General features: G+C 36.4%; 3 protein-coding genes across 4 annotated transcripts in view; 2 read left to right on the forward strand and 1 right to left on the reverse strand.

The window, feature by feature from the left end:
* The first annotated feature begins 2983 nt into the window (after nt 1-2983).
* Nucleotides 2984-3957, forward strand: cart2 (cocaine- and amphetamine-regulated transcript 2). Its single transcript, XM_016279786.1, has 3 exons — nt 2984-3224; nt 3401-3484; nt 3776-3957. The coding sequence occupies exons 1-3, from the start codon at nt 3054-3056 to the stop codon at nt 3881-3883; spliced, it is 363 nt and encodes a 120-aa protein (XP_016135272.1). The 5' UTR covers nt 2984-3053; the 3' UTR covers nt 3884-3957.
* A 5592-nt stretch (nt 3958-9549) lies between these two features.
* Nucleotides 9550-53177, forward strand: map1ab (microtubule-associated protein 1Ab). Of its 2 annotated transcripts, none has more exons than XM_016279744.1 (7): nt 9550-9801; nt 15524-15625; nt 37419-37501; nt 37677-37814; nt 40423-50800; nt 51600-51829; nt 52780-53177. In XM_016279744.1, the coding sequence occupies exons 1-7, from the start codon at nt 9576-9578 to the stop codon at nt 52933-52935; spliced, it is 11313 nt and encodes a 3770-aa protein (XP_016135230.1). In that variant the 5' UTR covers nt 9550-9575; the 3' UTR covers nt 52936-53177. The 2 variants fall into 2 exon arrangements, with proteins under 2 accessions (XP_016135230.1, XP_016135231.1); XM_016279745.1 differs by lacking the exon at nt 52780-53177 and adding an exon at nt 51171-51225 and having other exon boundaries at nt 51600-51673.
* Nucleotides 53178-65859: 12682 nt separating this feature from the next.
* The window catches only part of LOC107590852 (inositol hexakisphosphate and diphosphoinositol-pentakisphosphate kinase 1-like), a 29666-nt gene continuing 28572 nt past the window's right edge, over nt 65860-66953 (reverse strand). Inside the window, exon 18 of the mRNA XM_016279773.1 lies at nt 65860-66222. Within this exon, the coding sequence (XP_016135259.1) occupies nt 65906-66222 (317 nt within the window). The 3' untranslated portion in view covers nt 65860-65905. The remainder of the gene's footprint in view (nt 66223-66953) is intronic.

Consider the following 66953-nt stretch of genomic DNA (forward strand, 5'->3'; position numbering starts at 1 on the left):
AACAAAGTAGAAAGTAACAGCCAGTTGTTTAGCAACAAGAAACAAATCATAAATGGAACAGCACTTGCTATAGGAATGGAAAAATCATTGAAAATGCGTTAATTGTGAAGTAAAGAAGAGATCGTTTTTTTATAGTTTTGCTGAAGTTTGTTCAGGACAGTCTATTTGCTACAGGAATAGCCTATGCACAACTGATGCGCAAAAGTAAGAAGTTATTTAAATGGGATGCGTAATATCCTCTTCAAATCAATGATACACTGAGAATATACAAAACGGAATGCTTACAAATGGACAGTGTGATACAGATATAGATCTTATTCAGGGTAGCTCCATTTTAAATGTTTGACAGGAATGAAAACGAGCATGTGATAGAGAAGTACAGGGTGCTCAGTGGATCGTAGTGTGTAACAACCACAACATATCCAAAGTTCAGCTGACTAAACGTCTTTCAGAGAAAAAAGAAAGCAGTCAAAAGCTCCATAGCATTTTTTTTACTCCCTAACAGCTTTGAAAGTTGTGAGTTACGTCATCTAGGATCTTTATACAGTGAGTACCACTGTCGTTTTTATCCACGTTAAATATCATTCGGTTGAATCAATATGGCGTCTAACATGACAAAGGTCTATGGGTTAACCGTTTAAGAGAGAAAAACTTTATCCTTTCAGTGTTGATGCTTGAACAATATTCTAAACAACCAATCGTTTTAATCATGTTGTGTGTCACCTGCTGAACATAATAGGCTGTAACCATGAATTTAGCTGTCTTTGTACTTCTCTCAGTGCATGAGAGACTGATAGGTTAATTATGGGAAAAAGCATGGTATGTCAAACACTACAGGGGTTATGGGACTGGGGATGAAGTTTGGGAGGTTGAGGAGGCACATGGGGTTTTTGGAAGACATGTAGACGTGGGCAGACATAAGCGGATCCCAAGGAGACAAATGGGAATAAAATCATGCCCCATAGCGAAGACCGAATATGGCAGTGGAACAAGGGTAAAATTTTAAACCCCTTAACTCAACACTCACTGCAGTGCTAAAAATAGCTGAAGGTTTGTGCATTGCACTTGCTGTGAAAACACCCTATTTCCAAGGCCTTAGGCAAATGTCTCTGGCAGACTTTGATTTGTGTGATTTTAATCTGAATAGCTGGTTGATGGATGACGACCATCCTTTTGATCATAAACTGGCGACTTAAGCAGTGGTTTTCAGCTGTGATATGTAAAAGACAAAATTTTGTCTTGTACCAATGATCTGGACAGTTGCTACTTGTAGTTAAACCCAGTTAAATGCTTGCCAGCCTAGCCAAGAGAATGAGTGTATTTAGTAAAGCATCCAAAAATGTTTTATATCAGCCGCAGAGAATCATTTTATACATTCAAATCTCTGATTCTTCAATCTGAGCTTGTCTGGTGGATATATTTTTTAATGGGGGTTCAGGAAGATTTACACACGAAAATGGTTTTCATTCACCCATAACCTCTATTTCCGATCCAGTCCTGTTTGGGAAGAAGAACGAGTTTGCTCACCACACTGTTTGATTTATGAACTCATTGACAGGGGTTATGGGCCACATCTTTCCAGTTATAGTTTATTCCCACAGCGTATTATTTGGTCCAACAAATAAAACATGGAAGTGAAATTTTTTTTCCTGTTAACACACCCCAGTCTGTGTTTTTTAAGCCTTGTCAGAGTTGTATGGGCACAGGAGATTGGCTGAATTTTTCTAAAAACACTTGATGTGTTTGCCATTGATCAGTTATGTTTTGATACAGATATGGACTGAAGAGAGTGAGTCATATGCCTCACGCCCATTGTTAAAGAGTCCTGTTGAGAAATTGAAAAACATCACCTTTGGATAGAACTCTTGTGCAAGTTAATCCCCGGCATATAGCTGACAGAGAATTAATTTTATTTCCACAACACCCTAACTGTAAGAAATTCATGGTTAATGTGAATGTTGTCGGGCAGAAATTGTTTGATCTGCTGATACACAAATAGCCTATCAAATTCAACCTCAAAATAATTTCCTCTAAATATGACGTCACAGACGGGCAAAAATATTAGCCTATTACATCTAACCAAGAAAAAAAAGCCTTCTATTGGTCTCCTATTCACATTCCAGTGAAGCTTAGACTAGTCTAGACGTGCTTAAGTAGTGAGGTGTCTACACTTTCAGAGTGCAGATGGCTCTTGGCCCCTTGCAATTAAACACATAAATGAGAAAATTATTAAGCATTTCCCAAAATCTCTAATAAGCAAACTTCCTCTTTACATTAGCATTCAAATATTAGAATGTTCAAGTGCTCATTTGAAGTTTCAAGGAACTTTAAGGATTGAAATGCAAAATAAATCAAATAATAGACATTTAATTCATGCAACCATATAATTTCCCCAACATTTTAGGCATGTGGTTCAAATATTCAGATACGTCTGGTATAATTACTGTAACACCAGGAGCCCAATTCTATTATGTCCCTGCTGTGTATGTGAAGCATATTTAGAGTAAAGCATCTGTATTTATGTTCTGGTGTACAAAAATCATTGCTGAACACTGTATACAGATAGATAGATAGATATATATATATATATATAGATAGATAGATAGATAGATAGATAGATAGATAGATAGATAGATAGATAGATAGATAGATAGATAGAATTGTTATAAAAAATTACATATATTTTAATAGACATATATGTACTAAGGCTTATGCAAATGTTCAAAAGCTTTTCTTATACAATCGACAGAGCCCGCAGTAAAACACATAGACGGTTGTGTCCTTAGTGGAGTAAAAAAAATATAACATTCCGGGGGCAACATTAACGCATTTGATGACTTGTCTCCAGCGCATTTACGCAATGAATGATCGCGCTTACGTGCGAACGAAATCAATGTTAAAGGCGGGGCGACACCAGATCACATAAATGCGTGCAGTTTGGAGCACATAAAAGGGTGCAAGGCTTTCGAGATGGTTATTTGCGCCAAAACTTTGCATAGAGACGTATAACGGCGTTGCGCGCTCAGGTGCCAAAGCTCCCTAAATTCAGGACCATGGAGAGCTCCAGTCTGAAGACGCGCATGGCTGTGTGCGCGCTGCTGCTCTGCTTGTTGACCGGAGCAAAAGCGAACGAGTCAGAGCCAGAGATAGAGATGGAACTGGACACAAGAGCCATCAGAGACTTCTACCCCAAAGACCCAAACCTGACAAGTCAAAAACAGCTTGTGAGTAATGCATCTTTTGATGCGCAATAGACATTAGGCTATAGACAAAAGTCCCAGAACTTTTAAAAGTTTTTGCTTGATTTTTGTGTGAATTGTTATATAGCCTTATTTTGGAGTGATTTGATTTGAAAAAGAGATTGAAAGGAAACATCTTTCCAAATGTTTTGTCAAACCAGCTCGGGGCTCTGCAAGAAGTTCTGGAAAAGCTGCAGACGAAACGAATTCCACCTTGGGAGAAGAAATTTGGTCAAGTTCCCATGGTATATATTTACATTATACATGTTAACGTTGCGTATAAGTGCGCGTTGCTTGTGCTGGCGACACTTGCGCAATTGCATGGATATGCGTCTTAGCTTTTTTATGTCTGCTTATCATTTACATGTAATAGTGAAATATCTCCTCATTTATTTATTTATTTATCAATAAATAGTATTTTTTAGATGGAAATTTTAAATGTTTATAATCCATTACGTGTCTCCAACAAGTGCGCTTTTACGCACTAACGCAAATGCTGCAATGGCAAAAGTAACACGATCTATTTCTCCTGCCAGTGTGATTTGGGGGAGCAGTGCGCGATCAGAAAAGGCTCTCGAATCGGCAAGATGTGCGACTGTCCGCGCGGGGCTTTCTGCAACTTTTTCTTGTTAAAGTGTTTGTGATGGAAACACATAATTCTGGATGGATTGTAATGCGATTGAGTCCATAAGCATTATATATCATAAATAACTACAGTTTGATTTGTATTAATATTTTTTTAAGTGAAGAGACTGAAGACACTGAAGCAAAGTTGTAAAGAAATTGTTCTTCAAATATTTGCGTGATGTAAACGTGATACTGTCATATTTAATGTTAATCTGCTGTTTTGTGCATTAAAGTGCAATATAACTTGTTTTGTAAAGTTGTCTGTGTATCAGTTATTTTTATATTTGCATGATACGAATAATAGAATTATGTTTTTGATAAAAAAATATAACAATTATTTTAAAGACCAATTTTTATTTATTTATTTTGCTATAAAACTTTAAAATATAAAACTACTGATTAAGCTGATTAAGGATGATTCAAACTAGTTGGAAAGTTTCCATATAGCTAAAAAAACTAAAACAAAAAAAATGAATGAATTAAAAATAAAATAATAAAAATAAATAAACTCACAGCCTATCATTGAATGTGATTCATGCGCTCTGTATAATTAATTAAATCATGACATTTTGCATGGTTAAACTTCTGAACAGCTGTGTTTTAGCTGGATAAAAATGTCCAGAATAAGACAGTTTATTGCCCCTTCATAGCTTGATTTGCCTGCAGAACAATGACATTGCATGTTCATATTCTGTAAAATAAATAGACAAATAAACAAAGAAAATAATAACAGCCCCTCCCTCATTAGTCACTGTCAGTCACCTAAATAAACTGGCCAATAAATGTGAATTGCATTGTGCAAAAATCTATTTCCTCACCTTTTCTACAGTATTTATTGTTGCATTATATTATATTATATTAGTATTTATTTATACATCATATTTACCATTATTAAACGACACAAAATGCTGCAGGTCCACTGTAGAAACACAAAATTTTGTGGTAAAAAGATGTTAATAACATTCAATTCAATCTGTAGAGCCCTCAAAATACTTATCTATCCTTTGCCTGTAAGTGCTGTATTGATCTCCTCTTTCTCTTTTTGGAATCAATTACTTGCCACTTGTTCCAAACCAAGGCTAAATGAGGTTCTGACAAGTGGCATATGTTGAGACGTCACTTTGTTACTTTGCTTTTGCTTAGCGAGCTCTTAGCCATAAGAGTCCGAATCAGATTGTTCTGATCAGAGCCTTCAAAGTGAATCCAAAATCTGAAGCAAAAAGGGGAACATAAGTTTGTTAAAAGAGTAAAAAAGCTCAACTTTTGAATTGGATATTCCCTCTGACTGGTCAAATGATGCCAAAATTGCGTCAGATAATACGTCAGTGATGACAATTAACATAACATGAATTGATGGCTTCACAGAAAGAAGCTGTAAATCTATCTTTGAAGCTTCTTTCTTGGGCTCAGCCGCCAGGAATCATTTCAGACAGACAATCTGGTGTTGATGGCTATTTGTTAAGATGAGTTCTTATCCTCACTTTCTTTAAGGTGCTTATGTGTGCCTTTAGACTTATTGCTCGGCTTTGTCACTGATGCCACATATGTATGTGTCCCCCCAAACCTCTTTTGCAGATCAATATTTCATCATTTTTTGGACAAAAAAAGAGTGTGATGTTGCCCCCTAGAGACATAAAAGTAAAGTAGAGCCAGGCTTTATATGGCTGTGAAAAGCTGAAGGCCGGCAGTGCTGAATTACTTGTACCATGAATGGATTTCTGCTGCCGTCATTGTGGAGGATTGAAAATGTTCATAGCTGTAATCACTTGGTGATTGTGAGGTTGATTGAATGGCCACTTAATCAGGACAGTAACTGGTAGGAGATGATGCCTCTTGAGTTAAACTGACATCGGCAGAGCTCAATTATTTGCTAAGTACTAATAAGGTTCTGCTTCAGAAAGAACACATTTGATCTGAGATCAAATATGGTTTGATAGCTCTGAGAAAGTTCAGTAAAACTTAACATACAGTAATATATGTAAAATATATTCAAAAATATATTTAAAATGGTTTCGATGTTTATATTTAAAATAAAATTAGGATATGTGTGTGTGTGTGTGTGTGTGTGTGTGTGAAAATATACATTTTACATTTAATTTAGAATATAATAAATATAATATAAAAACAATTACAATTATTTAGTTGTTTAATTCAAACAATAAAGTATGAAATACAATATAAAATACATTTAAAAACACTGTTTATTAATAAAATAAAATAAAATAAAATAAAATAAAATAAAATAATAGGAATCAGCAACATGTGCTACTGTGTTTTGGGTGACACATTTACCCATATTTACCCATCTTAGGAACTTTTTTTGCTTTGGACCTCAAGCACAACCTACACACTTTGCTAATTTCTTTCTGCTTGCATTCTGTGTGAGCCTAGTGACTGATAATATAATATAGCTTAAAACATTTGGAATTTGATATAAATTATATGTACAATATATCAATAAATATGATAAAAAGTAAAACAACATAAATAAAATATGTAATAAAATTATTGTTTAAAGATTAAAAAATTACATGAAAAGATATCAATAATATATTACAATTTATTATGTCAATAATTTAATTTTTTATATACATTTAATATTTCACTGACGTTGAGATTCGAGTTCTGATGTACCTTTCTCATTTCCTTCTGCTTGCATCGGTTGAGGCTTTCTAATGTCTATCCAATATGGCAGCTTGCAGCTAAAAAATTCAGAAATTAATATAAATTATATGTATAATATTATAATAAATATTGTAAACCGTTAAATAAAATAATCATTCATTACAAATATATTAAATAAATAAATATGTTTTATTTTAAATAAATTTATAAATTTGAACTGAATCATTATATGAAAATAAATATTATAGAAATAAAATTATTATTTCAATTTTACTGATGTTGAGATTCAAGTTTTGACCTCAAGCACAACCTCCAGATGACTGACCTTGCTAATTCTTTTTGCTTGCATTCTGAGTGATCCTTTCTAATGACCATCTAATATGGCAGCTTGCAGCTAAAAATACCAGCATCACCTGATGGATCAGAGAGTAGGACTGCAATGTCATGCTACCTACCGTCTGGATTTGGGAGGCATTTGCTCTACAGCTTATGTGAAAAACTGCCAGATCCATTTCAGCTCTTCGGCTCAGCATTTAATTTGGGCAGTTACTGGCCAAGCAGCAAAATTTTGGACTTGTCAGTCAAAGTGTCTGTACTTTAAATCCCAAAGGTGCCGAGGATCTGAGGAATCAGACAACAATTAGAGAGTCATTGAGGTTGCAATATTGTTCAGTAACTGCTTTGTCCAAAGTACTTGCACCTGATATCTGATATGTTGTGTTTAGTCCGTTAATTTTTAAGTGTTCTCTAAATGACAAACAATAAATACAACTACAAATGACCCTATCGTTATTATTTGAAATATATACAGTATATTCAGAAATGAGAGTACTGCACTTGTCTGTTATGTCCAGCAGAGGGCAGTATGAGCCCATTTCTATTAGACTAACAGACTGCTGACTCACTGTAAAATCCAGCCTGTGACCAGACAGGTGCTTCTGCATCTTAACTCACCTTCAGAGGGAAACCCCAAGCTTTTAATTATTTATTTTTATATCATCTCCCTCCTTTTTCTCTCTGTTTTAAATATTCGGTTGCCTTACACTAACAAAATGTGTGAGATTACTGATCTAGGCAGATTTAAGGATGTATGAAAAATGCATATAGAGTATGTTCTTTAAACAGCTTCTTTAAAAATATTTTTGGTAATTTAATGCTTCTCATAATCTTAAGTATTATGAGATTGGATGCAGTCAGTCTAGTAGTTTTCTTTCACACATTGCTTTTTTGACTAATTGTAATAAAAGCAAAAACAACAACAACAACAACAACAACAATTTTATACTAATTTTATGAAAAAAAAAGAAATAATAAAAAAGAAAAGATAAGAAAAGGTCAGAGGGCAACAAAATATTATTTTTGTATTTATATGTTATTCATAAAATATCCATAAACATTATTTTGATTGCTTAGCAGTGCTTATGCATTCACATCTAAACTGCATTTCATTGAACTTGTATGTTAACTTGTATATTTATTTTGTGGTGTACATCTATACGCTTTTAGCTTTATCTGAATCCAGCAATGAAATTCAAAATAATTATTCATTTTATCAATATATATTTTTACATTATTCTACTACACTGAAAAAATGGTGTGGAAAACCACACACAGATCTATTTATCTATCTATCTATCTATCTATCTATCTATCTATCTATCGATCTATCTATCTATCTATCTATCTGTCTGTCTATCTATCTATCTATCTATCTATCGATCTATCTATCTATCTATCTATCTGTCTGTCTATCTATCTATCTATCTATCTATCGATCTATCTATCTATCTATCTATCTGTCTGTCTATCTATCTATCTATCTATCTATCGATCTATCTATCTATCTATCTATCTGTCTGTCTATCTATCTATCTATCTATCTATCGATCTATCTATCTATCTATCTATCTGTCTGTCTATCTATCTATCTATCTATCTATCGATCTATCTATCTATCTATCTATCTGTCTGTCTATCTATCTATCTATCTATCTATCGATCTATCTATCTATCTATCTATCTGTCTGTCTATCTATCTATCTATCTATCTATCGATCTATCTATCTATCTATCTATCTGTCTGTCTATCTATCTATCTATCTATCTATCGATCTATCTATCTATCTATCTATCTGTCTGTCTATCTATCTATCTATCTATCTATCGATCTATCTATCTATCTATCTATCTGTCTGTCTATCTATCTATCTATCTATCTATCGATCTATCTATCTATCTATCTATCTGTCTGTCTATCTATCTATCTATCTATCTATCGATCTATCTATCTATCTATCTATCTGTCTGTCTATCTATCTATCTATCTATCTATCGATCTATCTATCTATCTATCTATCTGTCTGTCTATCTATCTATCTATCTATCTATCTATCTGTCTGTCTGTCTGTCTGTCTACCTACCTACCTACCTGTCTGTCTGTCTGTCTGTCTGGCTATCTATCTATCTGTCTATCTGTCTGTCTGTCTGTCTGGCTATCTATCTATCTGTCTGTCTGTCTGTCTGTCTGTCTGTCTATCTATCTATCTATCTATCTATCTATCTGTCTGTCTGTCTGTCTAGCTATCTATCCGTCTATCTATCTATCTGTCTGTCTGTCTGTCTAGCTATCTATCTGTCTATCTATCTGTCTGTCTGTCTGTCTGTCTATCTATCTATCTATCTATCTATCTATCTATCTATCTATCTATCTATCTATCTATCTATCTATCTATCTGTCTGTCTGTCTGTCTGTCTGTCTGTCTGGCTATCTGTCTGTCTGTTAGTCGTAATGGACAGGGATACCAATGAAATCTTATTAAATATGCTAACTATTAATTATCATAAACTATTTGTTTACTGCACATTTTGAGGTACTGTTGAAACCACAGCCCGTTACATTTGAGTTAATAATGTTGCGTCGTATTTGCATCGCTACGCTATTTTTTTGGCGTCCAGCTGTGACATCACACAGCTGCATGGTCTTTTAGCCAATCAGACGCAGGTAAACAGCGCCTAGTTTCGCATAGTTTGAGCAGCAGCCCTCGCTGTCTTAACTTTGCAGCAGGGCAGGTGGCAGCAGTTGTCATGGAGATAACCGCAGGCCCGGCGACTGCGCGCGGGGTTGTTTCCATGGAGATTCCGTCGCGAGGAGCGCTGGCAGCGGTGGAGGAGGACGAGGACCGCGGGCAGACGAGCACTGAAGAGCGGCTCCAGCCGACCTCCCGCCAGGGAAACTTCTACATGCTCATCGTGATCGGAGAGATCGCGACAGAGCACCAGCTGCACACCGCCAGACAGCACATAGAGCGCGGTGAGCCTCTTACTGAAAGCATGCCTCATCTGACACATTCAATATGGCTTATTTTTCCAGATTTTTTAAAAATCAAATTATTTTGTTGAATGAATATTTATTATTCACAGTGAATTGTGACAAGCCTACCAAATTTATTCTTATACCTATTTAAATGTATTAAGTAGTTATGGTATTACATGGTATCATATTATCAAAATATCACGGAGATGTCTTGCATACTTCATTTTAACTTAATTCAACGCAAGTTAACACCTATCTAGGCTGCACACTGTGCTGCGGTGGGCGTGTTCATGTAATTACTGACGCACTTCAGTCCCAAACAAACGACGTTGCTAATGTTAATTTACAAATGATTACCAGTGATATAATTTCCTTAATAGAAATAATTAAGCAATTTCTACACATCGCCTGTCATGTGTACTTCTTTGGAGCGTTATAAAATCTGATCAGACCATTGCATACTAGCTCCGGCAGCAGCAGCAGCACACTGCGGCGACCTCGCCTGACTGCGCGGAGCACTGCGCCATGCATTTTTGGATGAAAGTGGTGATGAAGCTGCAGTTTTGATGGTCTGTAAGGACGGGGATCTCGAGATATTGTTGTTGAAAATGTTGTTTATTTACCACTATATTTTGAGCAGGTGTTTAAACTTACTATAGGCCTGTGATTAATTATGGCAGTAGGAGTGTCCCTAGTGTTTATTTTTCGTTCACGCATAAAATAGTCAAGGAAAATGTGCATACAATCTCAGAAAAAAGGTACAAAGCTGTCACTGCGGTGATACCCTAAGGTACAAAAGCTAAAAGGTACATCTTTTTAAAAATAATTTTTACCCCTAAATAATACATAGTAGCACTTTAAAAGTACATATTAGTACCTAAAGTGTATATATCTAGCTTTTGTATCTATGGGTACCTTTTTGTAGCCTGTTATTCAATAGAAGCATCAAAGCTTAAGCATCTAAGAAGCATCTAACATTTAAAGGGGTCATATGATGCGATTTCAAGTTTTCCTCTCTCTTTGGAGTGTTACAAGCTGATTGTGAATAGATAAGATCCCTAAAGTTGCAAAGACTAAAGTCTCAAACCCAAAGAGATATTCTTTATAAAAGTTAAGACTCGTACACGCCCCCCTAAAACGCCTCGTTTAAACATGCCCCCACATATCTACATCACTGTGTGGGAAGATTTGCATAACGCCGCCCAAATGTTCATGCAAAGAAAGAAGGCGTAACTTTGATTCTCGCTGTAGTATTGTTGCTGCCGCCATGTCGTGGAGATGCTGTGTGTTTCGTTGTGAAAGCGAAACTACTTTGTTTGGTCTTCCAAAAGAGGACACAACTAGAAATCAGTGGTTAAGTTGTATTTACAACACTGTTCCAGAACAGTTCAAACCAAATATTCAGATGTGTCCAGTGCATTTTACGGAGGACGAGAACTGTTTCCTGGGAGAGTAGCCTACAATGCCGGTGAATTCAGATCCCCTGTTTCCCCTTCGGCGCACATGCTGATCACAGTCTATGATGCTGACAAATAATGCTGACTCATAGCCTGTAAGTACGTTTTCATAGTTAAAGGATTTGCCACTGATGATTCAAACGTGAGTTTTGAGCAGTGTAGAGTAGCGCTTGTTGTTTGTCATTTCTAGGGCTGCAACTATTGATTATTTTGATAATCGATTAGTTGGCCGATTATTTTTACGATTAATCGGATTTAAAAAAAAAACTATTTTCTTTATTTTCATTTTACTGACAAAAACACACTATTCCACATTCTGCCCAATGTCCTTCAAACAAATGTGCCAACTGAATGCTATGAAAACATACAGTCCGTAACAATTTATTAGACCACCTGTCATAAGAGAAAGCACAAATATTTTAGGAATCTGTCAGAAAAATAGTTTAATCCTAAAAATGTTATTGTCATTTTTTGGGCAAATAACAAACTGAAACAATTAAATAGTATATATTCACATAATAACAAAAATGGCCTCCTTTGCCTTTGATAACAGCTTGCATGCTTGCTGACATTGGTTATGTACTTTTTGACTAATTGGGTATCTGAATAAAAAACACTATAAAGCGCTTGACAATTTTTTCTGCCTTTCTTTCACAGATAACAGCAAGAATTATATTATAGCATTAAAAATAGCCTACTACTGTTACTAAAGAGCTTACGCATATTGGAGGACTAACCAATACAGAAAGCTAAAAAATGGTTTTGGTAATTACCAATAGCCTACTGTTAGTTAAGAGCAGCAGTGGCACAAACCTTACAAAATTGGTTAAAAACCTTACATAAATTTGTTTTAATAAATTTGTTAATCACTGTAGGCTATATAGTGAATATAGCTTAAATCTCTAGACCAAAAATTAAAATAATAAAGATAATAAAAATTAATAAAATCACAGTAATGTTCTGCAGGAACACGCATCACATGCACTTTGATCACAGTCAGTCTCCTCTTACTGTCATTTATTTATCCTGTAAAAGCGTCCGACATTTATATTCAGACAATTACACGCTGCTGTGCCTTCACAGTTCCTATACTCTCATAAATTACTCACACTGCATGTTGACTTTTAAACCTAAATTTAATTGTTCAATAACAGATATTTCAGCACAATGAATGATTTTGCGCTGAATATTGTCTCCCTCTCTACTGTGGTCCGTCTGTTTAATGCGCGTACCCGCCGCGCCGGTGTGTGTGTTTTGTTTAGTTTTTTTTTGCAAATATGATTTATTCTGAAGCAATATTTTCATCAGTTTTCTGTCAGCTGTGACAGATAAATCTGTGTGTTTTTTATATTTTATCCAAGGGCTAAAAGGGCTTTTTTTGCCTTTATAGATGGCATTTAACCACTAATCTATTTAATACTTTCATTTCAAATTCTTACATTTGATCCATAAATTCAATAATAACGATTATGTGATCTATACGTTATCAAATTAAATAATTTACACTGAAAAATACAACTGCGTTAAATAATATTATGAGATTATTTTAAATATTTTTGAATATACAAACAAGAAATTATTTGATACTTTTCAACAAAATTAAAATGCCAGTAGGTGCCAGTAGTGAGCGTTTAATGATTGAGTCATTGAGTCATTCATTCAAATGATTCGTTCAAACGGCAGATTCGTCAGATGTTTGTGCATGGGCTAATGAAAATTTGACTCAACTGATTCGTTCAAAACACGGAATCAATCAGCAATGAATGGGCTGTTTGCTGTGAGGTGCGCTGTGTTTCTGCCTAAAATGCAAGTGACCTAATATTATTGTATTTGCTTATTGAACTGTTTATAGAACTATTAAACAGTCGTAATGGTGAAAACATTGTGTGATGTTGCCTAACTAACTGTATTTTAAATATAAAAACTTTCCATTTTGAATTTTTACCTCAGTATGCTGCGTTTCTTAGTGTTGCGCGTTTTGATTTCTCCTGGAGAGGTTGCATGAGCCTCGCCTCTGCAGCACACCTTATTCCGTCAATAGATGCATTGTATACAGTAGCTATATCCACTATTCGCCACTCTAAATGTATTAAAATCAGAATAATACTTGCATTTTGGTGTTTACATAGTTATTTTTGGTTACTGATGTTTTAATCATGTTACTTGTCTGGCGTTAATGAAGCGTTAATGTCAAGCCCTGGAGTCTATGTGTCTACGGCTCTTTTCAGACCGATGAGCTTTGTAAAAATCAACGTGTTTCAGAAAGGCGGGGCATAGAGGAGAAACAGTAATGTACAGTATGTGGAAAATAATGTGTTTTTTGAACCTTAAACTGCATAAACTCTTTTCACATTTCATTACACCAAATACACAAAATAATGTTCTTTTTTAGCAACGTCATATGACCCCTTTAAGCTTATGTGTAAAAAACGGTTAAAAATGAGCCCTTTAGCCTTTAACTTATGCCACAAAATGTGTTAAATACAGTATGTCTTAAAATAAAAGTAATAATCTTTCATAGATGTTGTTTGCAGAGTTTTTAATTAAAATGTCTTTGTTTTTATCTTTTTAGGTTGTTACAATAATTCTATGAATTCTAATTGATTTTATGATTTCAACGATTTTATTTCATTTGATTTGATTTTAATAATTAAATTAAAAGTGGCAGGAAAATGCAAAGAAGTTATCACTTGTACTTTGGTTTAAAAGCAGCAAATAAATATAACATTTTAACTTTAGTGGGTTGATTTTTTTTACAGTGCACAAATCATCAACTAATTTACAGAAAAGCTTATTAAATTTTATAGTACAAAGTTAAGTGTTTTCATATTTCAGAAAAGAAAATAGTTCTGGTTAATTTTTATTGTAACTTCTTGGTTTAGTACTCTAAAATATGTTTTATTATTTATCTGCCAACGTTTTGTTCTCATATAAAGTTGGTTTGCTGAATGAACATTTTCTTTTCATAACTATTGGCATTTTGTCTAATGATCATGAAGCTTGACTTTGACTGTAAAACATAAGTATATGAAATAACTAATCAGAGCTGCCAACTGCACAAACCTGAGAAACAACCAAATTAGAACACAATATTCAGGGTCAACTAAACTTGTTATGCTACTCACATTTGGTACATTTACAATCCTGACATGCTCACTCTGCAGCATTCTCTAATGTTTGAACGTCTAGAAATCGGAAGATTAGATTTCTTAATCAGAAATTAGCATATCGATGAGAATAAAATCAGTACTGTAAGGAATGTCTTGTGTTTCAATAGGCTGTGTAAATCTTATTCTGAGAAAACAGAAGTATCGGTTCATCTCTGCGGTCATTACCTGTTTTAAATCCCAATGACACAGCATTTCATCTACAAAGCAAAACAGAAAAAGGAGGAAGAACACAGCCGAGGAGAGTTAAGAGGCATCAAGATTTCATTTCATTCCCCAATTCTCCAATTTGGACTTTGAAGTTCAGCGCAGCAGAAGCTTAAGACACATCTAAAATTTTGGGATCTTATGTAACACTCAATGAATATTCTGAGCACAACACACTAAATCTCATGTTTAAAACTATATGGACTGAGACATACTAAAAACAGGGGTTGAAAAATTACAATTTAAATATAAACTAAAAGTTTATTTAAAAAAATAATATACTTTAATTGATCCATTAAGTAATTAATATAAATATTTTTATTATTATTATCACAATTACGTTATTACAATTATAGATAACATTAATCAAAATATTAATATGAATAAAACAGCACATTGAAATGTATTTTCATTTTTCAACTCATGTTTTTACTCAAAATTGTTATATTACATCATAATACTAAGTAATATAAAATATTAAGTATTGTAATATAATTGCAATTAATAAAATGGTATGATATACATTGATATACACTATATATGAAAAGAGGAAATTTGTGAAATTTTGAAAAAATTTTCACACATTGCTATCACATTTAAATACTAAAATAATATAATTTGGAATTAATGAAATGGTATGATATATGTTAATATATGCTATATATACAAAAAGAGGAAATTTGTTAATTTTTAACTCAGCTTTTCATGCATTATTTATTAATTTTTATAATATAATATAATGAAAATACGTATGATATATATGAAAAAAGAGGAAATGAGCTAAAGCTGATTATGTGAAATGAGGGTGTGAATGAACATTGCGTACACATGTAAAGTTCAGGAACTTTGCTCATATTGATCATGTCACATGTCTCTCTGTACCTGCAGGTATTCGTTGCTGGGAAATCAATGTGTCAGAATGTGACCTGGACCAACAACTACAGCTTTTCATAACCAGACATTCCGCCCAGTTCTCAGCCGAGGTCAGAGGTCAGTCCGATTGAAAGGAAGTCATCTTGATCCTGCAGTTGAATGCAAATGAAGTCAGAAGTTTATATGAATATATACTGTATAAAAAGATAAAGCTCAAGTTAAATGAACAATTGCAAGGATAAGACATAAATTTCCCAATTTATTTATTTCCCAATATGCCACACATAAATAAATATTTTCAATTGGTGTCAAAGCTGTTCATATGGTCAGCCCAAGGTCACACTGTGGTGATCTTGCTTACAGAGAGCTCACTCATAACACACACGATATGCAGCTAATGCAGCACTGAGAATCTCTCCACGGGGAGTCCAGCATGTGTGTTTGCATGGGCCCTGCTTCCACTGTACTGCCTGGCACAGTAGTAATCAAAGAGCTGTCTCAGGAGGAGAGGAGCTGCAGAGCCAGTGCTTGACTGCTGCAGTGTGTGTGCTGGGTGGGACGGGCCTTGATCTGTGTAGTGGGTTGAACTGAGGCAGAATCATAAAGGCTTTAAAGTGCCTCGGTGTAAGACAGGGCGTTTTATAAAAGTGATAAGCTGTTTTTCAAAGACTATTCATTTCCTAACTGCTGAGAAAGTGCTTTACTACCCATTTTAAACCCTAAGCTGCTGTCAGAGGCGGTGAATGATACAGTAGCTGGAGACAAATTTCATGTAAATGGCAATGTAATTTAGCATAGATTTTTTCGTTCTGAATATATATAGGCACGGGACTGCATGTGATCACTGATTATGTTCAAACCAACAGTGACTGCGAAATGTCATAATGCTTTCATATAACAACAGAGCGCTGCAGAGATGATGTGTTTCTGTAAGCCAAAACCCTTCAAACGATAATTTTAGCATTTCTGGTTTCATCATTCTGAAGTCAGTGAACGGGTTTTTGGTTAAATGAGTGAAATAAGGTTTGTGGTTAACACAAGCTCAAGATATTTTCACTTTTATTATATGACATAAAATACATTACCTTGTCATTTTTACTTATCCTGAAAAAGGTGGTTGTTAACAAGTGGCTAAATGGAACAACAGTGGGTGGTGGGAAACATTAAAGGGATAGTTCACCCAAAAATGAAAATTCTGTCATTAATTACTCACCCTCATGTCGTTCTACATGTTACGTTGTTTACGCTTTGATTTGAACGAAAACAACATATGCGCGTGGCGCAGCTGACACAAAACAGCATACGCAATTTACGTTCAGTGGATACTCTCCAAAATGGCGCTATAGGGTGGAGGAGACGAATTGTTGAAAAAAGTCGTTTTTTTTTTCTTTTGCGCACAAAAAATATTCTCGTAACTTAGTAAAATTATGGTTGAACCCCTGATGTCACATGGATTATTTTACAGATGTCCTTGCTATATTTTTGGGCATTGATCCTATGGGAGGGTCAGAGAGCTCTCAGATTCCATCAAAAATATCTTAATTTGTGTTCCGAAGATGATCAAAGGTCTTACGGGTTTGAAACAACATGAGGGTGAGTAATTAATGACAAAATTTTCATTTTTGGGTGAACCATCCCTTTAAACTTTAACACACCCAACAAGAAACCTCATCTACTCACTAGCTTTCACAGCCTCATTGTGTTTTTAATTGCATTAATTAATTACTCACCCTCGTGTCGTTCCAAACCAGTAAGACCTTCGTTCATCTTCAGAACACAAATTAAGATATTTTTGATGAAATCCAAGAGCTTTCTGACCCTCCATAGACAGCAAGGGCAACCACGTTCAAGGTCCAGAAAGGTACCAAGAACATCAATAAAATAGTCCATGGGACATCAGTGGTTCAAGGGAGAAGAATTGTTGAATAAAGTTATTTATTTATTTATTTTTGCGCACAAAAAAGTTTTCTCGTAGCTTCATAAAATTACGAATATACCACTGATGTCGCATGGAGGGTCAGAGAGCTCTTGAATTTCATCAAAAATATCTCAAAGATGGAACGACATGAGGATAAGCAATTAATGACAGAATTTTAATTTTTGGTTGAACTATCCCTTTAATAGTGGTGATGTTGAAGTCATGAGACCATGCTGATGTAGTTTGTTTATAGACTACATTTAGCTTTTTACTTCTGTCAAATGTATTCAGGCTTCAGAATTCATAAAAGCTGTGTTCATTCATGAAGATTATCACAATAAAAAAGGTGTAAGAATCATAAACTTTTGTTGGTCACAGCCAATGGAAAAATCCTTTTGAGTTTTTGTCAAGGGTACCAAGGTGATGCTAAAGTCCGAGTTGGCCTACAAAGATACATCATCACTATAGCACTCTATTCAATGAACAAGAAGTTAACATTGAGTGAATTACATTTTAGAGACAATATTGTCAGTTGCTTTGTCTCTTTTTGTTTCGCCAACAAAAATAGTTCAGAATGAACAGAACTATTGCATATCTTATAGCAACAAACAACAGCAGTGTTTCATTCCTGAAAGATTTTTTTAATGAAACAGTTGAGTGAACAATTCAGTGACTCATTCATAAAAACAATGGCTGCATCTGAAATCACATACTTCCCTATTAATATAGTAGGCAAAAAACAGTATGTGAATAGATTAGAATGTACTCAAACAGTAGGCAGAAAGTCCCACTACTTCTTTCAGCAAGATTCTTATGTGTGGATCCGGTGGACACTTTACTGTCCTATTAAGCCACAGGAGAGTATTTGTAAATGGCAAAAAAGCAATGCATCTGACGCTGGTAGGCCATATGACAATGACAACATGACCAACGAAGTATGTCTGGATTAAATTCATACTACACACAATCATAGAACAAACCTTTTATGAGCCACAAAATATTTCTTATTTAAAAGAAGTACTTAGAGATTTCGAATGCAGGCAATGACTTGTTTTGTTCCCGAATGAATCAGTGTTTTTGTCAAACTTTAAAAAATAAGATTTTATGACTCACTCACAAAGACAGTCCCTTATCGCCACCTATTGGTGTCACAATGTAACCAGCAGAAAGTTTTTGCTACAGTATGTATTTTCTAAAGTGGTTTGAGTTTTTTGTGTGTTAATATTATTGCAAGCCTGGCAGAAAAAACCCCAAGCAAATTCAAAAGCGTAGAAAAGTAGCACATCTCTCCTCAATAAGCTACATTACTTGAAGTGTCATACCTATCTTTAAATTTAGTTCACCCAAAAATGAAAATTCTGTCAGTAATTACTCACCCATGTGGCGTTCCAAACCCATAAGACCTTCGTTCATCTTGAGAACATCAATTAAAATATTTTTGATGTAATCCGAGAGCTTTCTGACCCTCCATAGACAGCAATGCAACAGACAAAAGTATTGAAAATATATTCTCGTAGTTTCATAAAATTAAGGTTGAATCACTGAGGTCACATGGACTATTTTAAAGTTGTCCTTACTATCTTTCTTGGCCTTGAACGTGGTAGTTGCATTGCTGTCTGTGCAGGGTCAGAAAACTCTCAGATTTCATCAAAAATATCTTAATTTGTGTTCAGAAGATGAATGAAGGTCTTACTGGTTTGGAACGACATGAGGGTGAGTAATTAATGACAGAATTTTCATTTTTAGGTGAACTATCCCTTTAACACAATATGGGCCTAGTAATACTAGGGTTAGAACAAAAGAGCACTAATAGACTGCAACGAGAGAAAATGGATGGAATAAAGCTTGGGAGGTGGAGTGATGACCTCTGACCCTGCTGAAGGGTGTGATGTGTGCTTAGATCAGATTGTGATGACTGGTCTGTGGGGTGAAACAAGGTTAACAACCACTAAAGGTTGATGTCTCAGATTGTGCTTTTCTGTGGCTCAAGGCCTGGCAGACATGAGGCTCCCGGGCTGATGGTGCAAATGGGACCACAGTATCGATTCGGCCGTATCATATTCAGCATGCACCTTAGCATAGATCAATTACATTCAAACTAAGAGGAATTCAGTGGTTGTTATCCTAGGGCACAAATAGATGTGTTTCTATTCTAATTGGAAACAAAATGATAGATAAAGTATTGACTAAAATAATTGATTTGTCTAGGACTGATGGATGTTTTGTTACTTTTTTTTAGCCATATAAGCACTTGAAGTTGAATTATTTTTTATTATTAAGGATATACTGCATTTTTTGTTTAAAAATTGTGTTCCCAGTCCTTCCCCTATAAATCTTCCCTTATAAATATAAAATGATGAACTGCTGCCATCTAATGGATATTATGTAACATGGAACATGTAAAAAGGTAAAACAACAGATGGAAAGAGACAGATTTCTATCTATCTATCTATCTATCTATCTATCTATCTATCTATCTATCTATCTTTTAAAATTCAATAATATTTCAACAATTTTGTAATTATAGACACTCCTTGCATCCACATCTAATTTCTCATCTGTTTTGGTAAGTATCAGTTATAATACATGATTATATCCTCACAGCTCTTGGGTGTGAACTGAACTGAGAGTTACTCAGCAGTTTGAAGCCCTTTGAGAACTGAGAGCTGCTCCTTTGTGCTTTTCCTGTTAATGAACTGCAGGTGGCTAAATGATACAGCTGTGTCATTCCTATTATGCAGCACATTTTCATGTCCCCATCATATATGTCGAAATATATTAGATAAAATATTAAACTCACTCATTTTAAAGATGGAAATCATATGTATCATTAAAAGCCTGGGGGTCAATAATATTTTTAGAAATGAATACTTGTTCACATTAAATTTAAGTGACAGTAAATTATTTATTGCAATTTTTTTCTAATAAATGTTGTTCTTTTGAACTTTCTATTCATCCTGCAGAGTATCCTGAAAAACAAACAAAAAAAATGTCCACTAAAATATTAAGCAGCGCAACTGTTTTCAACGTTGATAATAACAGTAATTGTTTCTAAAGCATCAAATCTGCATATTAGAATGATTTCTAAAGGATCATGTGACATTGAAAACTGGAGTAATAATGCTGAAAATTCTGCTTTGCATCACAGGAATAAATTACATTTTAAAATATATTAATATAGAAAACAGTTATTTTAAATTGTAAAAATATTTCACAATTTTACTGTTTTTACTGTACTTTTGATCAAATAAAAATCTTTGGTGAGCATTAAAAAAAATGTCTATCCCTCCCATTGTGCTAATTTCATATTTGTATTTTTGTGTACTTGTATATATAGAGAGAGACATAGATCACATACTGAAATAGAAAGTTAGCCCATTGGGAGAAATTGTCTTGTCATTGGTGTCAAGTTTCTCAGTTTGACCAGAGCATATTCATATTTTCAAAAGGTAAGTTCAAAAGTGCTGCGTAACAGGACTGATCCCTCCGGTGTCTGACAGAAACAAAGAAATTAGGCATTAACAATCTCCCAGATGATCTAAAAATAAAATAAAAAATCAAGCGTGCCACAGCAGGAATGACCTCGATCAGCCAAGTTTAGCTTGCGGCTGGTGGGGAGGTTCAGGGCAAGGAAACGGCATGATCAGTGTTTTCATTTTTACTGAGTCACTCAACCTCCTCTCTTCTTCTACTATGTTTCCATGGTGACCTGCATCTTGGCATGAGTCAAGGTGAGCATCGATGTGAGGGGCTAATGAGTGTGCTTTGTGAGGAGAGAAGTACTATGTGCACATTACAGTGACCGTTAACTGTTGTTTACCTAATTAATATGACACTATATGGACTTATGATATCTTAATGTATTTTAAGGAATGCATTGAGCAGGAATAGCGGCCTGCAGTAAAATGAATTTTTTGTACTTTGGTAATATCAGATACTGGCATAATTGGCTTTTTATTAAACTGTGACCACCACTGCATTAGCTGCTGACAGGCTTCATCCCCTCAAATATCCTATTAGAGAGACCGAATGAGACGTTTCGACCACCGTTATGCTCTATGAGTCAGCGGATGTCTGCAGGCGGGAAAGTGATTGTCTGGAGAAGAATTTTCTGATATTTCCAGTCCCGTCTGAGTCACATGTTCCCCACAAGTCTTTAATACATAGAGAAAACTGTCCGTTAGCATTCCCATTCATCACAAAGGCAGTTTTTATCTGGCGTAGGTGAAATACGTGAAGTAACCAGTCAAACCATGACCTCTTGACCTTGTCTATCACTTCTGTGAATGTCCTGGCTAACAGCACCTAGCTAGCGCTAACCAGAATCTGACCCAGACATTCCCTCTCATGGTGTCTGAAACTATTATCAGTCGGAGACCCCAAACACATTTTAAGAGTGTTATTTTGCTTACGTTGCTGATGCCAATTTAGCACGCATAGACAAAATCTTTGCTTTAACTGTTTAAAAAGAAAGAAAAGGGAGTCGTTTTCTTTAATAGAGTTACTGGGAGTGCAACAAGGGTCCTTACAAGTTTATGCCAACTATTTGACTCTTTCCTTTTTCTCTCAGGATACACACAAAGGAAATTGGTACTCTAGAGCTGAAGCCTCAAGCAGGACCTATTTATAATACAAGCACTGAGCCATAATTATGAATTTCACTGATGCTGAGGGGGAAGTGAACGATCACATGATTTTCAGACAGACTGATAATTAAGGCCCAAAGCCAAAACTTCATACCTCAAAGCTCTTTTGAAGTAGGCTTATGTGCGTGTATATTTCTGTTCAAAAGTTTAGGGTCAGTAAGATTTTAATTTAGAAATGTATACTTTTTAGAGAAATGAATATGTTTATTCAGCAAGGGTGCACTGAATTGATCAAATGTTACTGTAAAGATAGCATAATGTTACAGAAGATGCCTCAACATGCCTTTGTCCTAAAATTGCGGAAGTATAGGTGATGAAATAAAGCGAATACTAGCATTCAGTATAAAAAGTGCTCAGGAAAAGGCTGCTGCTCTTGACACCAGCAAAAGATTAAGTTCATACACATACATCGTGGCCTTGAGGGAATGAGGTGGAATTCAAGAGGTAAATATATCCACTAAATATTATTCATCTCTGAAAATCAATTTATCCAGTTCTGGGCTGTACAATATTTGTAAGCGCTAGAACAAACACAATCCCCTCAGTTGTTTGAGCAATCTTCAGCAGGCTTTTGTTTTCAACTAATACAAAAGGCCAGTGAGACGTTCGTGGCTACGCACAGACACTGAAATGAGGAACAAAGCAGACACTCAAGCTGATTTAAACAGATTATCATTTGTGTTTTGACTTGGAAACATTTTTGCAGTTTTTGCACTATGCGGTTTTATGCATTTTTTAATATTTCATTTTACATTTACATGTACATTTAGTCATATAGCATTTTATGAACATCACCTTAATCGTGTTTCAGTGGGGATTTTATTGTGAAAATTTTTATGCGACTGCAAACAAAGTAAGTGAAGGGAGCAGATACTGGTACAGTTCAGTAACTGGCCTTCACTTTGGAAACATTCACTGGTTTTTTTGGTTGATATGGAAGAGTTTATATATTCAGAGTATATATCATAGTATATATAATATATTCTACTACCTTTCAAAAGGTTGCGATCAGTAAGCATCTTTAAAGATATTAGTACTTTTATTCATCAATGATGCATTAAACTGCTCAAAAGTTACCGTAAATATGTTTATAATTTTACAAAAGATTTATGTTTCAAATTGAACACTGATAAGTTTTCAACACTGATAATAATAATAAATGTTTCTTGAGCAGCAAATAAGCATATTAAAATGATTTCTGAAGGATCATGTGACACTGAAGACTGAAAATTAAGCTTTTCCATTACCAGAATAAATTATATCTTGAAATATTTTCAAATGATGTCCAGTTGTTTTAAATTGTAATAATACTTCAGAATATTACTGAATTTTGATCAAATAAATGCAGCCTTTGTGAGCATTAATAAAATAAATTATAATTTATAATATAAAATAAAATATTAAAAAATTGAAAAATTGTACAGTAGTATATGCAGTATACTGTATTTAAATTACTAACCATATTTTTTTGGGTTCAAAAAGACATATTATAGTGTTTTAGAGAGCCATTCATTCATGCAATTTGTGCTGACATCCTGAACAGCAGAGGGAGGTCAGTCATGCATAATTGAGGCTGCTCAATAATTCATGATTTGCATATTGATAACACTGCAGATTCTGTTTGAGTCAAAGCACTAAACCGGAGCATAAAAAAAATACCTGGCACTGATTTTAGCATTACTTCATCTGTATGTTGTTTTTAATGAATCATTAGATGGATGCATTGGTAATGACAGTAAGTTTTCCAGGGCATTTTAACAGCATTTAATCATTAATTAAATTACATGAATGAATAAACTACTCAGAGGGAAAGTGAGAGAGAAAATCATTTGTTTGCTCTATTCATTTCACAATCACAGCCCATATTAATGAGAAATAAAATAAGACATTGAATCTTCATTAATTGAGCCTTTGCTGATTATCTGTGCTGATCTGACTGTGAATTATGTCTGGAAAGCATATCAAAATATATCAGGATTGTTCCATAGAGGGGGAAATTGAAAATATGACCTGTCTGGCAGAATGGGCACAGCAGAAAAAACACTGCACCAAAATTCAGTTCTCTTATCATGCCATAAAGCCATGCAGTGCCTGCAGCAACCTTATTCAGGTCAAGCACTCATTCACTAAGGCCGTAATAAACTATAAAAAACATGAAATGATAATGTGACATTTCTGGGTGAAATATATGGCAGAACTTGATTCAATCCATTGAGAACTGACTGGATTGCGAAAGTGGTCTTATATAACAGGTGGTTGAAATGGAGGGGCTGAAAATAAGATGGCTTGGTGAAAGAGAGTAGGCTTCATTTTGATTTCATATTGACTTTTTGGCAAATCTTCTTGACCTAAAAAGTGGCATTTATACGAATTGAAAACAGACAATTGGAAGATGCTCAGATACTCGGATGGACACTTTACCAGCCCATAAGGTCGGAAAATAAATTTAAATCTAGTACCTACTCAGACAGTAAGCAATTTCGGGGTTTTTTTCAAATTAAAATTAAGATTTTTAAAAGTTGAGTGTCACATTTTTTAGAACGCTGTGTCGTGAGACCCTTAAAAAATGCCAACACAAAGGTCAAATATGTCTGTCTAGCTTTACACTAGTAAAGCAGTCTTTTAGGCACCTTTCGCATATGCTTGGCAGTGGAACAAAAAAGTTTTAAAAGGTAAAGGGGTCATATGATGATTCTAAAATAACATTATTTGGTGTAATGCAATGTGTTTACACCATTTAAGGTTCAAAAAAATTATTTTTCACATACCGTACATTACTGTTGCTCCTCTCTGCCCCACCTTTCTTTTTTCGCCCGTCGATTTTTTCAAAGCTCATCGTTCTGAAAAGTGCGGTCAGATATCCAGTGCGTTGTGATTGGCCGAATACCTCAAGTGTGTGACGGAAATGTTACGACCCTTACCATATTTGGAAACACAGCGTCTCCCTGACATGGCGGCGGCAGCAACAATACTAGAGTGAGAATAAAAGTTACGCCGCCTTTGCGTACACATTTGGGCGGTGTTATGCATATAGCATATATCTCTTTGGGTTTGAGACTTTAGTCTTTGCAACTTTAGGGATCTTATATATGCACAAACAGCTTGTAACACTCCAAAGACAAAGGAAAACTTGAAATCGCATCATATGAGCCCTTTAAACTTCTATTAACTTTAGTGCCGCAATTTTAGTGTGCAATGTCATCATGCACTAAAAGACTCTAGCGCTAGCAGTCAAATTGGTCCGTCTTGCTCATTTACATAGAAAGACAATGGGAACCTTTCTGTGTGAACGACCCCTTATTTTACATTGAGCGAGCGGTCTCTTAATGGATGCCACCATATTTACATCACATGACTGCGTGTAATGCGCAACTGACAAAATTTACATTATATAGCGCTTTAAGGCTTTATATAGAGCTTGAGGGAGGTCGGTGCAATGCAGCTGCATCACAAACTACCAATAAAACAAAAAGTCAGTGAGACTGAATGCATGAATGTTGATTATATGCATGAATAGATACAAAACACAAGACACACAGCTAAACTTAGCGATAAAGCATAATAGAAAAAACTGCTGTTGGAATGAATAGATACCAGCTGCATTAAATGCATACTAAAAACTCACCTGTATCAGTGCATTACTCTCTTATTTAGTTTATTATGAGAATGGATGCCAGATGTTTATAATGGGCCTATAGGGGTAAATGGCATATAACATGCCATAGGCCTATGCAATGTAATACTATATTAGACATGAAAGGGTTACTTGTGGTGCATTGAAAGTATCACTAACTCCCCCTCCTCCCCGCCTAACCCCTCTTCTTCAGACAGTAGCTGCATCTGTAGTTTAATTGGCGGGTGGCTGCAGCCAGAGTTGCTGCACCCATCCCGCTCTGCTCGAGAACCCAAATCTGCCAACCCACACACACTCTCCGGCCCCTCCCACACACACACAAACACAGCAGTGACTGCGCTCCCGAACACCCATCAGTCGCGAGAAACACGACGCTCTGTTAAAGTGGCCCGCTTCAGCATACGGTATGTATCACTTTCTGTCATGCAGACTACAGAGACAGCGTTCTAGCGTGCGATGCGGTCTCTGGGGCGACTTTTACGCAGTGTCGCAGTGGTCCGGACAAAGAGTCTTGCGATGCAAACAGATGCAAACTTTGCTTTATGAGACTGTGACGTCGCGGAGGGTGCGTATCCTTATTTGACCACATATTTGTCTTCTTCTTGAGGTTATTAATGACTTTGATCGCGTACTCGTGGCTTATGGGGCGCGAGACATAAGCATTATGATGCGTCTCAGTCGCGATACATGACGACGAAAGAATTAGGTAATTAAACGTCCAGACAGTCGTTTAAATCAACCTGTAATTGCGACATATGTCTGGAGGACAGCGTGTACGATCAACACCTTACTGTGCTTTATCCAAACTAACTGGATTAATTTAGGTGATGGACGGAGGTTGGCGGAGAGCTCGCGCGGACAGGCTAACTTAATGTTGCGTAGAATTTTTATTTATTTATTATTTAACAGGTTGTGAAATTATTTGTGCGTTTGACAGTTGCTATTTGAAGTGGTCTTGTTGTTTTATTATTTTGTGCTTGTGCTAAATGACCACGAGAAGTCATTATTTGATGCATGACGCACTTCTACATTGAGATATTTTAGGGAGGCTGTGTTAAGATGCTAAACGTGCACGTCTTTGTCTGGAGGAATATATTATGCTCAGAAGTTGTGACGTATGATCTGAAGTGTTCATGTTAGAGTTGGTGAAATTATTTGAACGATTTTGGTTCATTAATGATTCTTTTAGTACTTTTGTAGAAGAAATTTTGGACAAAAGAGATTTAATTATTATCGCTGCAAATCGTTTTAGATTTCCACAAGATATTCTTGTGAAAGATATGTTTATTGAAACGTAGGTTTCACAGATATTTTAAATAAATTAAACGCAATAAAATGTATATTAAAAAAGAAAAATGTGGTAACATTTCAGTTCATTCCAAAAAAGACTAGATTCCAATAAAACGTAGCCTATCTTTAGGCGAGACAGTAAATGCACAGTTTCAAGTCTTATTATCCCTACTAAATATTACATAACACAGGTACATTCATTATTTCATGATGACATTACATTTAGTTATAAAGTAAAACTTGCGGTTTATTAATGAGTCGTTTGAATACAATAACCGCTCATACTGACGTTTTTTATTACCCGCTGTATGTTTTGATTCACTAGAGAACCGTCTCAAATGATTCATTCGTTTGAGAATCAGAAAACACTGGTCGCGCGATATGTTCACTAAAAAGAACCGTGAACCGACTCAAGATTTTTTTTGATTAATGAGTCATATAAACACAATACGCTCTTCAACAGTCTATGATTTACTTTAAAGAGCCAGCTCATCTGCTGTATGATTTGATTCAGTAAAAAGAGCCGACTCAAAAGAGACATTCGAATCAGACTGCACTGGTCGCACTGTTTTTTGTTTGTTTTTAAGTTACTAAAAAGAAAGTCGAGTCATTCGTTCTGGAATCTGACTACACTGTTCACACATCCATTCGGCAGTCCGACTGCACTGGTCCTGCTGTATGTTTTTGACTGACTAAAATGAGCCGACTCAAAAGACTCATTCGTTCTACAATAAAATTACAACCAAAATAATGTAAAATATTGTCTCTGTCTCAAAATCTAGTAAGATGTCTTCCTTGACAGCATTCCAGGAAACATGAGTAAGCAGTTCACTTCAGATTTTTAAAATCAGTTTCAACAGTCATCTCTACCAATTTTTTTTTTCTTATTATTTTTTTCAACAGTAATTCCACTAAGTTCAGGCTATAATTTACTGTAATTCAACAATATACAATTGTACAACATCTTGAGACATTTATAAACATTTAGCAATCAATTAAGAAGCCCCAAGCTTGTCAGTAAGTTTTGACAGCCACTGATTCGTTTGCTGCTCCGTGACTCATCATTGCTGTCTGTGACTCCATTTCTCTTTCCCCCTTCTCTCTCTTTCTGTTTGCAATATGTTTGTGCATCTGGCCGCTTAAGGACCATTCATGAAAAATAATGACTAAATGGATGACTCGCTCCAAGTTTGAATGTCATTGTGGAGGCCAATTAAACCCACAAAACGACTCTTTTGCTTCATTTGGCACAGCTGACATTTGAGTGGTAATGTTCAACTGTTTTACTCTTAATTTATATGTTTCATAGGAGTACAAAAAACATCAATGTAGCAAATAAGACCTGCTTGAACTAAATGATCTCTAAGTACTCTAATTGATATCATAAAGAGGTGATGGTGTTGTTAACTTTTAAGGAGACACTGGGGACTATTTTAAGTACATTTGTTTGTTATCTGAGTGCTGAAATGATTCAGTCGTTCCTTAGTTCTCTTTTCTGATGCAACAGTCTGGGTGGGATTTTTACATAGAGAAACACCCACTGACAGCATTAGCTGCTGAGTCATTGTCCCATTGGTACTGGTAGTAACCTAAAGCAAAGTATGGTAGAGGTGCAGAATGTTTAGTGGACCTGCTTCACTTTGAGTGTCTTTATTTTAATATGAGATGAAAGTTCCTTCAAAATACATAATCTTATTTAATTGCCCTTGTTTTGTGGCAGTGTGCTCTGTTATAGGCTTAAGAGAGATTCTTTATTAAGCTTTCATGATATCATTGATGCGAGGCTCAATGTTAGGACACTGAAGGACACGTCCATCTGCCACGGAGTAAAAATGGGCCATTGAAGACATTAAAGACTAGGTCGATTGGGTTTTACCAAAGTGACTCATGCTTTGTTCCGTTTGACATTGGAAAATGCTGAGAAAGGAACAGCCATTTTAGTCCTGCAGTTTCCATGAACAACACAAATGAATGGTCCAACATAGAAAATATTAGCAACTCAACACTTTGGACTTATTGGATAATCCTTCCGGATTTAGGAACGGTCATTTGAGACAAACAACCTCGTGGATTACTCAGCGGAAAGGGACACAATTTAAGTGGCAGGTGCCCGTCTGTGGATTGTAGCACTTTTAATTACAAATGAATCTCTTAGACAGGCATGCAGGTTTGTCTGTCTGTGTCCTCAAACATTTGACCAAAATGATTGCTTTGCTGCGGTCAAAACTAGGGTTGCAAAAAGGTGGAACATTTCGGAAACATTCCAGAAATTTTGGAAAATTTCCATGATTTTTTGGAATATTCCAGGGATTTTTGGAAAGTTTCCGGAAATTTTCCACCCCTTTGCAACCCTAGTCAAAACAAACTGTTAAATTGTAATTTACTTGTTTACTCTGAGTCAGCTCATTAACCGATTTAAATGTATACCGGTAGAACGCTATATAACGGCTCATGGCAACTGCTCATTAAGTTTGTATTAAAGCAGCTTTCAATATAGGCAGAATTTGAGTGGTCTTGATGAAAGAGCGGTTGACCTGCACAAAAGCGCACACTTGTTGTGTTCAAGTTAAACGTGTTGAAAATGAGATGTGATGTCACATGCTCTTGGTGTGAACTGCTCACGGTCATAGCGAGGTGATATGATGTTATACTCTCACATTTGCTCCAAGCTAACCCTTTGGTGATATATTTCAGTCTTTTATTCAGTTTTTTGTAGGCCATTTGTGTTGGTGGGTATGTGGGTGAGTGCACAAACGGCCATCATCCCTGGGAGCTTGCAAATTCAGTGTGGGAGGATAACCCTCTCTTTCCTTTGTAGTGCTACAGTGAGAATTCCTCCACTGCTGTAGAATCACTTTGGTCTAAATTGGCCTGTGTAAATTGTTGCTTGTTCTGGTTTAAGATCTTTTACCTCAATGTATGTTAATCATACAGATTGCCTTAGGAGATGTTCTGCGTTAAATGTTGTTTCTTTGGTACTGTTTTTTTTGTGAAATTTTACTGCAGCAGGAACGGGTTATTGGGAATGTGGAATGTTAGCATCTGTAATCTGTGAGTTAAATGTAAGCTTTAGCTCAATAAAATATATTTAATTTATGAATAATTCATTTTGCCACATTGAATTGCCACATTGCCACCCAATATGGTAACAAAAAATAATGCATAAAATAAAATAAACACAGGTATCAGGACTTATTTTGGATTTATGCTGCTGACCAAATAAATGATCAAAAACACTGATTTGGGTCAAAATTATATATATATTTTTCTTGGTTGATTGCACCAACCTACCTAGTAAAAAGACAAAAATTGCAACAAACAGTAATGTTATTTAAAATATTATTATTATTAATCTCTGTTCCAAGTAAGTTTTACTATGGACTAGTTAGCTAACATATTTAACGACGGCCTAACGATTTTAAGTTTGCTATATCTCTTATTGGTTGCATGTTTTTCTAAACAGTTGTCTATGGGTTTTATGCTCAGTTTTATTTCTGCCGTTTTATGTAGTCGGTAGCAATAACTGTTTTAAGTCCCAAGATGGCAACAATTAGCTAGCTTGCATTAATATTAAAATAGAGACCATGAGTGGTACGGGGACATGAAAGTAGCACACTGTTGTTGCCGCAATTGACAATGTCTGTAGCGATCACTATACAAAGTACTTTATAATTTGTTAATTTGATTTGCAGTCACTAGTACACAATATTAAGTTTTCAAAGGAAAAAATCATCCACTCTTTTTAACAGGATCTCTTCAAAAGGCTGAATAATATTTAGAATGAAAATATTTATGATAGGCTTAATACGGCATACAGCTATCTGGCTGTGCTCATGTAACTTCTAAAGGCCTTGAGTACTTTTATTTGTTAATAGTCATTTGAATATCTTATTCTAATTTTAAATTAATTTACGCATGAAACAGGTCACACTGTATTTTTTGCCATTAAAAATGACCTACTATTTATTTTGATATGTAAGATGACAACATGAATACTTCTAGATCTGTTTACATACTATCAAATGTTATGGTTAGATGCATATGTTTTCAAAACAACCCATAAGCTGTCTGTAAATCATCTGGTTAAGGGACTGGAAACACTGACATTTCAGAGCAGATGCTGACTCACAGAACAGACCCATGTCCTCTCTTAGATCAGAAAGTGTCCGCTATTTATACTCTTTTCTACATGCTTTCATAAGCACTCCTCTATATTGCAGTTAAAACCTGTTATTAACATCTCAGCATGTGTATGTTTCCATCACTTGGTATGTACTCATGACATTTTCTTTTATTTGAACTGCCTGCTCACTATTGTGCTGGCCTGGGTATATATTATATCTTTGCACAATTATCAGGATTAAAAGATGCACTTATCAAGCTTCTAGTTTCTTTGTTGTTCTTTTGTTCCTGCCTATTAAAATGCCACATTCATGTGGCCATATTACGTAGCTATAGAATGATGAGAAGTCTTTGTGGTAGCAGGACGTTGTTGTGAAATGCTGCAGTGTTGTGGAGTCTCGTCAGTGTTGGAGAAACATCCAGCGCTTATGCAGGACAACAAAGATGTGGCTTCAAATGCTAATGAACGGGCTGTGTGGTGGCATGATCTCATAGTTGGCTCAGGTTTAGGTTGGAGTTTTCTGGACCCCAAGGAAGCAGTTGTAAAGCACCAACAATCTTCTCGTACCCTTTTTCTTGCTATAAAACTTGCTTCCTCTGTAGCCCACATCTTGCCTAATGTGCTCTTTCCACAATTCAGACACCGAAATCTATTTGTATACATAAATATCTAACGTAAAAATTTAAAATAATGAAGATAAAAACTTTAGCTGTTTATCAAATAAAAATATATAGGATTGCTTATGGGATTCCACTACTGTTCAAAGTTTTGGTATCACTATGCGATTTCTTTTAAATAAATGTATACTTTTACTCAGCAAGGATATTAAACTGATTAAAAGTGACAGTGAAGACATTTGTGTTGTAATGAAAGATTTCTATTTTAAATAAATGTTGTTCTTTTGAACATTCCATTCATCAAAGAAAGTTGCACAACTGTTTCAGAAATGTTTCATATGCACAAAATCAGCATAATAGAATGATTTCTGTGTGACTCAGAAGACGAGTAATGAGTGCTGAAAATTCAGCTTTGGCATCCAAATTTTAAAAATACATTTAAATGATTAAAAACAACTTATCCTGTTTTTGAAGTGTTTATTATACATTTTATATTGGTTTTGATTTTACTGACTATTAGCCCTAATTATTCTAAATTTTATATATACATAAATATTTTATTAGGTTAATTTGATTGCATATGCAGTAGGGCTGCACGATAAATCGCATGCGACATTTAATGTGCATCTTGTCAGTAAACGCCGGTTCTGTAATCAGCGGTAAATCTCCTCCGTTGTTCACTGACAAGCTGCGCAAAACCACGTTCATATTCGCACGATTTTTTGCGCAGCTTGTCAGTGAACAACGGCTCTGTGTAGTTAATGCTGCTCAATGTGAAAGCACGCACGTGATGGAGATTTACCGCTGATTACAGAACCGGCTTTACTGATAAGATGCGCATTAAATATCGCTTGCGATTTATCGTGATTTATCGAGATTCAGTGACACATCCGTGATAAAAGAGGCTTTAATATGCTACAGCAGAATCATTCGGCATTACCAAATCACAGAATTACCAGAAGAAACTAGGGCATTCGCTTCTTGTGTAGATGCAACAGGGAGTGTCAAAGTCATAGAAATATTGGGCAGTTTGTGTTAGTCTTGTTTTAGGACTGAATAGAGCACTTAAATCACATACAGTGGCAGAAATTGCTCATCTGCAGGAATGATGGTGCCTAGCGGTGTCATTTATAATAATTTCTGATTGTTACTTAAATTGATTTTTCAAGTTTCCCATCATACTTCTCTCAACCAGAGGACTGGACTAAGACTGGATTGATGACACATTTATGGGATTACAATAAGTCCCTCAAAAGTAACATTAATTCCCTCCGTTCTGAAAAGCTAGTTAGCTACAGTAGTTAGATAACAACAAACACCTGTGGTGCTTTATGTTTAATGAAAGTTCATTTTGCATTTTAAATAAAAAGAAAGGCCACTGCACAACCTCTGTGCCAGCTGTACACGTAATGGGAATTAAATGGCTTGTTCTACGGGGACAAACAGATTTAGTGTTGCTAATACAGTGTGCTACAGCAAGACGTGCCGTTCACAAGGTTATTTGCTCCCAAAAGCGCACAAGACGGTGGCATGAGTGACTGTTTTAGATGCTCGGATGAGGTGATTCTGTTCCCAAATTTCCATGGGCCTCAATCTCTTGGGTGACCATATCTAGAGCAAAATATCTGGAGCAGTGCGAATGCTTGATCTGTCTTCTACCATAGCACTGTTTGAGCTTATTTTAACGAAGTGCTCTCATTTTTAGAGTTCATGAGCAGATATTTATATCAAACGGGTCAGGTGAGGTAGGACTGGATCTCTACACTGAGCCCTTCTTAAAAATGACAGTGTTTTATGATGCTAATGCGATTAAGATGTTTGTGCTATCAAATTTAAGTCATTAATTAATAATCAGCAGTTATGAATTTGCTTGTTCTTTAATGGATTTACTGGATTCCTTGGAATTTTGGACTACTGTTACAATGCTACATTCTTTCCCATTCTTTAGTGACTGTGGAAAAGTGCCAAAGGGAGTATTGGAAACGGGAAGCTGGCTGAACACACCGCTCTCCAAAACCATCTGTTTATTTAAAACGGCAAAGTAGTTTTGTGGTTTTTAAGTCCATTTGAGATAATCAATATGCTAATGTGCTTCCAAATGTTGACAAATTTCACTTTTGGCAGATATAAACATTGAAAATGTACAGTCTTTCTTTTCCAGAATTTTTTTTTTTAAATGTGTGACTCATCCTGCATGCCCAATCAAATACTCTCTAGAATGAGAATGTCCTGCCCCCAGTGCCATATGTGCATAGCAAATCATGGTTTGTAGTTTTTATTAACTATTTTTAAAAAGTAATGAACCGTTTGGTACGTCCTGCCAAAAATTCCTTTTTGAATACAAAATATGTCAATACAGGAATTAAATTGTGCTTTTTAAGCTAATCATAGTATAAATGCCACTGAATAAATATGTTTTTGTTAAAGGGTCTTCTGTAATTATTTTTTATTTATTTTTATTTTAAAAATTCAATTCAATTTAACTTTTTTAATGAATTTGTTATTTGAAATTGTAAATTATATTTTATCCGTGATTTTTTTTTCCAGCTAATTCTGACAGAGTTTTCAAAAATGTGTAATTTTTATCACCTACATTTGTTATCCTTTTCATCAGACAACAACAAAGAGCACACAATGCATTCATTACAAGGCCAATAGACCCATGTAGCTCTGGGCATTGTGCCTAAGGCAGAGCAACTGCAGTGCCTGAGACTTTCATACCTCTCTCATTTCTTTGTACTTTGTTACTTTTCAAAGGGCAGCAGGTTCGGAGCTACTAGGTTTCCGTGGCAGCCCGTATTATTTGCATTCAGTACGTCCTGGTGTAATCTGTCTCATCAGTCTTCACATATGTTGTATTTTCACTTCTGTACTTCCTTCTCATACCATCTGGCTCATAGAAGCCAGGTTGGGCTTAGGCCAGCTTGGTCCAAACCCCAGTCGTGCTGCGTTCAGCAGCTCTTTGATTATCCCACTAATTCCTCAATACACCCTGCTCCTATAACACTCTTTATACAACTGAAAACACAGGATAAATGTGTTTGGACTGGACTTTTGAGACGATGTAGACTTATGTTGCATTTGTGTCATGTGATTTTTCCTTATTAGTTTCACATGGATATCCTCTTATCTTAATTTACACTTAAAACCCTAAACCCCTTACTTATGACTGTAATCCAAACATCCATGATGTCTCATTAACAGGATTCTTGCAGGACTGTCCTTGAAATACATTGCACTAAGTCTTTTTGCTGTGGATATGTTGTTCTGTACATCTTGGGAGTCCTTTTCTAAATGAATGAATATTGATGTGACTGATAGCTATGCCTTTCAGTGTTACTCCTGCTGCAGGGACATTCATTTTGATTAACATTAATCAATCATACGACTGCTATGTTTGACTTTCAAATGAACAAATCAATGCAATGTTGTTAAGGAACATGCTTTAAAGGATTAAGCTCTTGCTACTGTGTTGGGCATTTCAGTGAGTTATGATTTAGCCCTATTCCAGAATAAGTTTTCTGGCATACTACTGGCCTACAGTTTTGGGGAGCAACTAATTAAACATAGCTAAACTTTTCTAGTAAAGTAGCAAACCTTTTCTAGTGAAGCTACTTCCAATGGTCATGTTGTATTTTGAATGTCATATTGAATTGCACATGCAAATTCATTGCTAAGTGAGTTCTTTCTCAAATGCCGTAATGGGAAAAACTGATTTGTTTTACTGAATCATTTAATCCTAAACAACCTTCTGGCATATGTAGCACTGGAAAGTCTGGTTCATTGTAATAAATTGGTTCGTCCTGAAGTGTGATTCATTTTAGTGAATCGGTTCATCTTAAAGTGATTTATTCAGGTGAATCATTTTGTTTAGACAGTAAATGAACAGAATCAAAAAAGATTCACTAATTCAAGTTCCTTTATGGTACTTCAAACTTCTTTATAGCTGAATATTTAGTTTCTTACTATGTTTTTGATTCAGTTATGTAACTAGGGAATATTCTTATTTTATTCATTATATTTATTGTAAATTTATGAAATTAGTTATCACCCAATTATTAATTTTTTCATTCAAACTTTCATTGTTTTGTGTGTGAAAAGTACAGCTCTGATTAAATTATAATCATTAAATTTGTATCACTGTACAGTTATACATTTACAAAATATTTTGCCCTTTGAAGTAGCTTTATTGTAGTTAGTAGTTTTGCAAACTACTATTACAAAAGAGTAGCTTGAATTAGGGCTGGGCGATATAGCTAAAAAATGTATCAACGATATAATGTTTCATATCGTTTGGTATCGATAATTATTGAAATTTTTTATAACCTTTTTTAAAACAGAGCAATATAATTTTTTTTTTAATTTAACCACTGTATTTTTAAATTAACTCAATTTATTAAGACAAACAACAAATATTTTTTGTTTTAACAAACACACAATCAAAATTAAACAAATATCTAATTTCTAATGTTTTATATGCAGATTAAATGGGTCTTAAAGAAACTTTTATCTTGTCTCCCGAGGGCACAATGAGCAAAATAAAGCAGCACATTTAAATTGTCAACGCAAGGATGTAACTCTATAAAAAAAACGTGCATTATGTCTAAATTAACTCATAAAAATCAAATATAATTTCATAAATTGCATAAACAATTATGAACAAAACAGCATCATGTATTTATGCATTGCTTAATCCAAAGAGCCGAAGCGCCCATCACTAAGATTGCCTTTAAAAACATGAGAGACGCAGTGAAAAGGAATAAACCTCCACAAATTCGTGACGTGTTTTCTAAAAGTTTCAACTGTTTAAGACGCGAGTGCAACAATCATATTTGTCCGTATAAAAATGCGCTGAATATGCATTCTGTGTGAATGGCTTGGTTTCGGTTTCTAACTTTGATATGATACTTTGACTTTGATAATGGTTTCGGTTTTCACCTAATCAAGATCTTCTCCGCATTTAGCTTCTATATTTCTCTAATATTTTGAATGAATAACGCAGCAGCGGCGCATCTCATGGGCTAGACTAACAAAACATTAAAATGCAATGTCACTTACATCATCACCGCATCTCATGCACCACTGATGATGCTCCCAGACGCACACCTAACATTCAAATGCAAATGTTTTTAAATATTTTAAATTCGACTAATATTCATTCTTTATTCACAATCTCCTCATCACAGGCAGGCACAGCACTCATTTTAGCATGTGTTCGTGTTTGCTGTCTGCGTCACTCATAGCACATGCCTATATCGTGCACTATATTTAACATTTTTTCTATCTTTATCGAAGAAGGTGTACTGTCGATAAATATCGATACCGTTTTATCGCTCAGGCCTAGCTTGAATGTAGTTTAACTACTTTAAATTTTTAATAACTAGTAGCTTAACAATTTTTGAAAAGTCAATAGAAAGCACAGTCATTTCTCTTAAAGAATTTGTAGTAGAATACTGTTTACAGTCTTTCTAATGCTTAAGCCTCATCATTTCTTTTGATTTCTGTATGAGAGTTTCTTTCTTTACAGGATGACCTTTAACTAGTGTGTATCTTCATGCTGCATCTGTTTTAGATTAGATTTTCAAATCATGAATAGGCTCAATGAGTCTAGATCTGAGTCTGAATCACAATAGATATTTGTAACTTAATATCAACAAGAAAAACCATATGTATTTCTTCCAGGTCAAAGGACTCTGCACCACAAAAGTGATGTTCTTGAAACGGTTGTATTAGTGAACCCATCAGAAGATACTGTTATCTCTGAGGTAAGTTATTTAAAGAAAATCTCTGGACAAGCTGCTATATGTTTCTAATAAAGATAAATAATAGATTTGATGTTAGACTGAATAACCTTGTCAAAGTATAACCTTGCTGCAAACAGACTGACTCTAATAGACTAATGTGTTTTAAATGGCCTCTTTGTCTCTTATTATGTCCTAGATCCATTGTCTTGTATCTGACCCAGCTGTGCACAAGCTGCTGGTCCTGAGTGGGCAGAGTTCTGACCAAGGTGACCTGGTTCTCCAAACTGGAGTGTTCGGTCATCAAACCTTCTCACGTGTGTTTGCTGATCCTGGGGTAAGTTTAGATAATATACATATAATATCTCACAGACGTGAGTACACCCCTCACATTTTTGTAAATATTTTATTATATCTTTTCATGTGACAACACTGAAGAAATGACACTTTGCTACAATGTAAAGTAGTGAGTGAACAGCTTGTATAACAGTGTAAATTTGCTGTCCTCTCAAAATAACTCAACACACAGCCATTAATGTCTAAACTGCTGGCCACAAAAGTGAGTACTCCCCTAAGTGAAAATGTCCAAATTGGGCGACTAAATCTTACTCTGGGTGACTAAATAATATCTAACATTAGCCACTGGCTAATAAATTCTTAGATTTTACACGCCAGTATGTATGTGAGAGGCGTTCAACACAGATTTTCTCTTGATAAACCCGCTGACTGAGCGCTTGAGAGTTTCGCTCTACGTCAAGCGATCTGTACTATTTGGATGCGCTCAATGGATCATGTCATGTACTCAATGGATGCGCAGTATGTAGCATGCAGCGCACCTGTATTTGACGTACCGTAAACTAGTGTGAAGGCGCATGACTCGCCGTCGCTTTACTGATAGTGCTGTGTTTCTCACACATGCAAAGAGAGAGAGCGAGAGTCTTGCATACCATGCTGAATCGACGCGCTACATGTAAACCATATTTTTGTTGTATTTTCCTGTCAAAATAACAGAGTTCATTTAGAATTATTCAGCTTTTAAAAACAAGCAGAAGATATGCCGGTTTCTCGGCAGTGGGCGGAGCTAATGCGCAAACAGCTCTCGTTGGCTGGCGCTCATTTATTACCATTCCTGTTTTGATTTCAGCAAATCAGTTTGAGCGAACACTGACAACGTGATTAATATTCATGAACCCAGCAGATAATAGTAGTAGTAGTAGTAGTAGTATCTTTTAATAATAATTACTATTACCTATGACCAACAATATCTTAAACACCAACAGTCCTAAGTTCAGTTAAAATTACAAATATGCATTCATTCATGGTTACCAAGTTTTAGTTCTAATCACTAGTTCTATCATTAAATAGTGCTTAATTATCATAATATCATAATATAATGCTTGATTGGCTTAAGAAGAAAAAAAAAATTAAGAGTGCACATTCAGTTATTTAAGAAGCTGTTCCATTTTACAAAGATAAGCCGATTGGGTGGAATCATATGTGTGTGTGTGTGTGTGTGTGTGTGTGTGTGTGTGTGTGTGTGTGTGTGTGTGTGCCTACTTAACCATATTTTAAGGACAAATTTGTACCCAAAAGTGAGCAAAACCTGACAAAATCAGCAAAAACCTCAATTTGTGGATGTCCTCATTTGTAAAACTGTTACAAAAATAAAGTAAACTGTTTTTTTTTTAACTTTTGAAATTGTAAAAATGCAGAAAGTTTTCTGTGAGGGGTAGGGGTGGGTTTGTGTGTAAAATAGTATATCAGTCTGGCGAGTAAACAAACAAATTGCCAAGGTGTGCGTAAAGGGTTGTCTTGGTCTCATCAGACCACAGGACATGGTTCCAGTAATCCATGTCCTTAGTCTGCTTGTCTTCAGCAAACTGTTTGCGGGCTTTCTTGTGCATCATCTTTAGAAGAGGCTTCCTTCTGGGACGACAGCCATGCAGACCAATTTGATGCAGTGTGCGGCGTATGGTCTGAGCACTGACAGGCTGACCTCCCCACCCCTTCAACCTCTGCAGCAATGCTGGCAGCACTCATACGTCTATTTCCCAAACGCAACCTCTGGATATGACGCTGAGCATGTCCACTCAACTTCTTTGGTCGACCATGGCGAGGCCTGTTCTGAGTGGAACCTGTCCTGTTAAACCGTTGTATGGTCTTGGCCACCATGCTGCAGCTCAGTTTCAGGGTCTTGGCAATCTTCTTATAGCCTACACCAGTGTTTCCCAACCGGGGCACCCTGGGGTGCCGTCTGTCGAGAGCAGGGGTGCAGTGTAAAAAATAGTTAAAAAAATTTTTTACAAATATTTTTAAAATGTTCAAAAAAGTATCTATTATATAATATCCATTTCTGATGTCGGCAATAATTAGAGATGCACCGCAATTTCAGCTGCCGAACAATAGTTCACCGCTCAGGATCCACTTTCACGTGGTGTGACGCTCATGTGTATTATCCCGCTCTATGCGTGTGTGCTCCGCTCAGTCGCTCATGTGAGTGCTCCACTCGTATACCGTTCATGCGAATCGGAACAGCAAAGTCCACTCAAAAATTGAGCCGAAAGGAAACATGGATGTAGTACAGTATTGTTTCTGTCTGCAATAGCCCTACTGTGTTGTAACATGGTGTGGTATATGGGCAACTCGTAACGCTGCCCTCTCATTCATTGATCTGCTAACCGTTATGCTCACGTGTCCTCTGATAATAATAGCTTTCTAGGACTAAACATTATTTGGATAGTTGGTAAAAAAAAAAAAATTATCTTAACCCTACTGTTAGACCTACCTGAAAAACTAAAAAGCAATTGATTTAATTCGAAGGCCTGTCGTTATTTTTTATTGTGAGGGGTGTACTCACTTCTGTGAGATACTGTAATTGTATTCACATTGATATGAAATATATATGTATATTGTGACTAAATTTGGACTTGTTTTTTCTCACGTAGGTTAGTAATTTGCTGGTTAAATCTAGCTCTGGACAGCGGGCATCACTGACTGTGTCTTGCCGTGGTGAGGCAGGCTGGAGCTCTCTGGGGCAACAGCAACGCATTAGGGAGTTTCTGAATTATAGGCTGAATCCAGAGCCCATACTCCCGAAGATGGAGGGGGTCACGGAGTTTACCGAATACATATCTGAGACTGTGGATGTACCATCCCCATTTGACCTTCTGGAGCCTCCAACCTCTGGAGGATTCCTAAAGCTGTCAAAGCCTTGCTGCTACATCTTTCCTGGTGGACGGGGGGATTCTGCGCTTTTTGCCGTCAATGGGTTTAACATTTTGATTGACGGTGGCTCTGACAGAAGGTCATGCTTCTGGAAGCTTGTCAGACATTTAGATCGTATTGATTCTATACTTCTTACGCATATTGGTGCTGATAATCTTCCCGGGATCAATGGACTCCTTCAAAGGAAGATTGCAGAACAAGAGGAAGAACAGTCTCAAGGCTCAACCACCTATAGTGATTGGATGAAAAACCTGATATCACCCGAGCTCGGAGTTGTGTTCTTCAACGTACCTGAGAAGCTTCGCACATCAGAATCAAATTTGAAAGTCAAGCGAAGCATTGAGGAAGCCTCTCTTACTTTGCAATACCTCAACAAGCTAGGAATTAAGCCTGAGCCTCTTTTTCGAGTGGTTAGTAATACCATCGAGCCCATCACTCTTTTTCACAAGATGGGTGTGGGCAGGTTAGACATGTTTGTCCTGAACCCTGTGAAGGACAGTAAGGAAATGCAGTTCCTCATGCAGAAGTGGGCAGGTAACAGCAAGGCCAAGACAGGGATAGTGCTTCCCAATGGAAAAGAGGGAGAAATATCTGTACCGTATTTGACATCTATTACTGCTCTCGTTGTATGGCTCCCTGCCAACCCTACAGAAAAAATTATCAGAGTTTTGTTTCCAGGAAATGCACCGCAGAACAAAATCCTTGAAGGGCTTGAAAAGTTGAAGCACCTTGATTTCTTGCGGTATCCGGTAGCCACCCAAAAAGACATAAATTCTGGTGTTTCACCTTCAGCGGTAAAACAAACAAAGCTAAAGCAAAGAACTGACAGCAAAGAAAGTCTCAAATCATCTCCCAAGACTCAAGCACCAGCTAAGCCTTTTAAGAAAGAAACCGATGAGCATGAGGATGTATCCATTGTTGACATAAAGAGTGCCTCTGTCAATGAGAACAAGATTGAGAAAAAAGAAGAAAAGAAGCACACCAAGCCACTGAAACCAAAAGCAGATGTGACAGAAAAGAAAAAATTATTGAAAGAGAAATCACTGAAAAAACACCCCAAGGAAAGGGTGTCTAAAATGGATGAAAAGAAAGACAAAGAAAAGAGGGAAGTTAAAAAAGAAAAACGGGAAATTAAAAAAGATGATGCTGTGAAAAAAGATGAGAAAAAGTTTAAAACCAAGGACACTACAAAACCTGAACTGAGAAAAATAACTAAACCTGACCTGAAACCTTTTACACCAGAGGTCAGAAAGACCCTCCACAAGGCCAAAACCCAAGGGAAACCCAAAACAATAAAGAGCAAACCTACAACTGCCAAGGTAGAGAGTGCAGAGATTGCGGCCCAACCAGTAGCTGAGAAGACTAAGCCTGAGAAACCGGAAAAAGGGACAGGAGAAGTAATATCTACTCCCTCTACTCCAGAAGATTTAACAAAACACTTTGAAGAAATGAGACCCACTGAAACAACAGATCAATCTGAAGCTCCTAAAAGTGCCCTTACTGTCTCTGAATTACCAGCTGAAAGAGACAATGAAACTTCAAATGTTGCAGAGGAGCAAGAACAAGATCATGTTACAGAAACCAATATTGTGGAACAAAAAACTACAGAGAAAGAAGCAGCACCATCAGCAGAAATCCAAGAAGTGCCATCAGCAGAAGTGAAAGAACAACAGGATGAGTCCCAAACATCAGAATTGGAGAAATTTGAGGATGAGGGTGCTGCAATTGAAGATGAAGATGAGGAGGAGCTTGAGATACAGCCTGTTAAGAAGACAACAGAGGAGGAGGAGGAGGAAGACATGGGAATAGGAGATGAAGAGGATGAAGGGGCAACAAAGGAAACCAAAGATTTAGAGGGCGTGGATAGAAAACATGAAGTTGAGGAAATGGAGAAGCAAAAACAAGTGGAGGAAAGAAAAACTGAAACTGAAGAGGAGCAGTTTGAAGAAGAGGATGTGATTGAAAAAGCTGAGCTAGAGGAGGCAGAGGATTTGGATGCCATTGCCGATGAAGAAATAAAGGATTTCTCTGCTGAGAATGTCAAGGAAGAAGAAGATGCATATTTGTCAAATGTTGGAGGTGTTACAGCTGGCATTACCTCTACAGCCCAAGCTGCTGCAGCAGCTGAAAACTTATCATACATTCAGGATGAAACCATCCCTGGTTACTCTGAGACTGAACAGACCATCTCAGATGAGGAGATCCATGAAGAAGCAGAGGACAGGATACCACACCTTCAATATGAGGTTGGTGGCTATGATGTCTCGGTCCCAGACCAACCAGGCTCCTTTGATGCCATCCATGGAATGAGAGAAATGCAAGCTGCTGCAATGGGCAATGGAACAGGCAAAGTATTGATTGGTGCACAGGAGCCACCTATTTCCATCTATACCAGCATACTTGCAGCACCACTAGCTGAAGAAGAACATGTTTCTTCAGCAACGTCTATAACAGAGTATGACAAACTGTCTTCTTTACCCACTTCCGTTGCAGAAGATCAGTCAGTGGCATCCGTCACAGCACCTCAGACTGAAGACACTGGAAAAAGTTCCCTTGTCTTGGATACCGTTCAACCGGTTACCCAGACTGAGGCCACCCAAGAAAAAGACTACCTACATTCAGCTGGAACCATCTCACCAACATCCTCCTTAGAGGAAGACAAGTGTTTCAAATCATCTCCCTCTGAGGAATCTCCACCACTTCCCTTAGAAGGCAAAACTGAGGGAATTGAGATGGCTGTCCATTACGGTGATGAAGAGGAGGATGAATATGAGGATCAAACACCAAATGTTGAAATTTCACTTGGAAAGTTACAAGAAGCATATGCCTCACCTGATAGACTTGAACACAAGGAGAAAGAAATGGACAAACCCAAAAGTCCTGTGCCGTTAGGTCCTGATACTTCATCTGATGAAAAATCCTCACCACCTGAGATGGAGAAGGTGTCAGTGTCACCTTCTAGGGAGGACTCATTTTTTGAAGTACAAACAATACTCTCCTCCCCATCGCACAGTGTTTCTAAGCTTCCTGTTACTGAAGCTAGTGTTTTTTCAGATGTGGAAGACCGATGCATTAGCCCTGATGACAGCACTGTAAAAATGTCTTCTCCTACATATTCTGGACCACCTAGTGCATCTCACTCTCCCCTCAGAATGTTACCTGTGGAAGGGAAGGATAACGTTCTTCTTAAAGAGACTCATCAAGAACCAGGAGTGCCAGTTAGCCCCACTGAAATTGAATCTGAAAAGGAGAGTGTAAAACAAAAACCTGATATTTTAGATGAGAAAGAAATACCTCAAGAAGAGGAGGAAGAAAAGGAGAGAATCCAGGAAGTAACCTCTGCCCCTTCCCCACTTGTTGATGACTTGTCAGCTAAAAAAGAAAGTCTACCAGTTCTACCATCAAAAGAAATTAGTGAAACAAAGGTAATGCCTGATCCAAGTGTTGAAAAAAAGGGCAAAGTTGAAGAGGACTTAAAAGCGAGCAGCAAGGCTGTAATTCTTGAGGATAAAGATACCAAATTATCTGATGATCATGACGTTGAAGAAACTTGTGATTTAAAATTGTCTACAGACAAAGAAGAGAAAAGAGAGGAGAAAGAAAAGGAGGGTGAAAGAGATAATACTGAAGGGAAACCCGAGGAAGACCAATTATTAAAGTATGCAGAGGTTACAGATAAAGGTGATGTAATATCAGAACCAGAAAAAGCAGCATTGCCCTCTAAAGAGGATTTTGATAAGAAAAATGCAAATGAAGAAGAGTTTCAAGAAAAGAGTTTTCCAGTGGTTCTGGAAAGTTATGAGATAGAAAAACAGGAGAAAGAAGAAGAAGAAATGCAGTCAGAGAAAGCCAAAATATCTTCTAAATTGGACAAAGAATCCAAAGAGAAAGATCTGACTGATATATCTTGTCAGTCCATAGAAAGCACAGATATAAAAGCAGAAACATCAACATCTCATGAAGTAGCCAAAGCATATATGGAGACACAAGACACTGTAGAAACAGATGTGACAACTAAACCGGAAAAGACCCCTGAGCAGAAATCTGAATCAACTAATATTACACCTGAACAGGTGGCTTTGGAGGAAACTGATTCATCTGTCTGTATAAGCCCATTTAAAGAAGACAGAGATGGCCTCAAATCTCAAATACAACAGTTAAGTGAAAAAACAGATGTTACACTGAAAGATGAAGAAAAGATAGAAAGTAAAAGTGAGGCTGGACTGACATATGAGAAAATGATTTCAGCTGCCAAAGAACACGAAGACTCTAGGGATACAAATGTAGAGAAAGCAAAATCTGTGACACCAGAGCAAATTTCCCTCTCAAAACCAGATGTTCAATCTACAGAGATGCATGTAGAAGCGTCCATTATAGAGAAGGATATGCCTGCTAAAGATGATCAAGAATCTAAAGGGATGTCAGCACAAGAGATGAAACCTCATATATTAGAGGCAACTCTAAGTGAGACTGAAATTACTAGTAAACAAGATGAAGACTTAAAGGAGAAGCTATTAGAAGAAACTCAAACCACACAACATTTAGAAAAAGCAGATGTATCATACAAAGAAGAGCCTCAAATAACACATTCCATCATTTCACAGGACACAGATGAAACTAGCCAAGATATGAAAACTGTAGAGGACACTAAATCCAAAACACAAATTTCCATTTCAGACAAAATGGATTCCTTACCAATATTACACCAAGAACCTAAAGAGGAACAACCAGAATTGAGCCAAGGTCAAGTTTTGCTGTCTGAATCTGAGAAATTAGATTTGTCCTCTAAAGATGATCAGGCCCAGAAAAACAAAGAGTTTGTGAAGCTAACTAGCAAACCAGATGAAGAGTCTACAGAATGTCGGACTTATGAAAAAAGAGATATGCATACTATCTCTAAATCTGATTTTGATTCTGAAGTGAAGAGTGGACCCCAGACAATAACACCAGAGAAAGAAGATGTGCAAGCTAAAGAGGATGAAATAAGCAAAGGCATATTTGTTAAATCTGAACAACCAGTTGAGTTTGAAGACATTTCCCCAAAACCGTGTGAATCTAAAGATAAGTGTGTGGAGGATACTCAACTTCAGATATCTACAGATCAATCAGTATTCGAGAGTGCCGCTGCTAAAAACGACCAACAGTATGAAGAAAAACACACTGAAGAGATTGAAACTGAAGAACCTCAACCAAGCATGGCGACAGATGTGCCATCTGACACAAAACAAGAACATAAGGCAATATCTGTGGAAGAAAAGCCAGAACAGATTTCAACAGAATCAAAAACTCTGGATTCAAAATCAGAACATGATACTTTAGACGCACTGAAGAAAACAGATCTTCCCATTGCAGAATATAAAACAACTGATTCAAAAGTAAGCAAAGAGCCCGAGGAGAAATTAATGAAAGAAGATGCATCAAAATTGGTGTCAGATCAATTAGACCGCAAAATGGACTTGGGAGCCAAAACAAAATCTTTGGTAGAATCTACAGAACAAATGCTCGAGACCTCAGAACTGAGTTGTAAAGAAAAAGTGGAATTGAAAGATGAACCTAAAGGAGATATCAAACAAGACACATCATTACATGAAACCGATACGTTCCCATCATCAGACATTGGATTCAAATTAAATTTAGATTATAAAGAAAAATTCATTGAAGAAGCCTCCTCAACTCTGGACAAAACAAAAGACACCAAGTCAACCTTTGAAACTACATTTTCAACCAAATTTTCAGATGAAGATGAAAGTACTGAGGAGGATGAAGGAGATGCTGTTTGTATGGGAGGGGCTGGTTCAAGACCATTATCTGTGGAACCTTGGAAGTATGAAGAACCAAAGGCAAGCAGTTCTGAGACAAGTATGAAAAAAGAGGAAATTGTGGCCCATTTAGAAAAAAAAGAGTTTATTAGAGATTCCAGTGGAACATCACCTGAACCAGAGAAGGAGTGTAAGGTGGATACCACATCACTTACATCACCTACTACAGATACAAGTACAAAAGCTGTCTCCAAGACTCTAACTGAGAGTAAACCAACAAGCATCACACTGCCCAGCTCTGACAGTCAGGCAAGTGTTGAGGATGACCAACATGAAGCATTGCTCTCTTCAAAGGAAGCAGTAAAACCGGAGAAGGAGGCTGAGAGGGAAAGGGAAGGAGAACGAGAGATTGCCTCTCCAGGGTTAGAGTCACATTCTGATTTTCAAAAGACTGGCAGTGCTGATGAGAAATGTGCTGAAAAGTATGATAGTGAGAAAATGAAATTTGATGACAAGATGACTTGTGAAGTGGAAAAAGAAAGCTATGAAGCCTCTAAATATGAGCCATATGAAAAGCCTGTTTCAAAAGACACTGCGAGAGGAAGAGAGGAAGAGGACCAGTACCCTAGTCTGGATAGAGATTTAGATGACAACAGAAAAACAAGTCAGGCCACTTTGCTTGGAGCTGCTTGTTCAGTAGAGGAACAAAGTGATGAAGAGCCAGTGTCTTTCAGCAAGGTTGATTACCAAACCTCACCAAGTATTCACAGCAGCCACAGTGCCTACTCAGAGCAAGACAATAAGGAGCGATACCAAGAAGAAGATCTGGTTAGAGAAGAGAGACCAGATCTTTTTGTCGACAATAGTTTTACATGTGACAGCAAAGCTTCAGCAGCAGGTTCAAGCTTGTTTGCCTCTAGTGATTTTCAAAACAAATCTGAGAAATTGGAGAGAGAAGAGAAGGAGAAGGAGAAAGAGTACACACATTCTCCTCTTCAAGGAAAAGATGATGGAAGTCATGTTAAATTGCCAGATAAAGAGCCATGTACATCTGCTTCCAGCCTTTCAAAACCTGATACACAAAAGAAAGACCATAAAACAGAAGCAACATTGGCCATGCCTCATTCAGAGGATCTGGACAAGACCAAAACCCATGTGACTGAAGCTTCCCCTCCACAAGGGCTTCTTACATCATCACAAGATAAAAGTCTTCAGAGTCTAACAACTTCATCAACATCTGCTTCCGATGAGAACAAAATGGAGAGTCCAATCTCAAGTGAAGGTTACAAATATAAAAACAAACTGGATTCAACTGAAAGCCAAAGTGACTTGTTTTCTTCTGGTCGATTCTCACCACCTGAAAAGGACATGCTTCCTGCCAGGTTATCACCTGAAGATACTGCCACTCCTGGTTCTTCAGTGCAGTCCATGAAAGTCGATGACAACGTTCTTGCACTTGACTGCACTGGAAAAACAGATTCTCTTTCCAGCAAATCATTAATTGTGAGTGAAGAGACAGAGGAATGCTTGGTCAGAAGCCAAAAAATATTTGCAGAAGAAGAGGATGACTATGAGGAGGAGGAAGATGAAGATGCAAGTGACTTGGATATTGAAAAGGGTGCCAGAGAGATGTCTGAAAAAGAGTCCAAAGTAGCATTTGATACCATGACTATATCTAAACCATTCGAAACAAAACAAGAAGATACTACTGGTTCCTTAGCATCTGGAGCATCTGCAGAAGATCTACAGACAGATGGTGATTCATCCACAAAAAAGTCTGCCATAACAGAGCCTTTATCAGTACCTGCAGAGCACAAGGATGTAATCAGCAAGGAGGATGAACAGTCCAAGAAAAAATATACTTGTTCAGTCCAATATGACATACCCAAACCCAGCAATGACAAACATGAACCACAGAAAACATCTGATAAAAAGCATGAATTGACTGAATCCCAAGCTGTTGCTCAATCAGCCATGTCTGATGCAACTTACTCATCATCTTCATCCTTTAGTTACTCTTCCTCAACGTCTGCCTCATATTCAACTGGTCAACACCTTGGAGAAGGCCTAGAAACATTGATTAATATTCCTAGTGTCCAACTACGATCAGATGGAGACAGTATATCATATGAGTACTCATCGCTAAAAGAGGAAGAATCGCCCATTATGGATTTAACATGTTTAAAAAAAGATGAATACATGGAAGTCACAGACCGAATGACACCTGCTACAACTACAGCTGAATCAATATCTAGTCTTGCCAGGTTTTCTCCTCTCAGTCCCTTGGAGGAATCCAAATCATTTCTTCAAGATCAAACATCATCAGCAGAGGAAAAGTCAGAGGAGGATATGTCAAGCATTAAATCTGACAGGGATCATGTCTCTCTTCCTAAACATGTAGCAGAGCCACATTCCTCAAAATCACCAGAATCAGCAACTTCTGAGCATGCAACTCACCCAACTGAGGTGGCATCTGCGACATCTCTTAAGTTTGACATTGCACCTTTGGAGAAGGCTGACTCTACAGACAAACAGTCGCAGGAAAAATCCTCTGACGATGAGCCTGAGGATAACAAAAGCAGTTTTGAGGAAGGAACCTTGCCATGTAGAATTGAATGTGAAAGATCTTCAGCTACTGAAAAATTAAGCACAGCATCTTTACCAGAGCAACATGCTGATGTAAAACCCTCAACCACAATATTACGTTCATTTGATCTGCAAACCACAGATGGACCAACAGAAATGAAAAGTTCTCAGAAGGTGCCAGTTACAACATGTGGGCCTCTCAGTACCAACACACAAAGTGAACAAAGTATGAAGCAAGAAGGGGCAGAGAAGTCTGAGGAAATTAAAGACTTGCTTGAAAAAGTACAGGAGGGGGTTGAAATGAAAGAAGCAAAAGTGAGCAAAATGGAATATGAAGAGGAGCATGAGACAGATGAGAAAGGAGGAGTAAAACATAAAGCAATGGAGGAAGAACAGATACAACCTGAAAAGATGGTCGAAGTGAAGTCAGAAAAGATGGGAGAGAGCCTAGATGATGGCAAGAAGTCAGAGCAGCAGAGCGATTGTGAAGGGAAAACGGAGCAGTCAAAAGTAAAGAAAGAGGTAGAACAAATTGAAACAATTGTAGAAAAGGAATGTAAAGAAATAATGCAAGAGAAGAAAGAGCAAACAGAAGAAAAGATGATAGAAGAAGACAGCAAAAAAACAGATACAGTTGAGTCCAGCCAGCATAGTGCCTTTGCATCCACAATGCAGCATGAAAATGTTGTATGTCTAAAGGCTCCACCTGGCTATGGAGAAGATGTTTATGAGGGTATAAAGGAGGAAAAGGGGGATGAAGAGGAGGAAGTGAAGTATGATTCAAAAGAACGTCCACCAACTCCACTATCAGGAGCACAGGCTTGTTATCCTGAGGTCTCCAAGAAGTCAGATGAGGAATTCACTCGACCATCTGATCTTGGTATGGAGGCCATGTCCTCACATTCACCTTCGCACTTCAAACACCGCAAAGGAGATATCTCTCCGTCATTCATTAATCCAAGCCCACAGGAACTATCGAGTGAGGATGGAGAGGAAGATGCTAAAAGCGATCATTCAAGGGATGATGATGGTGATGAGCGTGAGCAGCATTCTGTCAAAAGGAGATCTCACAAGCAGCAGCATCGTCATCCCCACAGTCGCCATGAAGATGGTAAGGAGGGATCGCACAGCATACCGAGTGGTACATTGACTGGGCATGGCATTATGCTAGCAGGGGAGGAAACTCCTCCTACATCTTTGAGCGAGTCACTACCATCTCAGTCTGACTCAGATGTTCCTCCAGAGACTGAGGAATGTCCTTCAATTACAGCAGAAGGGAACCTTGATTCTGATGAAGACACAGAACATCTACCTGTGGACAAAATGTCTGCAGCTGGCGGCGGCGGAGGAAGTCATCATTCCTCCTCCCCGAGGAGTCACGATCCCCTGCCCATTCCAATGAAAGACCCTCTTCCTCACCCTCCACACCCTGATGTGTGCATGGTGGACCCAGAGGCCCTTCTTAATGGCCAGACCCACACTGAACGACCAGTGAAGAAAGACCTAAAAACAAATAGAGGCTTGAGGAAGACACTAGGAAAGTCTGCATCGCCAGCACGTAAAGGAGATAAAAAAAGCAGGAGATCTACTACCCCTGTGAAGCAGACATCCAAAGACTCCTCACCTCATGATCTTAAAAGAAAAGATTCGGAGAAGACTTTTCGTTTGTCCAAAATGTCTGAGACACAGGGATCCAGGGGAGACATCTACAACCCAGGAAGAGGACTGGTCAATGGCGTTAAGAGTAATGCAGGTACAAACATGCAGGGCACATTAGTACCATATCGGTTATCGAGTAATGTTAAGAGATTTGATCATTTATCAATCAATATTGGATATTTAACTCTGCATGTTAATTTACCTATTCACCTTTTTCTTCCCGTAAAAATGGCCGTGGCCATTTGTACATTTTATGGGTCTGGCTTCCGGTTTCATCCACGTCCAGCTATTTTTAGCTGTACAAAACAGTTCATTTTGCTGCTTGATATTGAAAACCGGTGTGTCTTACCAAATTATTTTAATGTATTATCTTAATTATGATAAGTTAATTACACACTGGTTTCTAGTGCAAACAGTTTTACCGTTTACTGCATGTTGTTATTCTTCTCGTTATTTCCTTATAGCGGCTAATGAACCGAAAGTCTTGCCCATAGGCTTACTTCCACGTTGAAGAAAAAGGTGGATATTTACATTTAGATTATCTCCACTGTCATGTAATACTCACTTAAATTAGCTCTTCAAAAACTCAATTTAATGCTTTTAAAAGTAATCTTTGCTAAAATGAACATCCATTTTTCATACTGTACATTATAATGTTGTGATACTTAAATACATTTGTAGCATTTAAAATAACTTATTTTAGTTTTTAGTGCTTTTTAATTAGTGTTTTTAATTTTTGACAAACAAGTACAGAATTTTAATGTTGTCAATTTATTGGCAATCAGCCATAACATGGAAGAAATATCAGTAAAAGCCAGACAAATATCTCAACTGTACAGCAATGGTTCTTCATTAAACCACACATGCAAATAACCAATGGTATATTCTTTTAGGCTCTAACCTGAAATCCAGCGCTGGGACTCCACCTGGACCACCCATCTATGTCGATCTAGCTTACATTCCCAACCACTGCAGTGCTAAAAATGTTGATCAAGAATTCTTCAAGCGAGTGCGAGCAGCATACTATGTCATCAGTGGAAATGACCCAGGCAGTGGTGAACCCAGCCGTGCAGTTCTAGATGCACTCCTAGAAGGGAAAGCACAATGGGGCACTAATCTACAGGTATGATTTGACTTTACACTAAAATTAAATATATGGATGAGTTTGTATGTTTGTTGTAGTAATCCTCTAAAACAGGGGCTTTCAAACTGGTGTCTAGGGACACAAGGGGGTACTAGGAAGTATGCCAAAAAAAAAAAAAAACATTTAAAAAAAATTTTCTGGCCTGTCAAAGTTAGGGTCATTGCACACGGAGTCCGAAAATTTAATCTGAATTTTTGCACGTGAAAAAAAGAAATACGACCTCACGTTATGTCAATCACATTTACAGACTGCCTCCGAAATATTCGTCCATCATAAAAAAATTCGGATCGGGTTCGATTTTTTCCATTTTTCGCATTTGGCAAACGCCAAAATCCAGAATGGCGATTGTCAAGTTCATCCACTTCGTCTCGCAGCACAAAGCACTGTATATAGATCCTTGCACACTGAGTTCACAGAAATTGGTGGTCTTCTTTTTAATATGCGGCTCTATAGCATCGCTAGCAAAAGCAACAAACTGAGCCACTGACATCCTGAAGTAAACTTTGAATCGCCCGTGATAATCCCGCTGCTCCTTAATAAGGAGGGGGAACTCTCCTTCCTCTCTATATATCAGGATAGGATGGACCCAATATTGCCTTTCCTTTTCTTTTTTTAAGAAGAGAGAGGACAACAATATCATCCTCACTGCTTGAAGACTCCATTTAGTGCTGTTTTGTGAATTTTTTCGCAATGGATTAATTAATACGCATCGGACTCCGAGTGCAAGGTTTCTGACGAATTTTTAGGATTTCGAATTCAAAAAAGCGCATACAAAAATTTCGGACTCAGTGTGCAGAGACCTTTAAAGTGTACTTTCAAGATATTAATTAAGCATGCTGTTTAATGTAGGGATTGAAAACCCCTGTCCTAAGGTCTTTAAAGCAAAAACTGCAATTCATAGTTAATCTGACCATCTTCTTCTCATCTAGGTCACTTTAATCCCTACACATGACACAGAGGTAACTCGGGACTGGTATCAGCAGACCCATGAGAAACAGCAGGACCTGAATATAATGGTCTTGGCCAGCAGCAGCACAGTGGTCATGCAGGATGAATCTTTCCCAGCCTGCAAAATAGAATTTTGAATTGGTTTTCTATTTAGAGCTTTCCATTCATTCCTCATTCATTTCTAATATTTTAGGTTTAGATGAGTTACTTCACCCACAGCCTTCCATCCGCTGCCATTTATAGTTTGTATTCTAATCCTTAAAATATCAACAAAATCCTAGTGCTGTCAAAGGACTTTATTTTAAGCTTTGGTCCTGAATCTATTGTACATTTTTGATTGCATCTGCAAGGCTTTGGCAGAAAACTGAATGTTCACTAGCTAGTTATTAATAATAACTATATTATTATGCTATAAAATAATAATATAATGTTCAAGTTGGCTAAATTTGCATTGCAAAATGAGTTTTCTCATATTCTTTAACATAACTTAGAGACCAAGATTTTATCCTGCCTGTAATTTGAATTCAAAGCACAAAAAATGCCCTCTGTGAATTGGTTAATACATCATCTGATTGTTTCACATCTTTTATCATCAATTTTAGCAGACATACCACATATAGACACATAGTTGCCTGGGAGAACATACTTTAAACATAAGGTCACAAGGCCTTAGAGCAAACAACCTCTGAAAACAGACTAAAAAAAAAGTTCAGAGTAGCTGTCTTGTGAGCTACGGTTACAATGAGGCTAGACAAGTCTCCCCATGAGATCACATACCAGCAGATGAGTGAAGAAAGAAATAACTGTACTCTAAATTGCTAATCCAAAGAGGTTTTGTGCCAAATCTCAATTCTTTCAAATGCCGAGTTACAATATCAAACATAATCCAAGATTTGTGTCCCTTCGGTGACAAAGATGGATCATTCTGTATTCAAACATCTAAGCAGTCCAGCAGTTTTATCTCAATAATGTAATAGTAGTGAAAACTGTACATGTATAAGCAAAGTAGATGGAATCTTTACAAACTACTAACCTACTGATATGACAGATTTTGGGTAACTAGGCTCTAATATGATCATGTGACTCAGGATATAGAAGGCAAAAGGTTATAGAAAAAATATGAGTTTTGTGTTTTTTCAGTATTGCAAGTACTGTACTAAAGCATGCTGCTCTCTAGCTTGGACTAAACTTTGTTAGTATATTAATCTAGTGATCTGTTTTGGGGATCTGTTGGGGTCCAGATCTCTTCAAAAGCAAACTAATAACGAGCAGCTTGAATACCATCTGCCCATTAATTGAGTAGACCACAATTAGAGTTGCCAATTACATGATGTTCTGTTGCTTGAGTAAAAATATGAAAATTTAAAGAAATTTAAATGTGGCCATTTCAAGACCAACAACAATAATAACACTTCAAATAATCTGTTTTATATTTTGGTGTAGAGGATTCAGACTTGTGACATGCTGAATGTTTTGTTTGTGTGTTGTTGATATACTTGACCTGATTTTTTCCCCCCAAGCTGAGATTCTCTGGCTCACAAGCACTTTAGGTTTAACTTGTTTGAAAGGAAACAAATTACAATATGTATCAAAATGTAGCAGTAGAGACATTTGTTATAGAGAGACTAATCAACAGAATTTAATATTTGTTTCATGGTTGCTGTGAGAGCAGACAGTGAGGGTTACCCTCATGTGCCTTTTGTGTGTTGTTTGACAAAGAAAATGCTTAGTTATTACATACTTATACACACACACAACATGTCTACTAACATTTATTTTGGATTAACTGAAATTAGAAATTATTTATAGCTTTACTTTAGGTTTACACTATTAAAGTTGAAATTGACTGAGAAGTGTGAGTATTATGAAACAGCAGGCGTTTATAATAATTACATTGTTGCATCAAGTACGATTGCACTTTTGTAAAATGAAGTCAGTTTGGTAGATAGGCATCATCATGTAAATAATTGAGTAACATTTTAATTTATTTGAAAACAACAAAACAAATATAACAATTTCAATTAAAATGACTGATCAACATTTGTTTTTTGGTCTGGCGAGGTGGACAAGAACTACTTTAGCTAGTTATTATCTAAATTAAATTGTATGGTAGTCTGTCATTGAGAACAAATACTCTTTAAAGTACTAGAACAGGAACAGTTTACGATACAATTTTGACTTTTGTTGCTAGTATTAATACATTAATTGGCATTTTTTTATTGCTTATATCTTTACAAATAGTAAAAATATGAATTCAGCCTAACCTGAAGTCACACAATTAGTATTTCTGCTTGCACTGGAGGCAAGAAAAACAAATTAGCAATCTGTCATTTGCTTGATTTGACAGTGGCTCTACGTTTTCAGTTACATTGTGAACAGTATCTTCAAAAGCAAAACATCAAGGCCTCATTGGTACATGCACAACTGTTTTGTCCTTGAAAGAACCTTTGCTTTCAAAGGCAGCCGTGCCATCATCCATCCTGTTAGAAAACAAGCTCTGAAACACTGCACCCCTAACCCTGTATATTCGCAGTGAGTGGATAGTTTTTAGACTGTCGCGTTTTTTTTTTTATGTAAAAGTCAGTATTAAGCATTTCAGTAGACTTAATTTTGTGTTACTTTAATCTAGATTTAAGTTGTCTCAGAGAAGTTGTCTTTGAGATGGTCAAAGTGACGGTCTTTGTGTACTTTTACTTGCTGAGAACGCACAGGTTAGCAATGGTGGTCAAAGCCTAAGAACTTAGCTGTAGGGCCTCAAAAAGCCTTGAAGATTAGTTTATTGGTTAGATACAGAATTATTCGCAAAATCCCACCCAATTCCACCGGTGTACGCAAACCCACACTGAGACCAAATTCTTTAATTTTTTTGCTAGAGGGATTGTTAAAATGGGCTGAATCTGTACTTTAAAACGTATGGTGTGGATATATTTTCATATTTGAAAACATGAGTGTTTTATTTCAAATACCTGGCCTTAGTAACAAGTACTATATGGTCTTGTTGATTAGCTGTGATTTCTTTACACAAAATTAGTTTTGTGTTAAAGATGAATGCACTAACTTGAAATAATATTTTTGAATGTAAACGTTGCTTTGCTGGATGCTGCTTGAACAAGAACTAGCAAAATATGCACATGGAACAGTGAACCTCAGAAAATGGGTCACAGAAAGAACTGGTTAGAATCGTGAGTGACTCGTGACAAAGTATTACATGTTCAGCTGTTGCTGATTTTAGTAGATACAGAACTCTCTTGAAAATAAGATTCAAAAACTTTGGTTTGCAGAGGGCTGTTTCACAACTACCATACTGAAAACGGAATACACTATAGACGTGAGGTTTCCTTCTTTACACTTAAAAAAGCCTAAATAGAAATCAATACAAATGGCGTAACCTGTACATAAATCAAAATAGCTGACATGGTCATTAATGTAAAATGCTTTCTTTTAAGAAAGTTCTATGGTCATTGTAATTCTAATTTCCTAAAGGTAAAAAAAAGACTGCTTAAAGTACCTCTACGAATCTCTATTAGATCAGTTTCATTCTACATCAAATGCATCATCATGTGATGGATTCATTTGGCCATATGTCATGTATACGTATCCATCTTTGCATGTGACCTTATTAGTTATACTCCTGAATGTAATCGTTTAATAATCAGAATTAAAACTATTTTAAGAAGATATATTTGAAGCTAATTGTCTTTATGGTACTGAAATATGCATATATTATTGGGCTTGGCTTCTGTTTGCCCTAAGATGTTGTTGAGAAGATGCTGTGATATTTCCTCGTTCTTTGGCGCTGTATCTTGAATCTTAGTTCTCTTCTTCTTTAGTGCAATATTCAACATTCTGTCTTTAAAAGCTCAATGCAAAAGTAGATTTCTGCTGATTTACTGTAAAGGGAACCATCCTAGTGATCATCAATAAAAAACATCAAAATTTGGAAAACTCTTTTTGTGTGGATCTCGTTATTATTGCATTTTATTTTCCACTTAAACCTGTTGAACTGTTTCAGCACTGTTGGTGACATGTGTTTTTCAGATTGTCATAAAAGTTCATAAAAGGTTGTCATCATGAATTCAACTGTTAAACTTGAATATTTAAAAAAAAATACATTTGAAATAATACGAACAGATGGCTTTAATGAAAGCATATACATTGATTAACAACAACGGAGCACACTACAGTTCTGTCTTTATAGGTTTATAAGTTATTGTTTAAAGGGGTGGTTGACTGTTTTTTTCTAGGCTTGATTGTGTTTATGGGGTGCAGTCTAACAAGTTAATGCTTCGTTTTAAAAACAAACGCGTTATCTTTCACATAATTTACCTTTATTCTACACAGCTCTGTCCCTTCTCTGATAAAAGCTCCTATGAGTTCCCGGGTTTATGAAGCCCCTCCTTTAGAAATACACGATGGGCTCAGATTGGTTAGCTGGCCCAGTGTGCTTTATTTATTTATTTTTTTTATTAACAAGATCAAAATACATGTATATGACAAACACTATACATGATATAAACAATAAACATACATGAAATAAACAATTTCACACTAGAGGGCCTGTATACAAATACAAATTTATCTAAAAATATTAAAGCGTTTACAAACTTTCACCGTTTTAATTACTTTTTGTTTCATAGAAAATCGTATAGTATCAATATAATGCTCCATTTCCTTCCTAAAAGAAAAAAACAATTTTTTTGCATGAGAACTTACATTTGTGAATATGAAATTTCGCATGTAAAAAAAATAAGATTTATCATGTAAACGTGACCGTGCTTTTCTTTGCTGTTCTCCAATATACCAAATAATACATCTTTCCATAACAAAACAAAATGATTATCAATATTTTGTACAGTAAAATTACATACATTTTGCCAAAATAGTTTTACAAAAGGGCAATGCCAAAACAAATGTACCACAGTTTCAGGGCAACTGACACAAAAGGAGCAACTAAAATCAATATCAGATTTAAATTTTACCAAATAATATTTGGCTGGGTAAATCCTGTGTATAATTTTGAATGATATTTCCTTAACCTTGTTTGTAATTAAATATTGATTAGGTATTAACCAAACCTTTTTCCAAACAATATGGTCTGTCAGGCGATTCCAATATGAATAAACATAAGGCAAGCCAAAGACAATGTCTCATTGAAATAAAGCTCTTACGGAACTGTTGTGTGATTTAAGAGAAAAACAGATATTACCTATATAAGAACTTATTATATTAGGCAGAGACCACTGTTGGATGTTAATTCTTGTCTGATGTTTAAATAACATAGCTGGCCCAGTGTGTTGTGATTCGCTAAACCACCAGACCAGTGGCATGTGCTCCAGTTGTATTGTAAACAATGGCGTTGTCTATATTGCTTATCAATTTCAGCCCGATTGAGACGCAAAGAATATTAGTGAAGAGGATCGCGCAGAACCTGTGCAAGCACGGTTCTCAATGGTATGTTTTTCATTTGTTGTTGTCTCATACATTTAGATACGCTGTTATTTGTAAATGCTACTGCTTCTGTTAGCTTTATCCAATACTGATACACATATGCGTTTTCGTTCTCAGATGTTTACATTTAGTTGAGACAAAACCAACTGGGTTTACGAGGATAATTGCCAGGACGGCCATTTTGACGCCATTTTGTATGTGTATTTGGCCGCGTAAGCACAACAAGCTGCGAAAAATAACTTAATTTGGTACTCGCGAGGCGGTGCGATATGCGCGCTGTGGATGTGCCTGTGAGCGCATAGGAAACCCCCTTTGGAGCATGCGAATTTCCTTCCTAAAAGAAAAAAACAATTTTTTTGCATGAGAACTTACATTTGTGAATATGAAATTTCGCATGTAAAAAAAATAAGATTTATCATGTAAACGTGACCGTGCTTTTCTTTGCTGTTCTCCAATATACCAAATAATACATCTTTCCATAACAAAACAAAATGATTATCAATATTTTGTACAGTAAAATTACATACATTTTGCCAAAATAGTTTTACAAAAGGGCAATGCCAAAACAAATGTACCACAGTTTCAGGGCAACTGACACAAAAGGAGCAACTAAAATCAATATCAGATTTAAATTTTACCAAATAATATTTGGCTGGGTAAATCCTGTGTATAATTTTGAATGATATTTCCTTAACCTTGTTTGTAATTAAATATTGATTAGGTATTAACCAAACCTTTTTCCAAACAATATGGTCTGTCAGGCGATTCCAATATGAATAAACATAAGGCAAGCCAAAGACAATGTCTCATTGAAATAAAGCTCTTACGGAACTGTTGTGTGATTTAAGAGAAAAACAGATATTACCTATATAAGAACTTATTATATTAGGCAGAGACCACTGTTGGATGTTAATTCTTGTCTGATGTTTAAATAACATACAAACTTCAGGAGAAATAGCCCCAAAAACTTTGGCATAGTCCCCTGGTGTAACAGGAATCTTATAATGTGCCAAAAACTCACCGTAAGTAAAAAGAAAACCATTCAAATTAAATAACTGATCCACCAATATGATGCCTTTATCAAACCAGTGTTTTAGATAAAGCGATTTGTGTTTATATAATATATCCATATTAGGCAGAGACCACTGTTGGATGTTAATTCTTGTCTGATGTTTAAATAACATAGCTGGCCCAGTGTGTTGTGATTCGCTAAACCACCAGACCAGTGGCATGTGCTCCAGTTGTATTGTAAACAATGGCGTTGTCTATATTGCTTATCAATTTCAGCCCGATTGAGACGCAAAGAATATTAGTGAAGAGGATCGCGCAGAACCTGTGCAAGCACGGTTCTCAATGGTATGTTTTTCATTTGTTGTTGTCTCATACATTTAGATACGCTGTTATTTGTAAATGCTACTGCTTCTGTTAGCTTTATCCAATACTGATACACATATGCGTTTTCGTTCTCAGATGTTTACATTTAGTTGAGACAAAACCAACTGGGTTTACGAGGATAATTGCCAGGACGGCCATTTTGACGCCATTTTGTATGTGTATTTGGCCGCGTAAGCACAACAAGCTGCGAAAAATAACTTAATTTGGTACTCGCGAGGCGGTGCGATATGCGCGCTGTGGATGTGCCTGTGAGCGCATAGGAAACCCCCTTTGGAGCATGCGAATATCGAATAGTTTAAACTTAAAAAGATGTTCAAATTATACAGTTTTGTGACGATGCAACAATGACTCGATTAGGCAAGTGACAATTCTGTCGACTGTCCCGAAACCTGAGCAAAAGTCTTGTATCGCAGCGTGCAGTAGTGCAGACGAGATGCGCTGTTGTGAAGCCGCTTTGAGAGTGAGAGAAGACGCGGTACAGCTGAATCACTCACGCGGTTTTCAAATGACTGATTTAATCTGATAGTATGTGTATTTATTTACTCATCTAACCTACATGCTCTATTGAATGTGTTTGCAATAATTTCCCTCATTATAAACTCGAAAGCAGATTAAACATAATTATATTATATAGAGATTTAAGGGGAGAAAAAATCCACGACTTTTCCAAAACTTTTCCAGTTTTAAAATTTCATGACTTCTCAGTTTTTTTTCATGACTGTAAGAAGATGCAGGCTGTTAATCACGTAAACTGGTCCTCCATTGCGCGAATGCTCCGTTACCTCGCAATTTACAAATTAAGCACTGGTTTTATCCTGATTAAAGCTTTAATACAGCACGGCAACCGCATGCCATGTTTAACGCTTCTCGTAGCTATATGAAAATATCTGTGTCTATACGCATAAAGTGTATAATTTGAACAGTTCATTGTTGGAGCTGAGCTGGTGAGTGATGATGCTTTTTTAAAGATCTGTATTTGGTGTAACAGAATATGTTGACATGCTTTAATGTTCAAAAAACACATTATTTTTCAAATACTGTACATTATTGTAGGTCCTCTATCTTTATGCAAATATTTCCACACAGTGAGGTAGATATGTGGGGGCGTGTTAGAACGAGCCGTTTTAGGGGGGCGTGGCAGAGTCTTAACTTTGATAAAGAATATCTCTTTGGTTTTGAGACTTTAGTCTTTGCAACTTCAGGGATCTTATCTATGCACAATCAGCTTGTAGCACTCCAAAGAGAAAGGAAAAATTGAAATCGCATCATATGACCCCTTTAAAAAGTTAAGGCTTATTCAAGTAAACTACCGCCGTTGAAAAAAACCAGCATATGCTGGTTAGGTATGTTTTGAAGCTGGGATGCTGGTTTGAGCTGGTTTTACATGACCAGCATAAACCAGCTCAAACCAGCATCAAATCATACCTAACCAGCATATGCTGGTTTTACGGCGCTACTTTTGTATCGTGCCGAGCACTCGCTTTTTTCCGTACATGGGACTGATTATTAATAGAGGACTGAGTATTAATATCAGTGTAACTGTAATGTAACATTGGTGTTCGTCTTGTTACTAGACTTATTGTTTTGTACAATGGACTACTTTTGTTAGTGGAAGCTTTAGGATAATACAAGTTAAAAAACACGAATTATATCAGTAACGTAAGCTTTAACGCTTTTAAAGTTTAAACACTCCGACATTAACATAAATATTTATTTCTTTAACCATCGGAGGACCGAATCTTCTGTGTTTTTTTTCTGAGGAAATCTACGGTGTTACGGTCTATAGAGGTTTGAACCCAGAACAGTCGTTTGAACAGTTCCTCCTCCTCTCAATGACATTACCTCACACTGTAATTGAGCGTCCACAGCAACCCACGCCTCTTCCAAAATCTTCTGGCAGGAGCTAACGTGGTTGTTAGCCTTAAAGGTGCGTTCACACCATATCGGAATTCCCGTAATCTTGTAAACCGTTCACGTCCTCGTAGAACTCGTAATTACAGCTTGTGAACTGGACGTTTTTTGAGAGCTACGACTTGTACCACGTGACCCCCGCAGGCTCTATGGTTTGGAAAAAAAAAATACTATGTAAGTCAATGGGTGCCATCTTTTTGGTTACCAACATTCTTCAAAATATCTTCTTTTATATTCAACAGAAGAAATATAAATTCATACCGGTTCTGAATGACATGAGGGTGAGTAAATGATGACAGAATATTCATTTTTGGGTGAACTATTCCTTGAAACACTCTCAAACAATACCTTTGCATTTCATATAATAAAAATACAGCAATTTTTATTTAAATCTAAAAACAAATCACATGATCAAAAATGAAATCAAACCTAAAAAAATCAAAATAATTCTAATATACACAAACTGAAAAAAATATAGTGGTACAATTAAAATTATGTGATTGGATCTGAATGATTAAATCAATTTTTTATGTGGACTTGTATGCTTCTTTGAGTATTTATTTGAGTTGCATTACTCTGTATGGTGGGGAAAAAAAGATGTTCAGACAATTACTATTGTCTGTAATGTCTCTGTCTCTCTGCTGCTGAATCTGGGATCATAATTACTATCCAACTCCACCGGAGCTCAGAAGTACAGCGGAAGAGCTAATTACTGGTTTCAGAGCTGTATTTCCTGACAGATCAAACTATCAGCTGAATCCAGCCAAAGAGGCTCCATATTGTTCAGGCAGAAGTGCAGATAGTACAATATTAGCAGCTTCCAAGTAGATAACTAGGACCGTATCAATCTTAACCTCAATCCTTTAAAACAGACACTGTGAAACTGATCTAAGAGTAAAAAATGTTTCTACTCGCTGTTGAATCTGAAGTTGGATGAGGGCTCTGGTACAGATGGAGACGAGGGCCCGGCACTGGATACGGTACTGGGAGGGCCGCTGGCGTCTGCACACACAAACACACAGAGTTAAAGGTCCTTGTCTTTCAAATTTATTTTTCATTTGTAGTTTTTGCTTTGGTAAAAAAATCCTTTAAATTTAATAATGTCATAATCATTTATTTAATCAAATTTACTTTAAATGAAATGGCATCTAATTTTAGTTGGAAAAAATATTTTAGTTAAAAAGAAAACATTTGTGCACTACTGTTCAAAAGTTTAGGATCTGTAAGATTTTTAAAATGTTTTTGCTTATATGCTCACCAAGGCTGCATTTATTTGATAAAAAATACAGTAAAAATAGGAATAGTGTCCAATATTTTAATTGTTATAATTATTCTATTTTCAAAAATTATTATTACGATGGCAAATCTGAATGTTCAGCATCAGTACTACAGTTTTCAGTGTCACATGATCCTTCAGAAATCATTCCAATATTCTAGTTTTGTGCTCAAGAAACATTTCTTATAATTATCAATCTTGAAAACATTTGTGCAGCATAATATTTTTGTGTAAAGTTCAAATTTTATGCAACATTATAAATGTCTTTACAGTCACTTTTGATCAAAGTAATGCATCCTTGCTAAAATAGTATTAATTTAAAAAAAGAAAAATTTTGAACAGTAGTATATATAACGTTTTATATATTAATTTACATTAATCATCCTGTATCCTAACACAACAACACTGGCTCAACTAATGGTGTGTGATTTTGGGATGGGGCTTCAGTATCTGAATAACCAATAGCAATTCCAATTGGTACCGCTTGTGTCACAGTAATCAATCACAGCACTCAAAATTAATTTGAAAAAACATAATATAAAGTCAGCCAAACTAGAACCTGTTGGTAGATTGTTAGTATTTGTTTCATAAATCATCTTTTCACATGGCCACATTTATATAACTGATATCCTGCTGTATTGTCCTACATAAAGAGCCTCATAGAACTAATGTTACATAACCAAAAACAGAACAATTACACTATTAATCTGAAAGATACTTTTATCTTCCAGCATGTTCCTGGCCCCACTTTTACAAACAATGATATTATAGTAAATGGGTTACAAAGAGGCAGACAACGCAGTGACTAACACAACCTAGATTCTTACTGAAAGCTGCTCCTTAAGCCACAGACTGAACATAAATCACTAAACTCTCAGGGGAAACTGCAGCATTAAAAGCCAACAGTAATCATCTAAATGGCAGAGCTAAAAACTAGAATAAACCTGACAACTAAATTTTGCAACCAAATAAGAGGTTTCATGTCTCGTCCAGTAAGAGTGACCATTTAAAGTGCCCTCAAAAGTGCCTTATCCTACTGAAAAAAGGTACTATGACAGTTATAAGATGACAATACCATGTCAAACATTTGCCTTTAGAAGCAGTTTAATTCAGCACTTTATAAGATATGAAAGATTTGCATATTGTTAAAAAAAGCTTTCTTTCTTTATCTCATAAGCCGGGTGCACTGTAGTTCTTGTCTGTCCTTTACAATAGTTGGTAATCAGATTGAACTGTGTGGCCTTGTGTAACTTGAGAACTTTTGCAAGCAGGTCATTCAGTTAGTGAGTCGAATTTTCTGAACGAATCAGTCCTGATTTATGAACAAATCATTTTGAGTTTCAAAAGAGCAATACTATAGTTTGGATGATGATATTCATTTAACCCTACTGAAATCAAGTGTGCCAGGCTGCTTTGTTTAGTATAACAAATCTAGTCATGCAGTTTGTACCAGAGTATGTGAGCGGAGTGATTTTGAATGGAGCGAGGAGTGGATTTTTAAAAAGTTGGAGCGTCATGGTTTTCATTCGCTGCAAGAGCGCTCCATCACGAGGACAATTCATGCCAACGGCCCGTAATATAACTGCACATTTAGCAAGAATTCACGTTAAACATATTTAGCTAGCTTGATAGAGAAGGATCACTCAAATCAGAAAGAATGTGAAGGCTATGTTGACGGCAATGACATAGCGGGAAGTTATTAAGGAATTTGTTTGTTTCCTCTAGATACTGAATATTTTCAGGTGAAATCATGATTTAAACAGGTACAACACATTCACACGCAAATCGCTCTCTCAATAATGCATTCAAACAAATGTAATCTTATACAGTGCTATTTCATATGCATCCGATTTCGAATTAGCAGAAATCTGTATGAAATGCAGCGATCCGTAGGTAAAATAACTGATGAAAACGTACTGTTATTTTCATCCCAAACAAAATTTGCACTGCAAAAAGCCTCAATAGCCTACCTTTTAATGCTGACAACCATGTTATTAGCTTGTCATGTGGTAGGAAAAAAGTTTGCACACTAGTGTTCCAATAATCCACTTTGAAACGCTCCTGTCATTTTATTTATTTTATTTTTTTCTTTTAATATACGTTATGAACAGAACTGTGATATTTCAAACATACTGAAATACTTTAGCCACGGAGCGGTGTTTCTGATATCAGTGAGCGAGGAGTGGAGCAGGAGCGGGAAATGGTGAACTCGGAGCGGAGTGATTATTAAATGCTCGGAGTGCGGAGGGGAAATTGTTGTCGCTCCACTCCGCTCACATACTCTGGTTTGTACATATCATATGGCATGCAATAAACAAACAATAAAAATACAAAACCTTTGAATTATTTATGGGCACAAGCAAGGTTTGATGCACATTCATGTTCCTTACACAGGTTACATTACCTTACAAAATATTTTTATATATTATATTCAAAATTCTTCACATTCACCAAGCCAAGTTTATGTGTGTGTGTATATATATATATATATATATATATATATATATACACACACATGTATATATATGTTTTCTGTTTTTTTATATTCTGTATTTTAATATATAATTTCTTTTATTTTATATTAATTAATTAATTAATTAATTATTATTATTGTTACGTTGAAAACAGTTGTGCTGCTTAATATTTTTTTGAAAACCATGATACATTCTTTCAGTATTCTTCAATGAAGAGAGAGTTCAAAAGAACAGCAATTATTTGAAATAAAATTTTATATTGAACATCAGTAATTTGGTTTCTACAGTTTTTAAAAGCAATATGCCACTGGAGGTCACTGATTTGATTGTTACATTGATTTTACCATGGTTAAGAGGGTATTAGAGCACAAAGCATGAGAACACTCAATAATGGTGGTAAAATAAATGTAACTACAGGCCTCTTGTGGATAATGTTTCTGTCTTGGGAAATGGTAACGTTTCGTCAATCAAGTTACTCTAATAAACATGTAAAAAGCTGCAAGAGCATTATACTTACTCTATGTAGACATCAACATAAGCAAGTGATCTTCACATTCACCAAGCCATATGTACAGGCATGCGGTAAGAAAAGAGGAACAGAGGTTATGAGATGTTATATAGCAGAAAGAAAGGCCACTGAGTGAAGAATGAAGAAAAGCAAGAAGTCAGATAAAAGAGCAGAGCAGATAACTGTAACACTTGGGCATAAGCTGAAGCATCACACACTTTGCACGTGTATATCAAAAATGAGGTAGTAAGACATGAAGCAGGGGAAGGACTGAGCAAGTAACAAGAGTGCTGACCAGAGAGGCATTCTGGGGGTTTCTGGCCAGCAAGGAGCAGGCGGAGGTGGTAGGAGCAGCGGTGTAGGTGGTGGAGCCCAGCTAACAGCTTTACCACCTGATGCTCATTTAAGAGCGCTACAGGAGAGAGAATGATGAGGACAAAAAGGACAGAATGGATGCAAGAGATAAAGGTTAGCAACAGAGAGGGATATCAAATGTCCAGGGACAGCAATTCTGGGAAGACAGAGGAAAAGATGGAAAGGAAAGAGTAATGACAGTTTTTAGTACTATTCCTTTCTTATTTGTGACCCTGGAGCACAAAACCAGTCTTAAGTCGCTGGGGTATATTTGTAGCAATAGTCAAAAATACATTGTATGGGTCAAAATTATTGATTTTTCTTTTATGCCAAAAATCATTAGGATATTAAAGGGGTCATATGATGCTTTTTTAAAGATCATTATTTTGTGTAACAGAATATGTTGACATGCTTTAATGTTAAAAAAAAAACTAATTGTAGGTCCTCTATGCCCCGCCTCTCTCAAACGCTTCGTTTTCTACAAAGTCCCTCCTTCCGACAAGCGCAGTCTGCTCTGATTGGCCAGCTGACCCAGTGCATTGTGATTGGCCGAACACCGCAAGCACTCGTCAGAACTGTAACGCCCCTTACCATAATCGCGAGCTTCAGCTTTCAAAATAAATGTAAAGACAGTAAATAATGTGATTAGTTTTACCATCAGTTCAAGCCCGAAACAGACGGTGATGAAGCTGGTATGTGTTTGCAGTACACAAGCCAAGGTTAAGACAGCTGACTCCACTGTGATGTGTCTGTCTCTGTCTCTGTCTCTGTCTCTCTCTCTCTCTCTCT

The sequence above is a fragment of the Sinocyclocheilus grahami genome, unplaced genomic scaffold, assembly GCF_001515645.1.
Source record: "Sinocyclocheilus grahami isolate Dianchi unplaced genomic scaffold, SAMN03320097.WGS_v1.1 scaffold133.1, whole genome shotgun sequence".
In the NCBI taxonomy this organism is placed as follows: Eukaryota; Metazoa; Chordata; class Actinopteri; order Cypriniformes; family Cyprinidae; genus Sinocyclocheilus; species Sinocyclocheilus grahami.

Bases quoted from the DNA above. Each gene is read 5' to 3' on its own strand.
- cart2 (XM_016279786.1), top strand. From the start codon at position 3,054: ATGGAGAGCTCCAGTCTGAAGACGCGCATGGCTGTGTGCGCGCTGCTG. The intron at 3,225-3,400 runs GTGAGTAATGCA...TTGTCAAACCAG, and splicing joins TGACAAGTCAAAAACAGCTT to CTCGGGGCTCTGCAAGAAGT. The intron at 3,485-3,775 runs GTATATATTTAC...TTCTCCTGCCAG, and splicing joins AATTTGGTCAAGTTCCCATG to TGTGATTTGGGGGAGCAGTG.
- map1ab (XM_016279744.1), top strand. From the start codon at position 9,576: ATGGAGATAACCGCAGGCCCGGCGACTGCGCGCGGGGTTGTTTCCATG. The intron at 9,802-15,523 runs GTGAGCCTCTTA...CTGTACCTGCAG, and splicing joins CAGACAGCACATAGAGCGCG to GTATTCGTTGCTGGGAAATC. The intron at 51,830-52,779 runs GTATGATTTGAC...CTTCTCATCTAG, and splicing joins AATGGGGCACTAATCTACAG to GTCACTTTAATCCCTACACA.